Source organism: Scomber scombrus, chromosome 11 (genome assembly GCF_963691925.1).
Source record: "Scomber scombrus chromosome 11, fScoSco1.1, whole genome shotgun sequence".
NCBI classification, from domain to species: Eukaryota; Metazoa; Chordata; class Actinopteri; order Scombriformes; family Scombridae; genus Scomber; species Scomber scombrus.
The window spans coordinates 6486905-6558302 of NC_084980.1; the positions used below are offsets into that span (position 1 = coordinate 6486905).

Genomic DNA, 71398 nt, shown 5'->3' on the forward strand with positions numbered 1-71398 from the left:
CTGTGGTGCATCGCCCCTTCATTATCAGACTCAGAGTATTTTCTCTCCCTTGCCATGTCTAGTTTTTATTATTGTCTCAATCCCTCACTCATCCCCAATGAATCCCTTTCTTTTTTTGTCTTAGCGCTTTAGTCAGAGCATTTTCCAAAGCACTGTTATTTGAGCTGCTGTGATTGAAACTGGATTTTGGGGTAGATGGATGTACTTAAGGGTAACAAATAGAAAAATAGAAAATCTTCTTTTTTTTCCTTTCTTTTTTTTTTCAAAAACATGAGAATTCCTGGGTCCACTTTAACTTCTTCTTGATTTGTAGTCAAATGTATCATCTGTAAAGCATCACATTTTTATGAATCTTCCAGTCCAGTGTCAAAACATGGTGGCAGGAAACGTGTGCTTATTGTAGTAAAAGAGAATATAGTGGTGATATGTGGATATGATATGTAGTTAGCATGACTAGCCAATAAAACTAAAACACCTAATATTGACATGTGATATTCTCCTCTCCAGAAATCGGTCATTTGTTCAACAATTCAAAACAAGCTTTGTTCTCAGTCATGGCCAGCATATAAAGTAGTGTGATGTTCTTACAGAGGAAGTTGAGGTAGCTGTGTGTGTGTACTACCTTAACCATGACCACAAGACTTCCGCCAACTGAACATATGTAGTTTCCACATGTGCTGCATAACAGGAAATGATCAAATCTGCAGCAGGTGTCTGATTGAATGGCGATGGCTAAACAGACTGTAGACTTTACATTGTATACACGTTTTATATCTGCGTGTCCTATATCTTACCAGGCTGCAAGACAAATTTCATGGCAGAGCACTAAACATTTTATAATTCTATGAAACAGGATGTTACAACTCTCAAAAGTAATTTATGTTAAATCAAATAATCATGTAAAATAATTGGAATGTGTATTTGCATTTGATGATGTCGAGCCCTATGTGTGTGTATTTCATTGCTGGACAGTTTGTGTTTATTTACCCCAGCAAACAGCTAAAATACCAACTGTATTTTGGTTGTAAACTGAGTATTACCAGACACACCTACCATGTCTACTGGAGTGTGCCTGTGTGTATCTGTTCAGCTCAGCCTCTGACTGTATTCAGAACTCACAAGACCCCCCAGTTCTTTCTGTTATATTACTGCAGTCTCTCTCCGTTTTCTTTTCGTGTTATACGTTATAAAGTACGTTTATAAAGCCCTGGGATATGCTTACCTTTTTGCGCTAAATTTTCAACATCTTTGTGTCAGTTTGTCTTTCTATTAACTTTGCATGTAACATATATACACAGTAACATATATACAGTATAGACAGCCAATGGTTTAAATCAGTGGATGAGTCGGATTGAGGTCGGATCACATTCCATCTCAAATGATCCAGAAATGATTGGCGACCAGACTCCTCAAAGCGTCTCAGTGTCTCAGTTTTGGTCTACGCCGAAGTATAAATGCTGTGTTCAGATCTGTAGCAAGTACAAATTGAAGTAAACAAACTTATTCACAAGTCAAATATATCTGGACTAAATAAAGCAAGTTTGGAAATGCCGCTCGAGTCTCCAATTAACTTAACCTATATGTCTTTGGACCGGGTGGGAAAACTGGAGCACCCAGAGGAAACCAAGGCAGCCATAGCGTCAAGTCAACAAATTTAACCCAGGACCTCCCTGCTGTGATGTGAGACTGCTACCCACTGCAACGCTGTGCTGGCCTTAAATGAGAAAATACAGTGTTTGCAAAAGTAAAGTTACTAATGGGATGTTACTAAAATGAAAGATAGAAGTACAATAGTGCTTCGGACCAGTGTGAGTAACACGGCAGACACATCTTTAAAAAATCTTTTATTTTAGTAGTAGGTTTCTGGAGAGTGCAATATCTTTGCTTTGGACCCAAGTCTGTTTGAAGGGGCAGAAAAACAGAAAGTGAAATTCAATATAGAGATGTTAACAAGCCATTTTGTCTCCACTTCTGGTTGCCTAGATGGAGACCAATCAGAAAGTGGCAGAATGGCCAATCACAAACAGTAGCCTTGGAAATAGCCAATTACGCCTGTTTGTCTGTGAGGACAAAGGAAGTGATATTGCAGAGTGATTGCACCAGCACTGAGCTACACAAAAATGACACCTTTGCTTGTTGCCTTCCAACCCTAATTTTCCAGGAGTGTGAGATCTTGATTGCCTCGTCGCTGGCAACAGAGGGCGTCTCATTATTACACCAAAACAATCGCCACCTCAGAGGCAAAAAACAGAGATTCTGTTTTCATTAGGGAGCTATTGAGTCACCATCTCTCAAGTCAAGGCCAGCACACACACATACACACATGCGCACACACATGCACACGCACGCACACAACAACGCTGTAGTCTGGCAATTTTATTCAAAAGATTTGTACCTTACTCCAGTCCACTTAATGAAGCTGTAAATTTAGAGACATGAGAGCCTTTACAGTGCTCCTCTGAGAGCTTCTACAATGATCCTGGGACTGAGCTGGTTAATTAACTGATTGTTTGCTTGGCTGGAAGCCAGAGAGAAATAGGATAGATGCAGAAAGAGACGAGAAGGAGAGGAAAAGAGCGGACATGAAGGGAAAGGACAGAGGATAATGGGAGTAAACACAAGTGAAAGGAGAGAAATGAGGAAGATACAAAAAGAGAGAAACGAGAGAGAAGATGTGCTAAGAAAAAGAAAAAAAGATTAGTCCATAACTTCAAGGCCAGCATCTATATATTACATGATCTCATTATTTGTCAAGCAATATCAGTATTGGGGCTGAATGTAATGCAATCCATCTAATTGTTGTTGAGACATTTATTTCAAAACCATACGCATCAACCTCATGGTGGCACTAGAGGAAAGCTCAGGGGATCACCAAGGTTATTGCTAATCATCTTCTAGGCACTAGAACCAACACTGGGGGTGGGCCAGACTGGGCTGTTCATAAGAAAACATGTGGTTGCCGTTCATTATAAAGGGGAAACACTAAAACATCTGCATGACCTACGCTGGACTGGGCACTTGGCCACTGTGCAGGTTGTAATGAAATTTCATCACGACACATCTGAACTGCTGAGTCAGGTTGAACGATCGGGCTCATTTCCAGCAGATGTGATGGTAGAAGCCGTGGGATTGCAGTGTGCTATTTCAAAACCTAATTTCAGGTTTATTGCACTTCTGGTGAACAAGACTTTGTTGTTACTTGAGCCACCTAACAGACTGCTGTAGTCCCAGGACATGGATCCCCTGACAGCCGTCAAACCGGTGCATTCTGCCTCAGAATGTGTTTAGCATCCCCAAAGTGACACAGTGTTTAGCTAGCTATGGGATCAGTGCTGATGATGACAGTTCTCAAAGCAAAAAAAGACACACAACAACCACCACGCATATTCAAGATTATGTTATTCAACAATCAATGGGACTGTGACACAACGATCACGTACCACCGAGCAACACAGACTGTTTTATGGTTGTACTCGTGCAGTGTTCACAGTAATGGCCAGTGTGCTCTTCAATTCACTGAGATCTCTATTGGAGTTGACCAGCATCAAACCTGAGGATGCTGACTATGCTGTTGCCTGACAGTTTCTCTGCACACACATGAAAACACTCGAGGCAATGCCAAGTGTCCTAATAGCACTGAAGTCTGCTTAAAAATGTAGGGCCACCTCTGCCATTTGTGAGAACTCTTTCCCAGCACTGAAAAACATCTAGACCAGTCAAGACTATTTTGCTGAGGAAGTTCAATTCTGCAGGCAAACACCATCTCCAGCTTTAAGGAGCAACATCGAGGGTGAGAGAACTAGTTTAATATTTAATATTATTGGTGATTTTGTGTGTCCTCTCATGAAAATCAAATGCCCAGCCGATTGATTTACTCTAGTACAGGGCCTGCTGGACACCATGAATGTCAATTTCATGGCATCCATCCAACATTTTTTGATATATTTCAGTCGGGACCAATGTGGCAGCACTGCAGCTGAGCAGCACTCGAGTGAGGAAGAAATCATGTGCTACCTTTTGATTTTCTACATGGTCAGTATGAATTTCAGTAGGAAACACCTCTCTAGGTTCGAGTTAATGAATGTTTTTTTGCTATTGTACACCAACATCACGTTTCCCTACCTGCGTTTGCTAAGACGGCTGAAAGCATCAAGAACCTGACCTTGTATGATGGCCTTGAATCATGGTCGATTGCTGACAAAAGACATTGGATTATCCCTCTTTGTCTCTTGTGTCTATTACACATGACAATAGACAGCTTTTCTCGTTTTTCCCTAAGTTCAGTTTCTTGTATGATGCTATTCAAACTCCTGATGCTGTCTACATGGGAAAGGTTTATTTTCATGTGAATACTGCCTATTTGTAGACTTTACACACTTAACATTTAAATTTTGGTGCTAATTAGTACAGAAGACTAAATGTTTAGACTATATAAGCACTCCCGTTGCCAGTCCCTGCAAGACTGGATCGACTGACTCCCTTTAAGCTTTGGTACTAATCAACTGTCTTTCCCTGCATACACTCATATTGTTTAAAATCAGGTGTCTGGTTTATATCTAAAAATCACACATTATCCTTTAAAGTATTGCACTACAATAAGATACACACAGGCACACAAAGGTTCATGTAGAATTATAGTATTCATTTATTTTTTTTGCAGTAGTTGTAGTTCTGAGGTCTCCATTGTAACTGTTAAAGAGGTTTAATGTCAGTCAGCAGTTAGATCTTCTTGCTGGTTCTCTTCAGCTCTGCAGGCCCGGCTTTGGAGGTCTAAAGAGAGATTTAAAAAAAGGAAATACATTATTCCAGTGCTTTGTTATACTTCAATGTAATATATAAATAAATCTTTTTATGCTTCTAAGTGAAATCCTATATTACATAACAGTGTGAGTAAAATGTAAATGGTGACTATAATAGTTCCCACTATCTGGTATTTATAAATTACATATGAGTTAACAGAGGAGTAGTGAAAAAAGGGTAGGAAAAATAGTATATACTTCTGCCTACTCCTTTACGAAACACTGTTATTCTTGTTTTGTTTGTCTTCTGTATCTGTTTTTATTCTCATGTTTGAAATAAATAAATGGATTCAAAAATTCATAGTCAAATAACTACATGTACTTAAGCTCATAACCGATAGCTCCGCTCAAAAATACAGTTGTAGAATATAGAAATTCACATTTCTATAACAAAATACATCATTATACAGTTTCTAATCCAAATCAACATGTCAGCCTTTGAAGATTGTTAAGTTAACTCTTGAAGTTTGAAATGGAAACCAAAGGAAATACTGCAAATACTCAAGCTTTGGTTACATTTGGAGAATCAACTCACACTGACTTAGGGTTTGAAATATTTAATATGTGACTGAGTGCTTGTAAAGATCAGCCTCTTTTTCACTACTATGTGTTGACTAAGAATTACGTCTTATAAGCAAATGCTTATCCCCGGCTACAGAAATATAACATTAATGAGTGTAATGATCCCTGCAGGGTGTTGAGTGTAATAACTGCTGTCATTTGGTCTGGGTCTCAGCACTAAAAGCTAAAGTGAGCGAACATGTTTACCTCGATGAGCTTGCCTCCGCTGATCTCAGAGGTGTGGTGGTAGTTGGGGAAGGTTGTGGTCAGCTTGCCTCCCTCCATCTTCACTGTGGCCTGAAAACACACAAGTTATAAATTAGTCAAGGTAGCAAGGAGCATGGATCCATCTATGTCTCTCTTACTTTCTGCTGGATTTGTAAGCACCTTCATGTTTCATACAGTTTTGGACTCCCTCCTACCTTGAATTTCTTTCCTCCGATGGTCTCCATGTCGCACTCCTTGCCAATGGTGAATGTGTTGGAGACCTTGGCGTTTGTGGGGTAGATCTGGGTCCAGGTGAAGTTATCGCCATCCTGGGTCACCTCTGTGATCAGCTTGTAGTCACGGCCCTTCTCAATGACGTCATCGGGGATACCTGGAGTGGGAAAAAGAAAGTGATTAGAGAAAGGTGGTTATTAGAGATCAATTACAGTATAGCCGTTCAAAGATGAAGAAATATGAAAGTAAACTGCATGTTTTATTTGGCTGAAAATGTTTGTTTTTTTGTCTCACCGAGCAGCTTGCAGAAAGCGTCGTATCCCTCCTGGGTTTCAGTTTCCCATTTTCCAGCGAAGGCCATGTTGCAGGTGGAGGTGTGAGAGCAGAGATGCTGAGGCAAGCTGAGGGAAGAGCAAGGTGCTGAGACCAAGACGCTTCCCTGTTTATATACTTAACACCTCTCCCCACCTGCCTCATTTGCATGTGATGTCACAAGAGTGCAATCATAGCTGAAGATGATGACTACAACAGGCAAGGAGGAAGAGGGGCATAAACCCACATAAACGGAGGTTTATAGAGTCCCCAAGCAGCGAGTAAAACGCTGACTGCTCACCAGGGCAAGCTGGTACTTCACCTTCAGGTCAACGAACTCTCCTGCAATGGCTTTATGATCACACATTCTACTTTTACTACAGTGGATTCTAAAATCAAAGAAAGGCTTTGTTTTCACATACAATCTATCTATTTGAAGTAGATTGTTATCTCTATAAAGGAAGTTGTTCTGGTGTGTAAATGAGATCACTGCATACTTATTCAAGGTTTTTATTCTAGATTAGCATCTAAAACGTATCAGACTCACTTACAGTATTTTATGAGTACTTTACTATACTATATGATAATTATAAAAACGATAGTAATTTTTAGGAGTTTGGGGTAAATTATTATTTGCCTTGGAACAAAATCGAATTACAAAACCTTAATTACGTTAGTGTTTATTGTGCTCACATGGTATGTATTCCTAAATAAAGTTGTGTTTTAATAACAACGCTATATATTTCTGTTGTCTTTGAATCCCATGAAGACCAAACAACTAATCATCACTTTGAAAGAATATATGCTGTCACTCTTAACTTAAAATTGGACCATTTGATTTTAAACATAAAATCTGCAATGCTGCGTTCAAAAACCACAGTATGTATGGAACTCAAAGGTCCACTTACTTGCTTTTTGGAACTTTAACTGTATTTCACAGTGAAAAATGAAAAGCTCAAATTAACAGTCTATAAGTACAACAGGTTGTGTCAAGTACTCTAACAGGGAATCAATCATAATAAAGGTCACGGTTAACTTTATTATCCCACTTGGGGAAATTCATGTGGTCATACACAGCTCAATTAAACACATAAGTATGATATACAAATACTAACAGACACACACAAAGTATATAAATAAGAATAAAATATATGAATATCCCGAGAAGTGCACATACTTTAAAAAATATATACCATAAGTCCACATTCAATAGTCATCAAACCATGTGTACTAAGTGTAGGTAAAGGTAAGGCTGTTTGGTGACCTTTTAAAATGCAGGCACCTCACAGTGATTATACCATAATATACATACATTAACCAATTCAAAGTTCCTAATTAATCACTTGAGTGAAGCAGCAGAGGCTCAACATCATCAGTTCTTTTCAGATCATGTTACATGTGTTGCATTCATATTGTTTTGAATGCTTGATGGATCAGTCCTTATTTTTCTTGCTAGATTTCTTTTTGAAACATTACCTTAAAACATACATGAACATTATGATGAACATGATGCTGATGTAGGGAGCTGTGGCAGCAAACAACACTAGCATGAAGGTAACAGCAACATAGTATTGACGAGTGTCAGTTGCAAAGTCTCATGAATATGACTGGACGCTACTTGTCAATAATGTCGAAGCATGAATGAAACAGCTGATGCTATCAACTAACGACAAACAGCATGTTCACTGGCCTGCCTGAACTAATTCTATACTCTGCTGGCCTGGTGCCAAGAATTGTATATGGTCATGTTCTTCTACTGTGTTAATATCAATTTTATGGCTCGTGATTTAAATTTTTCTCCTATTTTCCTCACTTGACTGATCTTTTATTGTTCTTTCTTGTGTTTTATAAACCATTTCCTCCACCATATAGATTCACTCCACAGATAAGTAAAGGACTTCTAACACTGGATATGTGAAAGTACAAACAAATGGCAAAAAAAACCCTATAAACCAGTGAGAAAACCAACCCTTCTTAAATCTTTTTGAAGGAAAACACTGTAGCACAGGCACACATAACAGAATTACAGTATAATGTTGCTTGTACACATTGGTGGCTGAAAATTGTCCATTAAGGTGACTACATGACTGAAGCACCCCAGGCTTTCAATTCTGACAAACTGTGAATAGGTAAAAGCTTTTGATGCTGCACTTAACTTCGATCTCACACAATACAGGCATTTTCACAGACCACTGATAGTGTTTCTAAACCATGAAAAGTCAACATGGCCTTGGAGCTCTTTATAGATACATAAAACATCATATTGGCCAACATCCTATAAAAGACACCCACTATCTCTATCTCTCTTTTTACTCCCTCTCTCTCTCTCTCTCTTTCTCACACACGCAGGAGGTCAGTGTTCTGAAGGGCATAAATGCAGTTTGAAAAAAAAAGAAGAAAAAAAACACCCTTCACTAACCTCCAATTTGTATGTTTGTTGCTGGGTGAATTGTGTTGTACAACATTTCAGTTTGACTTTTAACCCTGGAGGTTGATTGCATCATTTAGTGCAGAATGTCCAGGTTACTGTATGATGCAGACTTTGTTCTGCACGTTTCCTCTTGTTCATTCCACAGATATTGTTACACTAATTTGAGGAGTTCAATTCGTCTGACTATAAATGTATAGTTGATACAGTTTACATATAAAAGATGAAGCGTATTTGTATTCATATCTTGCCTTTACACAGCATGTCACTCATCTTGATTAGATCAATGCTGTGTCTCAAATCTCATACTTCTATACTTAAACTTAATATTTTGAGTGCATAATACTGAGAAGTATGGAAAAAAAGCAGTGCACTTGGAGTACCTGGATGGCACACTTCTTGCTCTCAACAGTCAAGCACCACTATACTATTGTCACATATAAGCCATCAGTAGGTTTAGTAAGTGCATAACGACCATGTTTGATTTGAGACACTAACCTATTGAAATGTGCGCACTACACAAATAAGTACATACTGTAGTGCACACAGTGTAGAGTATAACGAGCTGCTGCAAGTGCTGAAAAATAGACAGCAAACGCACGGAATTACAAAATAATTAAGAATTAAAAACTAGGAATGGATAGAATTAGGATTAGAATAAGGATGGTTATGTTGGTCTCTGCAGTACTTTGTGTTTACTGCTAATTATCAAATGTTAGCATGTTAACATATTATGCCAGCATGCTGAATATTATATCTGCTAAACATTTGTATGTCAGCATTGTCATTGTTTGCTACACCAGAAGTGCTTATTGGATGGTGGAGCAGGGTTTGAACTTCTCTTTCTAGCTCTCTTTTTAATTATTTATACTATTTTTTATTTTTTTTGTCACTTATGATGTACAAACAAGTGCACCACTATGAATAGCTTAAAGGACAGATGAAAATATGAGACATTATCCCAGTATTTCAATGATTAGTATATCTTACCTCGCTATGTGTGGCTTTTGGGAACAGCCATGAACAATTTTGTCTTCTGGTATAACCCGGCCCTGTTAGCCTTGGTAATTACCTCTTTTCTCATTAGAAAGGTGTGTATAATGTAATTATCACTTTTTAAAAAAACTTGTTACACCTCAAAATTAAGGAATGAGGTTTTTTTTTTAGAGGGCTGAAGATGTATTTCACAAGAAAAAGCATTTTGGAAACATTTTGGGGAAAAATCAATTGTAACAGATTTGTTTTGTTTATGCCTTGAATCATCCTGTGAACTCCTTACATACGTCTTAGATCACCTTGTGGTGTCTCACATTGGGATCCTCTTTATTAACCCATTTACTTTCAGTAATACAACTTGTAATGCAGAGATAACATGCATAAAGTTGAGTAAAAAGTGTGGTAATTTAGTGTAATCTGACATAGTGAGAGGATGAGATTCTCTGTACATACCACTGAATGTCTTGGCATGCTTGTTAATTAATGATGTGTTTTTATGTACTTGTAATCTATCTGCAGCCATCAAAATGTAGTTTTATACAGGCTGTCGTTTATTTCAAGGTCAAACCACATCAAACCATATAGTAATAGTGTGCAAAGTACAGTTGTCAGTTTATTGTCCATGTTGTAACCTGTGGTTACACTTTAATAGTAGGCTGTAATTTTGCTGAAACATTCCCTTTTTTCCCCTCTCTGAACAATAAGTAACTAGAATTTATTTTGACACGTCGATGAAGTCATGCTTTACTTTCGTCTCCCTTCTTGTTTTACGATAGGCGTCTTTCAACGTACACAGAGAGGGAAGAAAAGATGAAGATGACAAAGAGCCGACGATAAATACAAGAAAAAAAAACACAAGAAAAAGAATCAACAAGAATATGAACAAGTGAACAAGGAGTTAACGAAGAACAAGAGAAGAGGGGGAAGGAAGAAAAGATTCTAAAGAAAGATACATATAGATAGATTCCTTTTATCTACAGCTATAAAGAGGGGATTTGCGATGGAGGAATTAAAGGAGGGGAGGCCTTGATATGCAAATGAAGCTGCTGCTAATCAAAGCAATAAGATTAGCCTTCCAAATTGAGATGAAGAAAGGCTCCATTATCTGGGCCGAGTGTCATGTTTAATAACGCGGAACGGTATGATAATTCACCAGTGATGCAACTGTAGCCTATGTGTGGGTGTGTAAGAGTGTGTGTGTGCGCGAGAGAGAGAGAATGTGTGTGTCTAAGTTTATGTGTGTGAAAGTGTGAAAAAATGATATATAGAGAATTAAACATGTGGGAGACAAATTGTGACCTTGTCTGCGTGTGCGTACTGTTTTCACCCAACACAAGTGTGTGTGTGTGTGTGTGTGTGTGTGTGTACGTGTATGTGTGTGTGTAAGACAGAGAGGGAAAGATAGTAAAAGAGCAAGAGAGAGGGTGCAGAGAGCTGGTGCCCCTGGGAAAAAAGTGGTGTTGTGTGTGTGTGTGTGTGTGTGTGTGTGTGTGTGTGTGTGTGTGTGCACATACTTCGTTTTGATGAACGCATTAGTAATGGTATGATGAATGGCGCTTTATACAAACAGCAGTGTATGCTCACACACACACGCACACACACACACACACACACACACACACACACACACACACACACACACACACACACACACACACACACACACACACACACACACACACACACACACACACACACACACACACACACACACACACACAACAAACAGACATTGATGCCTCACTTGGTCTGATTAGGTACATTATAATGACTCAAAATTATTATAATATGAGAGTGACAGAGACTCAGCTCAAGGTGGCACCAATAGGGTTAAAGCACATGAAGAGGCTTTAAGAAGTGCATATTCCAACATGTGATTGACTTGCACTTATCTTTTCAGGAATATTGCAGAGTGTCCTTGCTCAAGTAATGGCAATAGCTTTTCCTTTTCTGCTTTTGTAAAATCTCTTTAGCAGATATGGCTGAAGTGAAGATTTGTGTCCTAAAGTACCGTCTCATTATATTCTGCACAGTGGTGCATCTCTCTGCAGCTAACATACAGAAAGCTTTTGGAATTGAGTTCACAAAGTTCACTAAATAGCTACTTTGCTAGCCCTCTATGGTATGCTTCAAGTAATAGTATGACTAGCTGCAAAATGTACTTCCATATCAAAAATAAGTAGTAAGTAATGCATTACTTTAAATAATGTCCCCTTTCAGAGTGTTATCTTTATTTATATATGTTATTGGATTATTATGCATTAACTTGTAATCAGAATTTCATACACCACTGTGTAGTTTATTCAATGACAATGGACCATATTTCATATTTTTGTATGTGAATTTGCCCAATTTCCAAAGTAGGTGATTGTGGTGGCGTAGTACAATGATTATTGCTAAAGTGTAGCAGGTGTAACATTGCACTAAATGGAAATAAAAAGTAAAGGACTTGCAGGAAAGCTGCACATATCAGTGAAAACAATGACCAAATGTAACGTAAGAGGTGTCACTTGTCATGATGAACCCAGGAAATTATCTTTGCAGTTCCACTCAGCTCTACAGAGGGTTTCAGCTTCTGTAAGCACATTGTATTGTTTTTTTCAGCCCACAGCTTTACTGTTTAATAAGTCTTACCGCCCTCCTCAGCGTTATTTCTTGCTGCAACAGCTTCTTTTGGGAAAAAACTCTGATAAACTCACTTTACACTGTAACAGGAGAATATAGTGCAGCATTTCATCTCAGGAGTTGGTGGAGACCAAAATAAAGCTAAAAGGAGGGTGAATGTTGGTGTATGTTACACCACCTGTATGTGCAAAGAAAACTAGTAACAGTCGCCCAATAAATGTAGTAGAATAAAAGAACAAAATTCCCATCAGATATGTAGTGGGGCAGACATGTAGTATAGCAGTAAATGGAAACACTCAAGTAGTGTACATGCAATTACCCTGTCATTGCGCACTACCAGGTCAGATTTCGGAGGAAATTATATAATCTGCTTTACTCCACAATGGGAGATTGGCTTTCTTTAGGAGTTTGTCCACAAAAACAAATGGTAAAATTAGTAAATCAACAAAAGAGAAACAATAGGTGCATTTTCACCCACCTGTTTCATATTTTCAATTTGCACAAGTGGAAATGCAGAAATGTTGAAAAAATCCTTTAAAAAAAATCCTACGTTTTTACACTTGGCTGAGGTGGAAACATTGGTGTATTGATGAAGGAAAATTCAGTGAAGTGGAAACTGATAGAGATTAAATCATGACATGAAGCATGAGACTTAGATGTTCACTTATGTTTTCTCTCCACTCAAGAAACAAAAAGCAGCATAAGACAAAAACGTGAGATCTGTGTGGAGAGATTATAATATGAATTCCTCAATGAAACCGACATGAGACATCATGTTTGTTATTTTTCACAGTTTGTGGTTTGACTGGTGCTTATTAATCACACCATTTTGCTGCGCCTGCTTCTTCTAAAATGGTTGAATGGTCTCGACAGAAAAAATAGCGCCACCAGCTGTTCATTTTGATGAGCCAACTCCAAATATTTGCAAAATGGCAACGAGTGGAAATCAATTATGTTTTTTTATTTTACCAATATGCTGGACATTTGGTTAAAATGTATGTTAAATTTGCATGGAAATATAGCTAATGAAGAAGTAAAGGGAAGAATGAACAGATGCAGCAGAAACATCCTCTTTGAAATAAAGTGCTTCATGCCAAATTTGAGAAATGGTGAGAAATATGAGACATGCCATGAATACCACTAGCATGCAAAACAGCCCACCAATCGTTTATGGTAATAATGCCAGTCTATCACAACTAATTTGACCATGACTATTGATGGCTGGAAATGCTTCACATAGCACCTTTAACTTTGAGATGCCTGACAGGCAGAGCTGCCTTAGTAATTCAGGCAATGATCCAATATAACCATTAAACACGGAGACAGAAATAGGCCACAGTAGCCGCCATCGGTAAGCATTCTGTTGTCGTTATCTGTACTGTTCCTCAATCCATCCTGACAGCCTTACCATCCTTTGGGGAAGGAAACAGCAGTCACTGGTGATTATAAAGCCCCCACCCGCCCCCACCTCCACCCCTCATCCAGGGAGCCAAATTATGCCTGCATTAATATTTCATATTACACAGGACTTGCAGAGAAAACCACATGTGTACTCAGCCCTTTGTCTTCATGTCAAATGAAATATGCTCGGCAATCATCAGAGGGTGAACCGAGGTGGTGAGAGGAGGGAGAGGAGGGGAAGGGGCGGAGGGAGATTGAGAGGTAAGGATGGTTGGAAGGAGGCGAGGGCAGATGAAGAGGACAAGAAAAGTAAGTAAAACCAGACAAGAAGCGGAGAGTTGGGGGGGGGGGGGAAAGACAAAGTGAGGAGATGGAGGACATAGAGGATGTATGAGAAACAAGAGGAAGGATGAGTAGGAACTAAAGTACAGGTGAGAGGAAAGGAGAGGAGTGAAGAGGAAGCTGAGGATAGCAGGGACATGAAAGATGAGGAGAATAGATGAAAGGAAAGTAGAGAGAAAGAGATGGGAGGAGTAGAAATACCTTGGCGCTTTAAATGATGTAGAGAGGTAAAGGCGTACACTGGGCTGAGCAGAGGACAAAGAGCTTTGTTAATACATATGAATGATATGAATGTTCAACTGAGAGCGAGGCAGTGAATGGGATTGGTCGGTTTTTTTTAGTTGGCCTTTGATAACAGCTGGGGTGACATTATGTTTTCAATAAACAATGGACAATTACATCAAGATAGAATGGTTAAATGTGCAAAACGTAGTATGTAGTAGCTACTGTGTTAGCAATTTTACTCTCTCACAAAGCTCTCACAGATTCTAATTGTCTATAGTATTTTGCTGCATATATTGGAAGTAGGATGATCCATGAATTACATGTGTTTTGTTCAGTGTTATAAAAATGCGCAAAATCCAAGAAACTTCAAAATGAGAAGACTTTTAGGATGCTAATGGTCACCACCACAAACAGTCTATGAGAAAAACCACAAGCTAACTGTACATTAGCCCAAATATTTCCTTTTCTATATCTACAATTGCAGATACAGATCATACAGTGTGCTAATATTAGAGCTCTGAAGATACTGGAGGGGACTTTTGAGGCTAGCAAGGCTAGCTGTTTCCTCCCGCTGCCAGTGTTTATGCTTGGGCTAAACATGTTTTGTTGTTTAGCTAGGCTAAACGTATTGTTACAGAACATGTCGACTAAATTATGCTCTGACAATAAATCAGTAAATTTCCCATAATGTAGATGAAAATGAATATTTTCTTAAAAGGAAAACTCCACTCCACTCCCCACTCCACTTTCTTACAGGTCTTGTGGAGCACTTCTGCTTATGTGAAAAAAAGTTTTAGAAAGTCTTTTGTGGCTCCAGGGGGAGCTGATATCTTACAAACTGCCTCAAGTAATGTTACTTGAGTCAGTGTCAGTTGGAGCTGAAGACTACAAGTTTGAACATGAAAAAAATATGGTAGAGTGGAGTTTGATAGTTATGAGACCTCTGTAGCCTGCTCTACATCTCTGCTTGAGGCAGCTGGTGGCTACAATAAGCAAATCATAGGAGCCAGGTTTGGACAAGGAGGAAGAGAGCATGCAATATGGCTCTGCTGCATATATATTTCAGTCCTTTAAAAAAACTGTCCTGTAAATTGTTGGAGTACTCTTTTTATTCATGTTTCATTTCTCCATTACTTACCCTGTGTCTCTGCTGCACGTGGAGGTCTATTTCTGGCTGACATGCTCTTTGTCTCTCCTCTTCCTCTCTTGCCTTTGTCCCTTGTCTGACCGTCCCTTCCAGTCTGTCCCAGAAATGGTGACCTCGAGGTCTCACTGAAGACTGAGAACAAGCCTGTCAGGGAACAAAGCTGATACTTCAGAGATGAGTGACAAAAAGGGTACAACGGTTGTCATACTGACCTTAAATTGGCCTTCACGAGCTCCTCAAAGCTCACGCTGCAAAATATATGGCTTGCTGGAGGTGGGAAATTAGATTTTATTAAAGAATCATTTGGAAATGTAGCTGCAGTAGCACACAGAGTACAAAATGGTCTACTATCAGTGCAATCTTTATGACAGAACTTTCTTTATCATATTAATCTGTAACTATAGAAAACCTTAAAACCCCATTAAAAACGCTAATTAAAATATGTGTATCTCAAAGGTTTATCTGTAGGCCTATCGCCTGTCTCATAGCTCTTCATAATACACACAAGATTCATTATTGATTATGTAATATTAAATATAAGTTTAGAGGCCTTAGAGGTAAGATAAACCACTTTTTGAAATGTAGTTATTTTTTGTTAAATTGATGGAACTGATTATGCATGACACCCACGATCCATAGACTTAAATAACCACCAAAAAATACAGAGAATTAAATAAGAGAATATCATGTACTTTCAGTTAAATATGAATAGATGTGATTAGAGAAAACATTTCAGGCACAGTGATTGGTTCAGTGATTGGTTGAAGGTTTTGTGTGTGAAATGTGTGCGTGTGAAGTGTGCTGTAATATTGGGTTTGTGGTGTAGCCATTTTAATTTTGAAGGCTGTTATTTCACTTGCTGTATTTTTGTTGATGCAAAAAAAAACATGTTAGGTTTTATTTGCTGGCTAATTCTTGTAACAGTGGCAACCAAAATTGCCAGTGTTAAACATGTTCATAACAAACCACTTACAACTCTTTTCAACTGGGAGTGAAGATTGAGAAAAGATGTGTGTGATGTGAAATGCTTTTTTCTTCAATTAACATATTTTGTCTTAAAACTAAAATAAGCACTGGCTTAGTAATCAACTTTGATTCATCACTGTCATTTTGCATATAATATCATTTAGCAAACACCCAGGAATTTAGGCATGTCACATTTTCCAAAATCTGATTTGAACAAATGAGACTAACATGATTAGTTTGAACTGATTCAAACACAACCCACATGGCTGAAAACTAAACTGTGATGCTCCAACTACTGTAATAGCCAATGTTACTGTATGGTAGTTATATTTTATAGTCATCGAGGTCACGTCCCTCAACTGCAACTTTGAGTGACTAGATAATATTACTGCAAAGTAGTTGCATTTTATAGAGTTATTCAGTTAAGTGTGCCAATGGGTGAAGGTGAAGATTGCGGTGTAAAGATAACTGATTTTACAATCTGTCATATAAATCAGTTTACTTTTAATTTCTTGGTCACTTTTGAGTGAATTCCGCAACTATGGACTTTTGTGATTCTGACAGGAGTTTGCTCCATAGCAACAGCAGCCATGGCTCTTGGGTAATGTTGTATCTTTAGCCGTCTACCATGTCGCCTTTGAATTCGTATTGAATTAAAAATGCTTCCTCACATTACTTCTCAAATGTTGTATTTATCTGTTCAGCATGGTTCACTAGTTTACCCCATTGTGCATTTATGATGAGTTTACTGATAGGCCAGCAAGCACCTTCTCATCCCAGGTTGTCAAATATCGAAGCTTTGTTACGCCTCTCTAGAGTCTGATACAAGGCACCCTTTGGCATCCGTATACTGATGCACTGCGTTTTGAACTGAATGGCAATATTACACGCTGAGAGCAACTGGTGTGGTCTGGTTAGGTTTAGGTACAAAAATCTCTTGGTTCGGTTTAGAGAAAGATTGTCGGTTGGAAGCGTGAGGCGAACAGTGGTCTCTTGCAGCAAAGTCCCCTTTTGATCATCTAACTATGTAGCCATCCACCTAACCCCCTTTTCCCTAAGTAGGAAAATGGCACCTTATATAGATGTTATTGGTCTCATGGCATCTAATAATGACATAGATGGCTTTACGTAGGAGTTAGATTAAAATTCAGTCAGTCATAAACACTAAAGCTTCATTTATACTCCTGAGTGGACATTGACAACTGCGGACACCATGTACGCATAGTGGTTTTGTTTACAGTACTTTCTGGAGTCCAATTGGAGGACATGTTCCAGTAGATCGGGGTCCATTGATTGTAGTCTAGTGGCCATGTGGAAAACAAATCAGAGATAAAGTATGTGGCTGTCCAAGCAGACATGTACACCCTCTGATAACAACATTTTCATCATGTGGACCCTAGCAGACCCTTGCATACTTGCGAATGTGGAAAAAATTATTTCGGCTTAAAGGGTGCCTTATACATTGATATCAGACACCAAGTGGCGGGACAAAGTGTCTGTATTTGGCACCCTCGGAATGAGAACAGACTGAGTCAACAACAAATGATTACAGATGGATTTTATTTCCCATATTCGAATGATGAAAAGCAGCAGTTTGAATTTCAAACAAAAAACTGACAGCCCCACCAGAAACCTGGAGTAAATAGGGCGAATTTGCAGGATCAGGTACAGTACATGCAAAGATGAATCAAATCAAACAACACCCCACTGGCCTGAGCCTGTCTTGAACAAATCACTTTATGCCTGAGATTGTCTGTCCAACAACAAACAATAAAAGCCATAAATCAAGCTTATCTGCCTGTCAAGATAAATGGCACATCCCCCGTATAACTTTGATAACACAGATACAGGTGGTGTTGGGTTCATCCCATTGTCCATAAATAGGGACGGTGTCACCAACAGATGGGGTTTCTCTGGATGAAAACAAAGACGCACAAGCACACACACACACACACACACACACACACACACACACACACACACACACACACACACACACACACACACACACACACACACACACACACACACACACACACACACACACACACACACATCCTGACTGAGTGATAGGTGATTTATTCTCGGGGTTCACAATGAAGAATAATGGAAAATAAGACATGCTTGTCTCCTCTCTCTAAGAGTCTGTATTGGCGACTACTTAGAGCTCCATACTTGTTAATTACACACAGACACACACACACACACCCACTTGACAGGGAGCTACTACCTGGTTGGTTGGCTGATTAACACCAGCTCGTCTGTGGTCGAGTGTGTTCCCATCACGCTGAGATTGCTGCAGCCTCTTGTTAACCCTCATTGTATGAAACAACCCAGTGGCTCACCTTCAAGCACACTTATCAGCCTCTTGTTCCCAAACCTCTCTCACTATCAACAATTATGTCTGCGTGCATGTGTGTGTGTCAGTGTGTGTCCTTGCGCAAGAGTGTGTATCTCTGTCCCTCTCACTAGCTAGGAAGTTAGCAACAGCAGCTTCGAGAGCGCTTCAATATCCTCTCCCTCTAACCTGATTATTAATTACAGTCTGCCTCCAGCTGACCGCAGCCCAAACACTGTCTAACACTGTTACCAAGGAGACCGACACAAACTCATTCACAAACAAGATTCAGGAAACACACGTTCACAGCACAGTGGTTGCTCTGTTTTTTCAGTGTACTCATCTGTAATATTTAAAATATTTTACATATCCTAATCAAATGTTATTGAATCATTTCACATATAAGGGAAAAGTTCACATTAAGGTGACACCAGTAACTTGCTTGGCATCATGTCAAAGACACCGTAACACACTGAGATGAAACCCATCATCTGGTTGCAAAACGTTAAGTTGATCAAAGCGACTGCATGCCAGAAAGTCAGTCATGCCTGAGCTGTACGGCACTCAGCAGTAATCAGCCTGGAGCTGTGCCTGCAGCGAGGCTGAGGGACATCAGTCTTTAAATGGGCTTCTGGCAATTAGTGTGTGTGTGTGTGCTTGTAACATACTTGTGTTGAGATGAAGAGCAGATTAAGTACTTGCCAGCAGCAAAATATGGCTTATAATGCTACACAAGTGTGTCCTGTGTTATTTTTGTACTGGCCATACGGTGCTGTTTTACAGTTTGTAAAAATGCTTTACTGTTTCTCCTGGACATCATACGAGAAACACCTGTACTCCTTTGTTTCAAGGCTCAAGAAGAAAATAAGCAAGAGCACAGAAGAGCTTTTTATCTACCAATGAAGCAAGTAGACAAACTCTGCAGTTATAAATTCAATCAAACATATATTTAAGTTCCCCCGTGGAGTTTCCTTTAAACAGTTTTCATTCAAAATGCATTTTGTGTATCCTTGAGGCCTAATGAATGTGTGGAAACACTTTTATTCCCCATAAAACATTATCAAAGGCAATTTTAAAAAATGTTTTAAAAGCTGCATTGTTTTAATCCACGTTCTTCCTTGCTTTCACTCACTTTCCTTATCAGTGGAAAACAGTCTGCAGGAATGAATGTCAGGCACGTGCATCCTCATGTACACACCTGCCATTATTTGCCATGTTCAGATCGACCATAGCAATATACACACTGATGTCATGATCTTTTTCCATAGCATTATAAACCACTGTATTGGGATCATTGCATGGTATTTAAACCACTCACTATAGTGTTTTTTTGTCAGACTTAAAATAGACCAAAAAACTATTTAAAAAAATGTAATGGTTTGTGAGAGGACTGGGATGTGTTGTTTTAGGTAAGATGGTGAAATCCTGAGTCAGAATTTGACAATTCTGGAAAGGACATGATGGTCGTTGCAAAATTGTGAGGTAAACTGTAGAAAGATGGCATTCATGTTACAAATGTCTGGTTGCATGTGTTTGAATTGCCAACACAGAACCTGGTCAGATACATTGTATTGTCTTTGTCTTTTTGCAAAGGTTGATTGCACCATGCCCTGCAGAAAGACCCATAGGAGTGTTTTCTAGTATGATGCCTCTATCTGTGCTTTCCAAAGCCATTACAAATCAACCACAAAATGTTTAAAAAATAACACTGTTTAAAAATATTTATGAAGTGACAACACTGTGGTTAAAGTCTGGTTAGGTTTAGGAACAAAAAAACACTTGTTATGGTTAGGGAAAGACCATGATTTGGGTTCAAATGATCACTTGAAAAGTAATGTGGGTTAACATTACTACCTCTGTTAAAGTTAGGCAACCTAACCCTAACCTTTCATCATCATGGCAACAGTAAACACCATGACAATTGTAGTAGTGCACTTTTTACCATCTATCTATCTAGCCATCCACCCAACCTGCCTCATCTGCAGGTCGAAATTTGTCACTTTATATTGACGCTGCCTGAACTTCATCATTTCTCCTGCTCATTATTACTACATACTGCCTCTGTCACTCAAATATAGCTATAAGTATTTTTTGCCGCCTGTAAGAACACAAAAGACCACCTATGGTCTTGATCCTTCTGATCTTGCTGTCTTGAAATGAGCGTACATCTGCGAGTGTGTTTTTTCAAGCAGCAAAGCCTCTCGTTCTTTGAGACATGAATGGGTTGAATACAGTTTGTAGTGTACTCCCCGTAAAGCTTCAGTGACGTTTCCATCTGCTGACTGGAGAATGGAAGGAGTTCGACCCCATGCTGTCGCTCTAATGTTGAATCTGCTCAGCAGGGGCATTAGCAGCTTTGAAACTGGTCTCGTAATCCTTTGACATTATGCAACTAAGTAACCACCACCAATGGAACACACAAGATGTCTTCTTAACGTGTACCAGATCTACCACAATGTCAAACAGTTTGCATCACAGGTAAGACTTAAGGTGTTTTTTTCCCCCAAAGACAAAATCATCTGATTGTCGGAAAAGGAGGGAAAACATCTCATTGGACTGGTATAAAGTTCAGTACCCGTTGTGCCAGATTTGTGTTTTATATTGATGCAACTAGGTTTTAATTGCAGTCCTGTTAAAGTATAATTGCCTCAAAATAGTCATAACAGAAAAGCACAAGGGTAACTAATTTAATTGTGACTCAATTGCACACATAATAGCAGGACCCAAAACTGGACCACCTTGGAATGTTGTCATCATTAGTGTTATTAATTTATCCTGTGCTTTTCCAGCTACGACATGTCAGAATGTCTTAAAAAGGTCTATGTACCCTTTTTAATGACTAAAATATCAACATTTAGATGCACATTTGTCACGGTGCATACAACAGTAAGTCTACCTTTAACTTCATCTTAGTTTACCAAGTGATCACCTTGCCATATTAGAATGCACTTTTTTGCTTCTTTTTCCTTTGTAGGTTGTTTTATGTTGCTTTGAAAACTCAGATACAAAGCGGTGATTCTCTGAACTTGGTCAAGTTGCCACATTGTGCTGATTGGTATTAAAATGAATCGCCTACATAGCTGCCTTTGGAACTTTGATTCAGTCACTTCAAAGTGATTTTTTCACATGGTGTTCTGTTATTTTGTCCACCCCCTGTTGAGTGTGGAACAGAGGAGAGTCAAAACCAATATGCTGCTGGAGATAAAAGTAGTGAAACAGATAGAGAGCAGGATGGGAATAAGTGATGATGGCAGGGGAAATATAATGGAAGGGGAAAAAAAGATGTGGTTCATTTAGTCACTCCTTCTAATAGGGCTTTCATTTATGTCCACAAGGGGGAGCGGATGGGATCACTCGACTCAAGCAATTAGAGTTCTACATCATGACAGATGGGGCAGGGGGAGGACTGTAGGGTGGGCTGGGGTCTCCCTATTGGTAAGAGGGATTAAATGTAAGAAACTGGGGAGCGGGGACCCTGATCTAAAATAAAAGAGCGGGGAGGGGGAATACATGGAGAGTGCGGGCTACAGAGCTAATGGCAGCTAACAGTTGATTGGCTGTGACTGCCAGCCAATGGGTGTTGGAGAAGAATAAAGCGTCTCTGATGGTGATTAGAAATTCTCCTCTAATGACAGCTGGGGGAGGGGAGTAATGAAAGGAGAGTTTGAGTGTGTTTGTACTGGATGAATGAAAAACAATGCATGAATATAATGAATCTCATAAGAATAGTGAACACTTCTCTGTGTGTATGTGTGTGTATAGCTTTAATAACACACAAAATACATAAAAAATACAAAAAAATGTGTAGTTTTATTACAATCATGAATATTGAATAACGTTTTCAGATGTATTTGTATAGGTTTTTATATATATATGTAAATGTATTATGTACATATGAGAAATGCTCATTTACATAACATGATTAACATGGAGTAATTAACATAACAAACAAGTAGAAATAGCTTTTTATATCCCATCTGTTGTCCCTCTGTTGCCCTCTCTGTACCACCTTTCTGTTTCTAAATCCTTTCATCTCGCCTCATTCTTTCTATCCTTGTACCTGTAATTTCCAGCTGATTTCTCTTTGTTTCACTGCGCTCTCCCTATGTCGTCTTGGTCTTTTTCTTAGCGAGGTAGCTGTGGTAGTAGAAGTTGCTGAAGAGGGCGATGAGGCTGAGAGAGTAAGCCAACACAACAATGTTCATGGAGTCTGGAAAGTCACAATCAGCAAACAGGTTGTAGGTGGTGTGGATGGTCACAATGAAAAACTGGAGCTGGTGAGAGACAGAGAAAGCAGATATAAAGACAAAAGACATGACTGTAATGCAGATAGAATAACCACAACCTGGCCATTGACACTAGTAGACACTAGTCTCAATGGCCAGACTTGGCTGTGTTAATTAATTCTGCCAAAAGCACGAGGTAAAGATGTTAGTAGTGTTTCCTGCTACACTCCATTCTGTGTAAAGACAAAAGGGTAACACTTTATTTTCCCCTTAATTTTATACTAATTTCCTGGAAGTTTTTGGAATAATTTGCAGGTAATTTAACAGTTCATTTAACAGTTTATGACATGTTATATAGAGGTGGTGGTGCAAATTGGTACAAATGATAAGAAAAAACTGAAAGAACACAAACACAAACACACAGACACACACACACACACACACACACACACACACACACACACACACACACACACACACACATACACACATACACACACACACACACACACACACACACACACACACACACACACACACACACACACACATTTTCAGTCATTTTCTAAAAGAAACTGTTATGTAACTGTTGATTTCTTTAATATTTTACAATAGTAGACAATAGTACACTCTGAAAACCTACCAACTAAACCAACTTCAGCCTTGTTCTTGTCTACCAAACTGCACCCATTAACACTTAACTGTTAATACCTGAACCTTGCTCTTTAATGTCCATGAAATTAGTTTTAAAATTAAAGGACCTTTAAAATTAAGCATTATCAGACAGAGGATATGAGAACTTTACAAAGACAAAACTCAAATATTTTATATTTGATTTGACTTTCTTCTGCAATACTTACAGTAAATTTCAACTTATGATATGTAAGATTTTATTTTTCGATATGTTTGTAACTTTTTTTCTTAAATTATAAAAGGCTATATTATGTAATGTAGTACTATTTTGTTAAGTTATGTACATTAGTTGTATAATGTGCTAGTATTTTGCTTTTTCATGCTTTGGCAATGTTGCACTTAATTAAATGAATGGCAATACATTTTGAGAAACCGCTACAACCTACAAGGCTATGGTCACAGAGAGAGCCGAAGGCATCAGTAGGTTATTTTTCGTTAGCGTTCTTGCTAGCAGGGTACGCATAAATGCAAGCTATAGTTCCGAAAACAAGTTACGAATACATTGCCTGTCTGCCTGTCATGCTTACTTAAGAAACTTTATAATTTAAGTATTACTGTTCGACCAAAAAGGAATTCAGGAATTTTCTCTTAACTGATAAGAAGAAAGTATAACTGCAACACAATGTCATACACACTACATCTCTGAACATAAGATAACAAGCTAGCAGGTTAGCTTGCTAGCTCTCGTACTACCCACCATGTCTGCCTCATCTCCCATAGAAGCCCTTCAAGAGTCTCCCCATGAAAGTGGCATTTAGGATAACAGCTCTGTGTTACTATAAAGTAAATAATAGCACTATGATAGAAACAAATATTCTTTTGACACTCTTCATTAACTAAGAGTGATTCGCCATGTAGCTTACACAGCAACATCACATCAATGTTTATTGATGTTTATCTTTACTAAATAAAGGACAAATAACTGGATAGTTAGCAAGAGAAGCCAGAGAGCTCACCCTCAGCTGAACAGACCCTACAAAACTGTCAATCAAAGAAAGACAAGTGTCATAACAATTCTGTGTAATGCTTGTCAGCCATTGTTATAATATACATTATGGACCGATCAATATCCATATGTCTCACGGAGTCACTACAGTATTCAGGCTCCAAGCAGGAATTGTTTGTATGAATGAATATAATGCACATTAATTATCCATCCCACTCCAGTCCATACACACACACACACACACACACACACACACACACACACACACACACACACACACACACACACACACACACACACACACACACACACACCACCCCTCCCAATTTTCCTAATACCTCTCAAGATCTCGAATTTCCTCAATCAACTCAACTATCTTAGCTTCAGTTCACTAAATTGTGAAGCCGACTGTTAATGAAGGCTTGGGGGTCACATCTAAGGTCAGTTACATAATGGCAGTCAGCCACCATACTGACCTATATGATGCAGCCAGATAGAAGGAGAAAAACCCTATGGGACGCATTGTCTTCTTCATCAGCGTCATGAATAGAAAACAGATGGTCCAGTAACTACTTGAGGAGCATCAGTTCTGCTAATCCGTCTAGTTATACTAACAGACAAAACAGGATGATTACAAAACCAATCAGGAGACTGTCATACAGGGCTTCTCACAAGTTAAAGGAATATGCCATGTTTCTTGGACATACAGTCAATGGACAATAATACTGGTGACACCATGATTTTACATATGTAGCTAAATGCGACCTACTTTATTCAGAGATGTCTTTAGCAATGTCTTTATTCAAATTAAAAAAACATGATCAAATTGAAGCAGGGGAACCAAATATATTGTCATGACCTCATGGTTTTTGGACTTTTTGTGTTTGTGTTGTACTTCTGTTCAGACCTCGTGGTTGTTTGGCTTTGCTTATTTATATTTGGGATGTGTAAGTGTGTTTGCTCTTTTCTCTCCACACCTGTCCTCTATCAGTCTCATCAGCCTTGCCCTGTCCCCAGTGTCCTTCCAGCCAATCAACCCCCATTGTGCCCTCGTCTAATCACCTGTTCCCTATCAACATTTTAGTTCTGTCTGTATTTAAGTCTTGGTTTGGGCTTTGTTCAAGTTCATCAAGCCTGTGTTGTTGAGCTCTGCACTTTTGATACATTTTTGAATACACTTTTGGTTGTTTTGTGTCCCCAGAGCCCTGTTTTTGCTTCAGTCTCTGCATTTGGGTCCTCCTGCGCCACTCTCCTTGACAGATATCATCTTTTTTTTAATTCCACACATATTTGCCCTCCTGTAAAACTGCGTACATTACCCCAAATCCTAAAAGATCAGACTGGATTATGCATAACATACTAAAATGAAATATAATAAATCAAACCAAAATAACCCAAAAATGTGATCAGATGTGAATATTACAACTTCAACGAGACATAACAAATAAAATAGAAAGGTATGGAAAGACATTAAGTTACACACTAAAATACACACAGGCACATACTGACCAGCTGCAGGGAGGTGAGGTAACGTTTCCACCAGAGGTATTTGGTCATGCTTGGCCCAAAAGCTGCCAGGCCATAGTACAGATACATCACCACATGAACTAGGGTGTTGATCAGACCGATCAGGAAAGCTATGGACAGATACACATGATGATTATGTGTGCATGTTTTTGTACATATGTGTTGGTGTATACTCTTGTATAAAGTATAAATCATATATAATAATGAAAGCACATTCATGTCCCCAACACAATCATTTTCGCTTTTGGATGTATGTAATGTAACTTTTGCATTTTGCGAGACCGGGTTGGAGTGTTGGCCTGTACTCACACTGGCCCCCAGGCACATATTTAACCCCAGCCCACCAGTTGAATATCATGGTGGCGTGATGGTAGATGTGGAGGAAGGTCAGCTGACTGTTCTTCTTCCTCAGGATGAAAAACATCTGAATCATGCAAGCACACACAAAGGCAGGCGTAAGAAGATGAATCTGCATGTTTATGTACACAAAAACTGCAGGTATAGAAATACTGTATATGTAAGCGTGTTCTATTTGGGAGTTATATAACAGATGGAATACTTAAAAATACAAAATAAATAGTCAGTCCTGTCATACTCACAGTGTCACTGAGCTCTATAACTTTGGAAAAATAGAACCACCAGCACACTCTGGCCATCTGTGCAACAGGGTGAAAAGCATGTTATCAGTCCACTCTCTGAATTCATTTATTTACACTTCAAAAACTGGTTTCCACTAAGTTACTTAACATGGATAATTTGTGTCACCTGGTTTCAAGAAGAAAGACATGTTAAACTGAAAATAAAACATTTTGAGAAGCACTTAGAAGGTTAAAGCGGAATATTTTAGTCATCAAGGCTCGGTCCCTCAAAATCTGTGTGTCAGGACTCATGAAAAGAATTCCAGAGTGACGCATTATCAAAAAAGTGTTGCATAAAGTAGTGTTGTGATTTACCCTCATGGCCAGTGGGCTGTCGCTGTAGTCGACTGGCTGGCACAGCAGACTGTATCTGGCCAACCAGGAAGAGGCCGTGAACTGGAAAGACAAAAGCTGCTTTCATCTCTGCCTTGGTTTCTCACAATCAGCACGGGGACCTTTCATCCTATTTTCTATTTTCTAGACTACGAGTTCAGTGAAATCACTTCCTGTCTCACTGACTCCCACACTGGACAGGACACATAAGAAATGTGACACCCCAAGAGATTTACATCAGTCTGACCTAACAGATGTGGAGGAGTATTGTCCTATTGAGTAAAATGGCATGTGCTACCATCAAAGCAGGACTCTAACAACAGTGTGGATAGCTCCCACATCTAGAAGTACCTCATAGAACATGTAGGCAGACAGGCAGACCATGGCAAAGTTGTAAACTATCAAGACAGGTTTGAGGTTGACTGGCTCCCTCTTCGCCATCAGCTTTGGCCCCACCCATACAATGACCAGGTAGCAAAGAAAGATGCAGCTAATTGGCACAGGAGAGTGGACCAGCAGCCAATGATCTGTCCTCTTGTCTAGACAGAAAAAAACAACAGAAAAGCATCAAGAAAAGGCTGCGCAGATGTCTAAAATATCTATCATAGAAAGACTTAAATACATATATAAACTGAACAAAAAAGCATACCTCCTTTTTCCAGAATTCCCTGGTAAAACAACTGGGCTTTCTGCCACATGGTGAGAGCCTGGAAGTACATTAGCACCATTAAACAAAAATGAACCACAACACTGCTTTAAATGACACTAACGAGATGTGCAACCCCCTCTAACATGGATAACATGTTTAAAAATAAGGCCAAACTATTAATGATCATATTATTTAATTGTGTGAAAAACTGCTTTGAGTACAAGGACAAAAGTATTCTTCTTGAACAAGTGACAGCATATTTCATGCGGTCATAAACGACATCCTCCTTTGTGTGAGAAGGTCTTTAAAGTAAATGGAACATCCCACTGCAAATTTGATGAAGCCACACAGAGATGATCTGGATTATAATTCAAGGATTATATTCACTAATCCAAACGTATCTCTTGATAATGCTTAATAACTAATAATCCTCTTGATAAATGGCTGCCTAATGTGGACGAGAGGGTGATGAATTTCCAGCAATTTCCAATATATGACAGTGCTGCCCTCTAGTGTTTTTGATGTGTTCCCTCTCCTCTGTCTTGCTTTGAGTTTCAGTTACCCCCCCCCCCCCCCCCCCCCCCCTTTGTGCTGATGACATATTCACCAGCTGAAGCTCTGTCTATAAATATAGAAACTCTAACACAGTCTTTGTTGAATCTTTTAGGCAGAATAGCTGCAGAGCATAGACCATATCTCACTCTGTAGATCATTTCTCATGCAAGATTCAATTTCCAGGACTGGACAACAGTCACATTTAATTATATCTCGGTCTTTTCAGCTTGACTTGTCTTCTTTTTCATTACTGATAGTATAAAATGTTCACATTTTTTGTCCTTTTTCCATTTTCGTCACCTTTTTTTCTATTCCTGTTTTGATTTTTCTACAACCTTTAATTTAGCCAATGGGACCCTGCTATATATGTCTTTCTTGAGGCAAGAAGATGCATCACTAAAAGTATAACAACTAAGGTGTGATGTTAGATAAATCCACATAAAGACAGTTTATCTACCTATTTAATAGAGTTAAAATGGCATAAATCTGTGCAAAAGTAAGTTTCAAATGTATGAAATTAGTCTCCAAAAAAGGTAAAGCATAAGGAATATTTTTCTACTGAAACTTTTCATTTAACATTCCACTGCAGAATGTAAGTGAAAGCACTCATTATTGATAGAAGCAGCAGATTGTGTAGTCAGAGATAAGAAGTTTAGTGCCTCCTCACTCGGATTTACAAAGGAAAATCCCTGACAGAGTCAGGCTGCCACAACCTGCTCAAGTTTAGCATTCAGAGAATTACCGAATGGAAATGTATTACAAAAAACTGTTCAACTAGTACAAATAACGGTTATGGTTAAGGTGGATATTCAATTACAATATGTAACATGTTTTAAGGATAATAGCCATTAACCTCAGCCATTAACCATTAACCTGTGATGCTCAACAAGAATCTGCACAGCTGCTGTTTGATGAAGTGTTAATACAGTGACCCAAAGATCACAGGAAACTACAGCTCAGGGTCAGGACAACTCTGATAAAGTGACTTTACCTTCATTCTGATGGTGACTGGTTGTGATCTTCCTCCTCAGCTCATTTGCTGTTCAAAAAGATGCTGCATCTCAGCCAAGTGTTAAGCAGCACTGAGGTAATCCACCTGTTCTCTCTGTCTATATGTGTGTGTGTGTGTGTGTGTGTGTGTGTGTGTGTGTGTGTGTGTGTGCGCACGCACGTGTGCAGCATGACATATGGCAGTGTGTTCCCTTTTTAATACTAGTGTAGCAGCTCAAATACCTGCCAGCTAAATCCCATCTGTTATTCAGAGTTCATATAAGTGTACCTACAGGATTAACAACTAATACCACTGTTTCTTATGGTACTATGACACAGAAAACGACTTAATTATAATATTCAGTTCAATTAGGACTTTATTGACTATTTTTAGCCAAATTGGGGATTTGATTTCACCTTGGGTTGTAGATCCAGGTAAACTAAACTCACCAGCAATGGACCCCATGAGTTGTTTTAGCCATGCTAGTGGCATTATCTGTCCACCACTTTGGTTCAGACTGAAATATCACAACTATCGGCTGGATTGCCATGAAATGTGGAAGAATAATCTGCTGACGTGTCCTGTTGCTCCACCGGTTAGTCAAGAATTTTCATTTATTCACTGAAATATGTCAATATATACAAAATGGGTTGGTTTGGTTTGAGCTATACTTTGTGTTTAGGGCGAGTTTTAGCATACCATGCTAAACCACATGGCAAACATTTTACTTACACACTGTGAACATATTAGCAGGCTAAGAGTCCCATTTAGCTCAAAGCACCATCATGCCTGAGAACAGCCTCACAGAGCAGCTAGCATGACTACTTTTGGTATCCAGTGAAAAGTAAGACTGTTAAAAGGAATCATTCTGTTTTATGTGGAAAGAGCAACTCAAAATCCCTGCATCTTCAATTATATGAATATGTAGTCACATATATTGAGAGTTACTTATTTTAATGCATCAGAGACACCAAGAAACATGAAATCTCATTCAAAATGCTTCCTCTTTTAAATCCAGAATAACACAGCAACACACTTTAAAGTCTACAGCAAAAATGCAAAAATTGAGTAAACAGAGCAATACTGCAGCATTGTATGTTAAGTCAGGATAAATGACTACACCTACACTTGATTTGTTATTCCATACACAATGAAAGAAATTGAATCTAATAGAAGTGGCACACTAAAAATACCGCAACCTTGTTTGATTTATAATATCTAATGATTACACTGTGTTGATACTAATCAAATTTCTTATACCACTTCCCAAATGCCTTGTAAACATCCAAATGAGTAAAGCGTTGCTCTTGAAATCTTTTATGAACCTCTTATGAATAGTAATGTAGTAGCAAAGCATATCATCAACATATTCAACTGAGCAGAAAGGAAAATGTTTGGACAGTATCACAGATTGAGGTCTGCCCAGCAGCACTGTACACCATCCTCTGACTCTATGTGGGTGACAGTAACAGTCAGTCCACCCCGTTTCTCCACACACATCCATCTGCAGCCTCCTGCAGGCAGGTTATACACTGCAGACTTCATTAATGTGAGAAAACAGGGCCGACCTAGCTGCTGTATCCACACAGAGGAGGGAGGTGGAGAAATGCTTCCAGGGAAACCACAATCAGATTACCGCTTAAAACAGATTCAACTGCCCAGTGAATTTCTGCATATTCTGACTACTAAACCACTAAAAGTAAAACACTAAATAAACCTATTTAACTAAGGTGGAATACACATTAAAACATTAGTAATATCACTGGCATCAGGCTAATGATGATGCGGATGGTGGTGGTGGTTATGGTGGTGGTGACTTGGATGGGGAGAGTGATGACTTTGAGTTTTATTCTGATTTGTATCTTGCTGATGTTGGGATTGATCCTGATGAGTGGTATTATGATGATGGTGGTGTTGATGAGGCTGATGCTGGTCGTGTTGACGAGGAGGATGATGATGATCGTGGCTGTGGTGGTGAGTCGATCCAGGGGGCGTGTTTCCCACGTCTGGTTCCTCAGGGTCCACTTCAATTGTGGGTAATGCAGTTGGTTGGTTGATGTTATACTGCACTGTCTCGTTCGTCATGATGCTGTTCCTGCCGCTTGATGAAGTGGAATTAACCTGGGAAAGATAAAATACCTGTTATAACCATATTATAATGTTGTACACACTTTATTTGATCTATTATTAATATTATTAACTTGTGTGTGTTGTTTTATTACTACTCACAGAGCAATTGCAGATATTTTTGTGATAGGTGGCTCTGACTCCAGCCTCTACATATGGGTAGTGCAGGAAGCTGTACGGTAGTACTATGTGGAAGGTGAGGAGACCACACCTGGACAGAAAGGAAGGAAGACAGAGAGAATCAAAATGTGCATGGTAATCACTTCAGTGTCATCACTTCCTTACTTATTGCCCCAATCAGCATACCTAGATGATCTAGTAGCCTCATTTATCTCAAAAACTCACAATGTATTCAGATTTCTTTGTTTTTTTGGTATAAATCTTTTTTTGGTAGCATTCAAATTCTTAGTTGAATAAAAATTCTCTAACACAAGCCAAAAGTGGCAAAGAACATGTTTTGTATTAACGTGAAAGCAACTTAAAAAGCATGACATGAAATCCTAAAAATTGGCAGTCCAAAAATGCTGGAACTGGAGCTAACATTTATGCATTTTAAGCATATAGAGTAACATAGTTATATAGTAATATCTTCTGTGTAGTCTGCTGAGCATCACAGTCTCTAAATCTACAGGTGTTTCAACATAAAATCACATTTTAATATAGCTGTTTTGAAGAGAAGTCTGGCATTACCTATCATAGACCAGGAAGTCATCTTTGTCACCATCCAACTCCTCCCATACGTCATTTTGAAAGGGAGTCTGTTGGTACACTGGAACACCAGACGGGGCTCTTCTCTTTAGCTCCCAGTACATGGCTCTGGATTTCGCCTCTTTCTCATTTACTATCATGAAAGACACATCTGTCAGGTTGCTGCGGTGCAGCTTGGCACGCAGGCCTCCAATGCTACAGAGGGACAGATAAAGGAGGACAGCAAGTCACCTCATTGCTCATCCAGGCTGTTTTTAAAGAAGACAGTTTCCTTTTACTGCAAAACATTACAACTCTCACATGAAAAGTATACACATCATTTTCCTCCAGGTAATGAAGGCCATGTAACAACTGCTGCTTTGCAACATGAATTTAATCAATTATTTTAATCATGTTCTGAGTCAACAGACAACCATCTTCTTTGCTACTACCTAAGAGTTCATTGCCTTTTACTTAATAACATCTGTTAATACCAGAATAGTTGTGGGTCTAATTTGATAGAAATGCTCCATACTCAATCATTAACATGCAAACGTGGCTACTATAATATGGTGGGATATTCAATTTTAAAGTTTTAAACAAGAAAATGCATTTTTTAGGTAACAAAAAGTGTAAATGTCTACCTCAAGAATACAAAAAGGAGAGCAGCATAGTAAAGAAAGAAGGTGATTATAAACTGCCACAAATGTGTACTTGGGGTCTATACACACAAGAATGTTGTGTGTTTAACTACGTCAGCTGTAGTCAAACATTTTTTTAATCACAGGGGTTTTAGGGGTGATGTTGAAATCCCCTCCCTTAAAAATAGCAGCATTAATCAGAGTAAGGAGTCAGCCTTAGAATTTAATGAACACTTTTTTTAAGGAATAGGCTACATTTTGCAAAACACCCGTATTCTTCTTTGAGACATGAAAAGAGAATAAGAAGGTTGATACAAAGAGTGGTTTCACACTTCTCATCTAAGTCTGGGGAAAAAGCAAAAAAGCATACAGGTATTTCACAAAATGTTCAACTATTCCTTTAAATTATTATTAGAAAAAAATGGCGAGAAATTGACAAGAGTGTGCACAGCTGTCATAAAGGCAAGCAGTGGCTACTTTAGTGAAATCTAAAATATTAAATATCTTTTAGTTGTTATTTATTTCATATGTTCCATATGTGTTATTTCATAGTTTTGATGACTTCAGTGTTGTTGCACAATGTAGAAAATAGTAAAAATGACCTGAATGGCCTATATGTTAGTTTCAACTCTGACCAAAACTTTGTCATGTCCCCAACTTAAATATAACTTAACCTCAAAATATGCTTTTAAATATGATTCTTACTAATTTAACTTTCTCTTTAACGATTTTGATCATATCACTCATATAGATTATAACACTATATTAGTTTCATGAAGTCTGTTTTCTTACTTGGTGGCCTGAGTGAGACAGAACTGTCAGCTGGCCTTCAGCAGGGCCACCACCACTACATTTCCCAGCAGCTCCTGCATGGGTGCCTTTCCCTTTATGGACCAGTTGGGGGCGGGTTTGCAAATCCTGGTGGCAGTATTGTCCCCCTCCACCATCAGAGTGTCGTGTGAGGCGTACAGCAGACCTGGCAGGGCCGCGCACAGCCACAGCGACAAGAGAGAGTACATTGTCCCCCCCTTTCTGTGGCTGCCTATACTGGATCCAAACGTAAAGACATATATTTAATTAGACAAAACATACAACTCTAAAGTTAATGAGATCAGTGAAATTGACCAACCATGGACTCTAAATTCAAATGGTATAAATGCATTCTGTGGACTACAGTGCAGGGCAGCACGTGCATGCTGGCTGGTGTAAAAACAGATTCAATGTTTGGCAGGTTTCCCCAGCGCTGAAAACAACACGGCCAGTCTGTCTGATCCCATAATAATGAAAAAAGTAAACCCTCATTGTCTCTCTCATCACATGTGGACATAATCTGCTAAAAAACGAGCCTGTTAAGAGTAAACAACCAACAGACAGAAGAATGTCGGGGCAAATGGACGGACAGACTGGCAGGCATGCAGAAAGACAAAGAGAGCCAGCAGGGACTCAGACACCAGCAGACCCAAAACTGCACCGCCTGTACAAACTGCATCGAGTTCACATTTAACCAATTGTTCATTTATAATAATTTAAAGTTTAGCGATTAGATTGGAAATTTGATCTAAATCGATACGTCAGTGTGGGGAAAAAAACCCTTTTGTTGTCCCACAAACATAGGCTAGTTATTGAATTCAAATGTATTAATTTCACTATTGAAATTAGTCATATTTTGAGGCTAAGAACAAAAAAAATCCAACTCATTTGAAAATAATTTTAGTAAAAAAATGAAGAAAAAAAATACAACTGGGTGACACATGATAATTTGCTCATAATATAGGAGGAATTAATGATAAAAATACAGACTTTTATTGATTTCAATAACATAAATAGGAGCCAGAACAGAAACTCTTACCTCTGTCTTCTCCCTCTCTGTCCTGTGACCCAAACAGGCAGCACACCCCTGTTGTTTTTAAAGCCTTTACAGTTGAATAGGCACTTCCCCCAAATCAAACAGAGAGAGGCAGACACACACACACACACACACACACACACACACACACACACACACACACACACACACACACACACACACACACACACACACACACACACACACACACACACACACACACACACACACACACACACAAAGTAGACAACCAGTATATCAAAGAACTTGATGCGTAGTTGTAAACACAGCCAATTTATGATTATGATATACATGCTATAGACTAATAATGAAAGTAACAGGGGATTTCAGTTTGATATACCAGCATCATCAGTGCAAATATGGCTATAAAGGTAGCTGATATAAAATACACCACAGATTTCACCACAATATTAGCAGGAAAAGGCACACGTGAAAGTAATGACATTAATGAATGACTCAATTTGAGTGTGTTGTAGCTTTCTGGGACACCTGAATGTAACAAAGCTATTGTTAATGTTATTAATAACACCTGTGCTTTCCCCGTCCTGTATATACAGTACATGACTATCTGTTACAGCAAAATATGCATCTAAAATTAGTTTAAACAGTACAATAAATCCAATCCAAATCCTGAGATCTTGCTGCTGCTGCACTTGTAGTTTATTGGAAGCTGTGAGCAACTCCTCCCACTCACAGAGTATATTTGAACATTAAATGTCTGTATTATTGAATCAATAGTAGAGAGTTGAGAGAAGGAGAATGACTATGGTCAGCACCCCCAGACCACGAGGGTGTACATTGTAACTCCTTCACTTCCATTTTTTCATTGCAAAATCTGTCCCTGAAAAATCAAGCACTTAAGTATGCATACTAATTTTCCATACTAATTTAGACACTGGAAAAGTACTGAAATAGTACGTAGTATAACTGGGACAGATCCAAAATGTCTGCTGTGAAAAAGCCTCATTACCTGTGTTCCTCCCTCTTGTAAGTCCATCATGTTCTTGTTGGTTAGTCTAAACTTCATGATCATTCCTTTTGTCTGGTGTTTTCGACACGTTATTAAATGAGTTAATATTGAACATTAATTTATAATCACACCTTCTATAAATGACTCAGTGCTACTTGTTGTCAGTCTGATAGCTCCAACTACATGATGGATTTTTTTTTATTTTTTACAGCAATTCATGGTCCCAATAGGATAAAACATGTTGACTTTAGTGTTCTCTAATACACAATTGTATCGTCCACATAGAAGGAAACATGTATTTTGGCTATCTGTCAAATACCTACAAAACTAATGACATTTCCATCAGTCTAATCTGTGCTTTGTTATTGTCAATTATCAAATGCTACAATAATCCTGTTTACCATCAAAAGGCCTTCTCCTATGTGATATTGATCTCATTACTGCGTAATATTTACTTTGGACTGTGTAGCGACGAATGCCACCACGTGACAAACAACTGCAAGATGCCAAAATCAATGACAATCAGTAGCAGAGGGTCAAAATGACGACAAACAGTTGACCATCAAAGGAAGAGTACAACAGTACTTGTATTCACTGACAATCATCATTTACCATAATCATCTTTCAATGTCAACCTAAATGTTGTCTTTACATTGCAGTTGAACTCAGGTGACGAGGCAGCAGCAGAACAAATATCTAATCTTACATGTGAGTGATTTGCTCAAAGTCCAAACTGGACCAAACGAAAGTTCAGGTTTGTTTTGCGTGGGGTAAAGTTAACTTTGACAGGAAGTACACACATCACCTGGCAGGCAGGACACAGTATTGTTTTCTTTTTAATCACTATTGGAGTCGTGAGCTTTCATTTTGATTCCAATCTAACCGGTCTAATGAAGACAACGCTGTTTAGCTGTAAGATGCATTCACACACAGACACAAACACACACAGCTGATTCTTTATGATCACTTTATTTCATCACAGTGCCAGTGTTTTTAATATATATAGATCATGTGACTTCCTGTGGTTTGCCTGAGCTTTTTTTGTGGTAACTACAAGTGAACTGCAAATTTGAACACTTCAAGACGGAGCAAACATCCAACTAACTGAAATGTATAATGAATCTAGTGTAGAATTACACTAGTGATTTACCAATGGAGGGTCTACCTCCTTGTTGACTGAACACAGTGCTCCTTAATAATAAATTCTATAATGTGTTATTGAAAAACTGCAAAGGTTTGTGTTTTGAACATTTTATCAAAATGACAATTAAGGACATCAAATTTAATTCTGCAGACAGCTTTTAAATGACATTTCATACCAGTTTTTGCTACAGCTGTACACACATCATCAAATGACAAATATTTAGGCTGAATTTGACCAAAAAAATAAAGTTTACATAAAGCACAGGACAGTTTATTGCGTAATGTGTTTACATGCTACAGTAGTTCTCATAATATCAAAATACTCAACACACGGGATATAAGCACATCTGTATTATGAATACTACCAGAGATTTACTGCGCATGTAAATGCAGAGAAACACTTGTTTTATTAAGCTATTGACATTTGACCTTAAACAGAAGCAGCAAATTCAACAGGCTGTGTATAAATTATATGTCTGCACTCCCTAAGCGATCCCGCCCTCTCAGTGGTCGGCTACTTTTTCTTCAGACTACATTTCATCACATGTTGAACAAGCACACCGTTCAGCTTCTCCAAAGAAGGAGAAACCATATGCATAAACCATATAGCCCCAGCATCTCAGCGAAGCCGTGTCTAAGGTGCAGATTGCGAGCACAACCATGTGACATTTCTAATCAGTCATCTGATGACCTCTCTCAGGCAAAGCGTACATTTGTATCAATGCTTAAGTCCTTCGTAGATGAGATTCTAAACCAAACTTTGCCCGTCCTCTTCATCCCATCTGCAGTCGTTTCACATTGCACATTCTTCCCTCGGTTAGAGTCAGCGAGTCATGCAAACTGCCAGGATCAGGACAAGACACCTATCAGGTCTTCCTCATCATTGTCCCCGACAACTTCTGTCGGACTGTCGCAGGTGGCCATGAGCCCCAGACCCAGCTCTGCCAGCTCTTCGCAGCTCATGTCTGTCGTCACCATGATCTTAGTCTCCAGGCGGTTACACAAGGTCCTGTAGGAGGGTAACGGGTATCCCAGCTCTCTCAGATACTCGTAACCCTTGGTGCCGACAGCGCAGCGGATCTTCCGGGCCTTCATGATGGTCTCTGGAGACCAGACGGCACGTCGGGAGCGCTTGGTGAGGGAAAGGGCGCGAATCTGGTCCTCAAACAGAAAGTTCTGGAGGCCCTTCTCGATCCGGTCGAGCCGATACAGACGCTTCTTCATCTCCTCTGCCTGACACACACACAGAAAGAGAGGGCTCATTACAGCTTAAACTATTATTGTTTAGATTATTTAATTAGTTATTATTTTATTTATTAGAGCTAGGAATCAAATAACCAGGTGAGCTGTATAGCAAACAGCAGATTTCTGACAGAATCAGTCAATCACAACATTCTGGGCTCTTTTAATCTGGTTATGATGCAATGACGCATACAGCATACTATGACTTCAAAATGACATAGTATAATATAAAAAAATCAGACAGTGATTTGTAAACAAAGAAGCCAGCTGCTATCCTACCTCTTTTTGTAGTCTGGCAGTGTGCTGCATCTCCTGCTCCAGCTGCTTCTTAAGGACCTGACACTGTGTACAGGGCTGCTGTTCTTCAGCTGTCCGGTCCGTGTCCTCCTCCTCCAGGCCGGGCAGAGGGGTGCGTCTGGCATACCCATGGTCCCCGAAATTCAGCTCCTTCTCTACTACAGACACAACACAATGTCTAATTACTACTGTATTATGTACCTGACCATACATGTGTTGGTAGTACATCATTTGTTAAGTAGAAATACCAAACACACTCCACAAATATGTCTTACCGGTCTTTTATTGTGAGTGCACTACATTTCTTACTTGTGAATCTGCCTTTATAGTTTTGTGCAACCTACTAATCCAGTTTAAATATTTGACTTGTGCTACAGATCAGAAATAGTCAAACAGACTGTGCTGTGTAATATAAAAGTCACGAGCCTGTGGCATGTTCAGACCAAACATGAAGCAAATTTTTGCCTCGCATTACTTGCTCAAATGCGGCTGCTCAAGGGTTTGTTTTTTAAAATTATTTAATAACCAGTGGATATTTGTCCTTTCTCTCTTGTAAAAGAGGAGAGGAAGAGGGCCTTACCTCTATGTAGATACCAAATACCTTAGCAACGTTTAAATCTGCCAAAGTAATCAGTATTGCTGCTGTGCACCTTTTGTGAAAGTCGCAGGAAATGCAGGAAGAAATGATTCCACACTTGCTTAAATTTCCCTTTTGTGTTGTTGAATCTAGCTATTGAGTACTGACAGGAAGCGGTTTCAGCCCTAAATTTAACTCAGTCAGTGAGTTGTAGGGTTGCTGTGTTCTGCTGCAATAATGTAAGCTGTCAGTATTAATCCAAACTGTGCTTTGGAGACACCCTGTGGTACAAGTGTTTCATCACCTAAAAGACACAACTGAAGGGAGTCTGTTCTATCCTCTCGCCAAGTTTAAAAAATAAAATAAAATAAAAACATTAACAGATAAAAGTGCATGCTTGAGAAGAAATATCTCCAATGAGACAAAAAACAACTAGTTTTCCATCTATATAAAAAAATCTTCTCTGTATAAGTTTCCCAAGTTGCGTGTGTGTGTTTGTGTTTCTGCACTTTTTGTCAACTAATCTCCCAATCTCTAACTGCCATGCTGCTGAGTCCTGGTGCTCAACTGGTCCTGCATCCTGTGTGGTGTTGTTGACCTGGACCTTGCCTTCATAGACCTCCCACGCCCCACGTTACAGCTTGACTCTCTGGCACAACTTTGCATCTTTGCACTGACTTTGGATTTAATTGCCCTGCATGAAAAATTTGATTTGCATTTGGTCTGAAGATGCTAAAAGAAATTCATAGATAATAACAGAACTTTGATCCACATTTCTAGTCATTATTCAGTAGCTACATCGAGCCAGTTCAAATCAGTTTTGGCCACTGGAGGGCAGAAAAACATCAAAATAAGCAGACAAATACACAATCAGCACAGATTAAAAAAAACACCCCTTTTATCTTAGTTTTGAGTCAATCACCTGTGTATTTACTCCTCAAACACTGGGCAGGTTTATCAGGTGGAAAAGGGCTTATAAGAGAAGATGATCTGAACAAATATAAATACAGTTAATTTAGGTTTAGGTGTCAGTTGTTCTTACTCTCTTTTAACTTTGTTCTTAAGACTTAGTCAGGAAGTTGGTTGCACAAATATGGTTTTGTACATCTGAAACATTGAAAGAAATGTTCATGTCTACTCCTTAAGTCGATACTAGTGACAGCAACTGCTTATCTGCAACTAAATGAATACTGTATACAAGTTGTTACATTTGCAATGTGTGTCTTTGACTAGACAATGGATGCTTTTCATTTGTGTAATGTGGTTCAGTCCTTACTCAGCACTGTTTCGATAGAATGATGTGAAGAAGAGACGTGAGGACAGAGGAACATCCTCACTCACTCCAACATCACTTTGAGGTCAATCAATTTTCGGTTGATGGGTTGGAAGATGGGAGGAAGCATAATTAGCGGAATGGAAAGCATCCACTGACATTCAGTCCTGGCTCCTGGCCAACTAAATCTACAGCCAAGAAACTAAAACTGCACCGAGGTTCCTGTGGTCACGATGCCGGGTCAACTTCTGAGTCACTCAAAAACGTCACAGAAAATTGAATTTGATTAAAAAGGACTGTTCAGAGCCAAACCTGCTGGGATGTAATATGACATATTTAGGAAGAAATGACACTGGACTCAGGTACCTGGTTCAGGTTTCAGTGGCAGAAGGATGTATGGAGTAGTGATCGCAGCGTACGGAGGATCTCCAACATTAAACAGAGTCGGGATGGCGTTGGGCTTCAGCTTCTTTCCCCCGGCTGGAGACCTGGCTATCTCCTCAAACTGGCTCTGCTCAAAATGGTCCTTGGAGAAATAAGACAGGAGAGCTTAAATTGTAGGTTATTTTTATAGTTAGGAGACACGGCCTTCAACATCTTCATCAACCTCCACCCAACACAGGCTGAAGTACATTATGGTGACAGCAGAGGGAGGCACAGGTGGCAGGCGATATCACCAGTAGACCCCCTTACTTCTGATAGGCATACCAGGCTCCCTTTTGCCTGCAGTCACAGACACATTGTTTCAATGACTGGCATGATAGTCAGGGACTATAAGTGACTGGACTGGAAAAAAGCCAGTGCAAGCCAGTGGAAACAGGACTGCGGGGGAAACTTAGTCTACTTTCCTTCATAATGTTATCATCAGTTTTGATGCAGAAGTTTATCAGACATGTAAATAAATTCTGGCTTCAAGGTATTTTCCACTCATGATATACAACTACAGGTCATATACTCATCTTTGTAAAAAGGTACCCAATACTTTCATACCATGTTAGTCCCTCTGTGACTTTTGTGCAGGATCACTTATACTCATTCTCCCTTTTTAGTTGTGAAAAATTAAAGAGCACCCTTCAAAATAAAACAAGGGTTGTAACAATGATCAGGGGGTTGAAGAACAGTAAGCTTTTATTTTGGGTACATTGTTTTGGTGCTCATGCGTAAAAATGGGGGAAGCTAGTAACTTAAAGGGTTAAACTACAGGTCTCCTTCATTCACACTTTGTTAATGTAGGTGTTAAGAAATACACCGAAGTGTTTAAACTTACCTGACAGAGTCTGGAGTGAGGAGTTGGTTCAAAGTCACGTCGACAGTTCAGCACCCATTTCTTCTTGCGGACAGGGTCTTTGGGGAACCTGAACAGCTGCTTTCCTATGCTGGTGGAGTTGGAGCAGTTCGGAGCGGAGCAGCCACCCATTTGCACTCAGTTCAAACCAATAGTAAAGCTAAATTTAGCAAACGTTAAGTTAGCTTGGCTGGCAAATAAGCTCAGCAGTGGATTTGAATCATTTTTTCAAAACTACTTACGCGGTGTAAACGTAAGAACAATGACTTATGGACTCAATATTAGTGCCTGGAAAACTACAGTGCTGTCCTGTAGAGTTTTTTTGCATCGTATTTCAAATATTTAATTTAAAAACACTTTAAGCTGAGATGAAATGTTTCTGACTTTGTTTGAGCCAAAATGGCGCACTTCTCTTCGATAGTTGGGTAGAGTGACGTAGTTTTTAGTTGTGCGTCCATCGTAAACGCCTGTGTGAAAACGATTTTGTAGAGCAAAAAAAGTCAAATAGAGTGAGAAATGACGATATGAATTCATTTATTAGTGGTGCATTTTAATATTTATTAGCTGATTGTATTTTTTAATAACAAGCTAATGAAAAATACATTTAATTTTCGAGCAGTTTATAGTTTAGCTCCTACAGATTTTATGTCTCAGGACCCGATGAAGCACGTTGAAATGTTTACGCTTTGTGCGCGGCTAGCTGACTGTCGACTCCAATAAGTGCTATTCTATCAATGACTTATGTTTGAATGCATGACAAGTAATATAACAAACAGGCAACAAGCAACACCTCCGTACAGAGCAGCCACGAATGAAAACCAATGCTAGTTAATTTAGCTGTAACTGTGCAGCAAACCTCCCAACTGTTAGTAAGTGAGCTACTGCGTGTATTAGTTATTAGAAACAAACATGGCATCTTCACTGGTAGTTCCTGTCATTAATGTTCATAAAGATAATTTCAAAGAGCTTTGGCCTGCTATGGTTATAGCTATTAAAACGTCCTCCTTCGTTGCACTTGACACGGTAAGTGCAAGTTTAATGTGTCTTAAAGTGTGTCTTAAAACAACAGTCAGGTGTCCATATGAATAGTGAAAGAGGGTTTTATTTCCTCAACACAGTCATTTTGTGCCAAACTGCATTTTAAAGTAGATGTGAAGCTTATATGAGCCTAGAGAATTCTGAGTTAGTCATATCAAGTGGATATCTGCCACATTTACAGTCTTTTTAGCATTAAATTGTCTCTTTGTGTTTCCCTGTTGAGCTGTGGTGGTAGTATAGAAATAAAAAGAGGGACTTTGGCACTAAAAAGACTGTAGCGTACCTATCTAACGTAACATATCTACTTGAGTTGACTCATTTGGACGGCTGAAGCTTCACATTAGCTTCAGATCAACTTTTAAATACATTTTTGCACAGAAGGATGACTGTGGATTTTGTCCACCATCACTTACATTGTAAGTTCTTTATGAAGGGATCTTTTAATTAGAGCCTGACCGATATATTGGTCATCTGATACTATCGTCCGATATTGACCTATCACAGATATATTGGTATCGGTGTATATGTTGTCCGATATGTATTATTTATTATTTATAGTTATGCAGGCCGTATTTAATGTAATTAATTCAAGTTTAATATATAAATACATGGGTTTTTTTGTTATGTGTTTATTGTTATTTAGTTAGTTTTAACAATAAATTTCAATGGGAATTTAATCATTATATAAATAATGAATGAATTCCCAGAACTGTCATCATTTTGTCTAACATGTTCTTGTCCTGTACTGTCTGTCTGTCTGTGGGTGTAACAACATGAGATGATTCACTCACTGTAAACCAAATTTACCTAAAGGTACAATACATTTTCTGAATCTGAATATCAGATTTGTTTTGCTCCTTAATATCGGTATTGCCATCGGCCCCAACTTTCCAGTATCTGTCGGGCCCTACTTTTAATAGTCAGTATGAACATGAAGAATAATAACAGCAAGAAAAAAACTATTCCAGTGTTCATTTTGGACACCTGACTGGCTTGAAAAATGGTGAACCTGTCCTTTATACATGTGCCAGTAGTCTCAATAAGTGGTCTCTGTGTTGTTTCAGGAGCTGAGTGGTCTTGGGAACAGGAAATCCTTGCTGGCAGAGTGAGTAAAAGCATCAGTGTCCCTCTCTATTTCTGTTCTTCTTCTTAACACACACACACCTAACAGTATCAAAAGGTTGTCGGCTTATCAGTGTTTGCATCTCGGTAAGTCTCAGGTCTATATGTTTCAGGTCTATAGAGGACAGATTTAAAGCTATATGCCATGCAGCTCGCTCTCGCTCCATCCTCTCTCTGGGAATCGCCTGCTACAAGAAACTGGACAACAAGGTTCAACATGATGACACTGTTCTCCTGATGCTTTAAACTTGTAGACACTTGTGTCTAGACTTTTATAGCAGCACATGTTTTATGCTTGTGAAGTTTATCCTCTGTCCTCATCTCCTTTCATCTCTTCTTTCTTCCCCAGCCGGCAGACACGTACATGGTCCAGGTGTACAACCTCACCCTGCTGTGTTCAGAGGAGTACATCATAGAGCCTCAGTCAGTCCAGTTTCTGGTACAGCACGGATTTGATTTCAACAAGCAGTACGCCCAAGGAATCCCTTACTGCAAGGGCAACAACAAGGTGAAGATGCCCACATGCTGTTCTGTGTCTTATTATAACGTCTGAGCCTTTTGGAGGCTGGTGTGTTCTCTAAAGAAACTGTGTGTACTCTTGTGTTTTACCTCCTGGTGTCTCAGGCAGAAGTTCACTGCTCTTACCATTAATCATGTCGCCCTACTTCCATAACTACATAGAACACTGTAGGTGATTATGCTAATTTTGTAGCCTATTTTCTACATAGTTAAATTTACACATTTGATGAGTCAGCGATGAATTTTTTCACAGTATAGTGGGTCAGTCACTGGAATCATATGTCAGCTGCACAAACTTAAAATAAGTTATGTTACGCCTAAAAAGACACTGTGGACTGTATAATATTTACAACCATGGGAATAAATGAGTTCTAAATGATGTGCTTATCCATTTAGTTTTTTATATTAATTATTATTATTTTTCTTTATTAATGTGGGATAAATAAGATTCATGAGCATTGACGTTTCTGTCCTACATGCATGCCAAGACGCACACATTAAGAAAGAATTATAACCATCTAATGTTACAGAGCAAACAGACACTATAGGGATGGTATGTTATACGACCAATATAACAGAACACTGCAACAGATAAGTGACCTTCCTAGGATGTTACTATTTGATTCCTTACTGTTCTTTTCCTCTCTCTACCTTCTTCACAAGGGAGGATCAGACAACCACGGTGTCCACATCCGGGCGTTGTTCACCGAACTGCTGCGGGCCAGGAAACCCCTGGTGCTCCACAACGGCCTCATCGACATCGCCTTCCTATACCAGGTATGCTGTCTTAAATTCTTTATCAGTTTCATTTACAGAAGAAATTCCCAATCCGATTGTTTTTCAGCTTAGTTGTTTAGATTATCTGATATTTTGTTAATGCCATTATTTTTCATTTTTACACTTATATTGAGTTTATTCATCTGTTTCTTTTTGTCTATTTCAACCTAGTTTGTAATCTAACTTTTGTTCAACTATCTCTTTTATGATTTCATTTGACTTCTGTTTTGTCTTTTTTAACCTAGTTTTTATTCTAACTTTTACTGAACTTTTTTTCTCATTATTTAGTTTTAACGATTTTTCCCCCCGATTCTTTGTTCTTGGTCTACACTTGTTCTGTCTAATTATCAGCTTGTCAGTCAACTGTGATGAACTTTGAACTACATGAACCTGTATGAAAGCTGCTATATAAATAAAGTTTTGATTGACTTGATTGAATTATAGATGATAATAAACATTAATGAATGATTAAAAAGTGAAAACAAATTAAAAAATCTGAAATGTTCTATAATGCATTGCTCTAAAACTATCTAGTAACTATATCTAGTTATTTAGCAAGTTAATACGTTTCTAACATATTATGGAATTAAGCATCACATTTTTGTCAAACACACAAAAAAACACAGTATACACTGTGTGAACAATCCCAAGAAAATGATTAAAAACGTACTGAATATTGGCCTTTTCAGGGCACACAGTACTTATTTTATTACTTTTTAATTAAACTGATTTTGTCTTTTCCTCCAGAGTTTTTACGCTCATTTGCCCGAGCGCTTGGCCACCTTCACAGCCGACCTGTCTGAGATGTTTCCTGCCGGCATCTACGATACCAAATACGTCACTGAATTTGAGCTCCGGCTTACTGCCTCCTATCTGGAGTATGCCTACAAGAAATGGTTTGTATTGGTTTAATATACAGTACATATGTCGATCATACGCACAAGATGTCTGGAGATGAGTGGTATTTCCTCTGCAGAGTTCATTATGTTTTATATCAGGGCACTTTGGAGTGTGTTATTGTGCTTATGTTATGGCCACTTAAGCTGTGCTGATGTAAAGCTGCTATCATGCTCTCCCCATCCTTACAGTAAGCTGGATAACGGTCGCAGTGTGACCTCTGGAGGGGTCGGACCTCACGTTCATGTGGAGTTCTGTCAGTATGTCGGTCAGATGTCCAGCTATGTGGACTACAGGGTCTGTCCAGATGTGGTGTCTGCTGAGGGAAAGACTGACATCTGCCAGCGCTTCTCTGTGAGTCTCAACAGAAGAAACTTTTTGTTTTTGCCAAATAGTCAAACTAAAGTGAATTCAACAAATATAGTATAAAGTAGGAAATAAAGTTCCAATGCTTTAATTGAGGAAGAGTACAGTAAACTAGATGGTATGTATTTGTGTGTGATTATTTATATTGACTATCCTGTCTTTTGTGTGTGTGGCAGGCATTTGGTTGGTGTCTTAATGGCAGTCAGTGTCCTCTGTCCCACGACACTGACCTCATCATCCTCCAAGATGAGAAAGGCAAGCAGGACAAGAAGAGAAAGAGAAAGAGAAACCGAGAGAAGAGATCTGCGGGAGAGGTAGCGGAGGACTCCTCCATCTTTGACAACGCCCCCGAAAACAAAATACCACACATGGAAGTGGATCCAGAAGAAACAGGAGACGGACAGAAAGAGACGACCGCTGAGCCGTGTGAGGAGGGGAAACAGAATGAAGGGGAAAACATGAAAACAGAAAGCGAGGGGAACGGAGTGTGTGAGCACAACACAGACTCCACAAACTCTGCAACGACCGCCGTAATAAATGACGACACAAAAACAGACAACGGTGTAGAAAACACAGCAGGAAAGATGATGATAGAAAAGTGTAGCGATCCCACCACTAAGACTGAGAGTGAGAAGAAGGCCGACTCAGGGACGCACCGGGCCGGTTTTGACGCTTTCATGACAGCATACATCTTCGCCTACTCGTGCAGCAACTTCAAGAAGGACGGAGCGGATGATAGTGCAGAGGAGAAGGAGCAGACGTGGCTCCCGACCGCTCTCAATAAGGTTTACCTCAGCGGCAAGGCGGCTCCTCTCAACGTGGTTAAAAGCACCTTCTCCAAGTCATCCAAGGCCCACATGCAGAAGATGGAGATGGTGTGGGGGAAGGGAGTGTAGCGGTTACAGAAGGCAGGGAGATAAGTTTATACACGTGCACGGTCACATTTTATTTTCTAGATATGCCAGTGTGAGTTGGTACACCAGCTTTGTCCACACTGGAATAACTAGACAGATATCAGATGGATTGCTGCCATTACAGTTCTTTTTTATTCCGATTTTTCTTAAAATTCAAGGTCCTGTGAAGATGAATCCTGTTGACTTTGTTGAACTCCACCACGAGTTTGACATTTCTGTTTTTAGTGAAATGTCTTGACAACTGTAGGACAGGTTGCCATGGTATCCATATACTGATCTTCATAGTATACTGTTTTTTCATTTAGCATACAAGAAATCAACGTATGCTGTTTTATATGAGCAGAAAATGGTGCTCAGCATCAGTCTTGTTTCATAGAGTCACCACTGTTATCTCTTTATTTTAGACTTTTTTTTTAAGAATATGGTGAACATTTTGGCAGTAATGCTCACTTATTTTTCATGCCAAAAAATACAATCTGACAATCTAGAGAGATATCATGTTTTGGTTTGTTATTACTCCTCATCCCTGCCTAATTGAGCAGTCTTCTGTGGATTTACTTACCGAATTGAAATTCTCTTAAAATAGAGAAAGTAATTGATAATGGCATTAGTGAGTTAGTGTTTCCCTGGAAACAGCTACAGTGAGATTATGATTGATGCCAATTTATTCAGCATCCCCCAATTTTTGTTTTAATGATTTGTTTCTCAAGTAATGTGGAAAATAAACCTATGCTGTTTAACAAAGCTTTTGTCTTTATTTCAACCTCTAGGTGTGTCTGGAAGGTTGATGCACACCAAACTGTCCACAACTATAATCACTTTATATAATGGGACAGTGTGAATTACTGTAACTACTGCAGATAATACAGCAGAATGTGTGAGTGTGTGTTTCCAGGCTGTGATAAAATATATAGTTTGTAACTAAGTAGTATAACACCATGTTCTGTACCTGCTGTGTGAAGTTAGTCTGTTAAAATATTATAATTGAATTCCTGAAAATTGGGCAAACTGAGACTGAGCTAGACTGATGAAAGATGATGCAAATCTGACAAGAACTAAGCCCAAGTATTCCTGTAGTTCCACATTGAGAGAGAATATACCTGGTGATCTTAGTAACATTGCCTTTCCTCTGGCGCCCCCCTCAGGGCAAACTGCACACTTTTCCTTATGTGTACTGATGATCACATCGTGTCTTAAGAAGTGAACCCAACCTCACTTAGAAATAAAAGATCTCACAGAACACAGAATCATTTTACATTTCAAGATGATTAGTTATTTTATTGAATTCAACAACAAAAGAGTCAATTTAAGAAAATCAGGGTGTCTGTGTTCAGTAGACAGTAATGTGGTGCTGGAGTTTCCTCAGGTCAAATTGGTTGTATGATGCTGGATTTGTGAAGTTTGGTTTATAGTCACTGTCCGAGAACCCAAGAAGAGTCTCGCCCTGTGATATCAAAAACATCATGAATATATATCCTTCACTTTGTCTGCTGTATGTATATGTATGTATATATACAGTACATACCCTCTTTAGATCATGTTCTCTCCAATCAGAAGCTCAGACTCGTCTTTTCATCTAGTGCACAGCAGCAGCTCAGGTATCGTAATAAGATAAATAAGAAATATAATAGTTAGAAAATAACTATTAAATAAGTGATATTGTACTGATAATAGATGTGTCAAGAAAAGAATGATAAAAACACAGTAAACAGCTGCAGCTCAGGTGGTTGAGTGAAATAAGAGCAGAGAACAATACATATTAGTACAACTGAAAAATAATTTGGATTTCTAAATAAGTGTTATTATATGTATAAATAGACATAATATAGTATGTATCAACTTTACAAAAATACTTTCTCTGTCTATGTTACAGCCTAGTGAAAGTCACTTTTTAAAGTCAGAGGTATGTACTCACCTTTTTATCTACAGTGAACAGCAGCAGCTCAGGTGTCAGAATAAGTTGAGAGTAGAGAGGAATACAAATTGTTAGTAAAGCAAACTTTTATGACTACATCAGTTACATTAAATGGATAATCAGGTTTGTTTCTGAATCAGAAGGCCAGACTCACCTTATAGTCCACAGTGAACAGCAGCAGCTCAGGTTGGTCGAGTGAAATGAGAGAACAAGAAATAATAGTTAAACAGACAGATAGTCCTTTTGATTTCTAAATAAGTGGTGTATAATTCATAAGTTTCTACTCACCTTTTTGTCCACAGTGAACAGCAGCAGCTCAGGTGGTAGAATAAGATGGGAGTAGAGAACAGTAAATAATGGTTAGAAAGACAAATAATTATTGAACTGTTGTATAACTGACAATATATGAAACATATATGAACAAAAATGAAAATATATAAATCAGAGGTCCAGACTCACCTTTTTCATCCATAGTGAACAGCAGCAGCTCAGGTTGGTTGAGTGGAATAAGAATTAAGAACAATAAATAATGGTTAGTGAGACTGACAATTCATCTTTGAGTTATTATATGAGATGCATTCTTTACAAGTCAGATTCTCGTTCTTACCTTTTTTGCCCATATTGCCCCCCACGCCCTACCCCAACCCACCCAGCACCACCCAACCAACCCCAACCCTCCCACCCCACAAAGGCAAAGGCTACATGCACGCGGAGTATACAGCCCAGCCAGACGCAAAGGCTTCGTGCATGGGGAGTCGACAGCCCTGCCAGACACAAAGGCCTCCAGGGTGAAAGAAAAGTCGATCCAGCCACCATGCCAAAATATGGAGTGATCCCAAGAACGATCCCGGTGCAAGACGCTACCTGGGATGTTGACAGCCCCGCCAGACGCAGAGGCCGGTCCTCAGGAATCAAAAGATCAAATCTAAACATTGCAAAAATTAAAAAAAACCCAGTGCAAGGCGCAACTTGGGGTTTAACCAGCCCCGCCAGACGCAAAGGCTTCAAGCACGGAGAGTCGACAGCCCTGCCAGACACAAAGGCCTCCAGGGTGAAAGAAAAGTCGATCCAGTCACCATGCCAAAATTTGGAGTGATCCTAAGAACGATCCTGGCGCAAGATGCTACCTGGGATGTTGACAGCCCCGCCAGACACAGAGGTCGGTCCTCAGGAATCAAAAGATCAAATCTAAACATTGCAAACATAAACAATAGCTAAAATAAGCCCCAGTGCAAGACGCTACTTGGGTTGTCACCGGCCCTGCCAGACGCAAAGGCCAGTATTAATTGGAATCCTGTCAGATGCTTTGGTGTGATTTGAGGTATGGTAGTGAACTGAATGTTTCAAGGAAGATTGTTTTTGGGGAGTTAATCTTCGGACCTCCTCAGCCTCTTCGCGGTGACCTCCTCCTCGTCACTCTCTTCATCAATCTCCTCGCTGCTCGTTCTTCTGGAGGAGCCAAGGCCAGTAGTTGAGGGGGCTTCTTCCAAGCAGTCTTCACAGCTGCAGTTGTCGTAGTCCTTAGAAGATTCCTGTGACAAAAGTGGTCCAATATCCTCCACCTCCAGTTCAGGGATCTCAATGCCATCCTCTTCATACAAACCCACAACGTCGATTTCCTCGTCCTCTTCAGGGTAAGCAGGAGGAGCAGCAGGAGGAGGAGGCTGAAGGAAAGCCTGAGCAGCAGGGTGAGGAGCAGGATAATTAAAATCAAAAGGGTCGAGGAAAGGGTGAGGGAAAAGGTCGGGGAAAGCATGAAGAGCAGGCTGAGGAGCGGGCTGGGGGAAAGGGTGAGGAGCAGGATGAATAAAAGCAAAAGGGTGAGGGGAAAGGTCAGGGAAAGCATGAGGAGCAGGGTGAGGAAAACCAAAAGGGTGGAGGTAAGGGTGAGAGAAAAGGTCGGGGAAAGCGTCAGGAGCAGGGTAAGGAGCAGGGTAAGGAGCAGGGTAAGGAGCAGGGTAAGGAGCAGAGTAAGGAGCAGGGTAAGGGAAAGCGTAAGAAGCAGGGTGAGGAGCAGGGTAAGGAGCAGGGTAAGGGAAAGCGTAAGAAGCAGGGTGAAGAGCAGCGTGAGGAATGTCCTCTTCATCCACACCAACAACATCAACGACCTTGTCCTCTTCTGTAGGATTCTCCACAACCGCGTGTTCGCTGCTATTTGAACGGCCAAACAAACTACCTGAGAAGAGAAAGTGTATAAAAAAGTCAGATTACAGTCAATATTACATCCATTACATTTTATATTTCACAGGTTTTTTTTGTTGAGGCATATCTGACTGTCCATAAATACTGTGATCACAATAATAAGGGACTATTGATGAACAAGAGAGGAGAAAACTATGTGTTCTGGTCCAAAGAGTCTAACACTGGTTAGATTAACTGAGCCCACCAGTCATTAATGAGGAAGACATACATTTAAAATAAAATAAAATACTATAAAATCTATAGCATCATATTTTGTAAAACAATATGTTTATGTAAAATCTTAATCTGCAAATTAACAATTTAATAATGTCAGAATGGAGAATTAGTATAGCTGTCTTTAAAACTACTGCACTTGAGTAAATGTATAGTTGCATTCCACCACTGCCTAATTACCATTTAGTTCATGAAATCATGAATCGGTCATTAACTGAATCAGTGAACAAATCGGAGATGTAGGCAGTAATTCAGAAACACCTGTCCACATAGATAGTTTGGCACAGAAGTGTCTGCGTCATTACGCACAGATCACACTGTGTATTTCGATTAAATAATCTTCAACTAACAATATGTCTTCTTCTGTGTGCACAAAACTAGTTGTTAAACACGAACACACTAAATCACATTTCAATACATACTTAATATGATGTATGACATCATGTCAAGTACAAACAAACAAACTTCACTTCTTCTATCTCCTTTACTGAAGCTCACAACAATATCTGAATATATATGAATAGGCCTATAATGAATGTGTGAAAATTATAGTTCATAAATGTTAAAAAACTAAACGTAAAAGGACTTGACAGCACACAGAACTGGCTCTGATTTGTTTACACCTGTGCGTTCTGACGTCTTGGTGTCAGCTCCTAAAAGTTCCATCGTCTCCATGATGCGCAAAAAATATATTTTTTGGCATTATTCGAAAAATGGCCCAGTCGCCATCTTTTTCCCCAAATCGTTGACTACAAATTTAGATAATTTTATGTGCTCAAAATAACAATGTTTTCAAATCATGACCCCTTTATTAATACATTCCACACCTCTCCGCCGCACATTCCTACCATCTAATATTCATTTTACACCGAGAAAACGTCGAGTGTGTGTCTGTTTCCATCAAATCTGTGTTTTTCATAATTGTCCAAGTTTAAATTAAACACTTTACATGAATAAAGTCCTTATTTTGTACTGAAACACGTTTTTAAGGATGTGAGTGAGAGTAATTAACACATCAGGCATTAAAATTAAATATGTCTTACCTGTATAGTAGTTGAGCCACCGTCTGACCTGGGCCAGCAGGTGCTTCTCCACAGGTGGTCCTCCAGAAGCCATTTATCTAGCAGCAGGAGACTTTTACTTTACAATAAAGCTGTCCTGTTGGTTTCTTCTTCTTCCCAACCTATCCAAGAGCTCGTAATCCAACAGAAGTCTTGTGGGTGATCAGTTCTCCAATTGATCAGTTTTCCAGTTGATCAATTGTCCAGGTGTTCAGCTTCCAGCAGGTTTTGCAGAGGGTCAACTCGGTCAAGTCCAGGTGCAAAAGGTAAATTGAATGTGTTTGCAGCCTTTATATAGCCTACACCTAGTCACGTCACCGTTATGTTTCCATGGCTAACTGACGCACGTACGTGTACCTGTGTGCGTGATTTACAATGAACAAATGATATCAGTTGTTGTTACTTCTGTGTGAATAGAAGCCTAATTTGTAGATCTCTACCTCTATAGAGAGAAACTCTTACAGCATCTGAATACCTTCATATAGGTAATGATGAACATACATTTATATATATATATATATATATATATATATATATATATATATATATATATATATATATATATATATATATATATATATATATAACAAACAACAACATACAAACAAACAAACTGAAGAGGCAAACACACCCTCTGTTTCTATTGATTCTTACCAAGAATCTACTATCATAATACAACTGCTGCATAGACGATTAAGTCTCCTTTCAGTAAATGTATATCGCCGTTAGCTGCAGGAATATACGTTTTACTGTCAATGCGTAATTTTACGCACGGTTGGAACCGTCAGTATACTAAATTTATAAGAAATCCTCAGACAGATCTAATGGAACAAATTGGTTCTCTGCGCATCTTCCAGCAATAAATCAGGTGCTTCTCGGGTCAGGAACAGCACATTTCAGACGGAAAAAAACTAGAGCACACAGTTGCTAGTGTGGAAACATTGATCTGTTTGCAGTATTGAAGGCTGCAGATCAGTCTGTGCTCCAGTATTTCCTCATCTGACACCTAAAAGTAAATTGCAATATCCAAACCCGGTTTCCTTTGGATGGTAAATTCTGCCAGTCAGCAGGATCTCTACAGTCAGTTCTCAGTTAATGTCAGTACCCTGATTTTGTTTCTTACAGAATATTAGTAAAGGCATTAATGAACACTTGTACCCTGATATCACTAATTGAATGCAATCTTTTTAATCACTGCTACTGGCAATGGTTTAACTCTCTTCTGAAAGACAAATTCCTCATCTTCCCCTGAATGCATGTTTGGGATGCTATATCATTTGTATGGCTGTATATTCATATTTTCAGTTTTTATTTTCTTGATCATTTGGGCTGTGTTCATTCTTATGGCATCATATTCTCCAAGGACATTCTTTTTAATATATATATATTTTTTATTTTAGTCATTCACTTATAACAGGTCTATAATACAGTGTGTGGATAAAATTGTTCCTCTGAGAACCTTAAGGAAAAAAATGTCCCCATTGAAACCCATTATAACTACATTTTTTGACATATGAAAACAGTCTTCTCGCGTCAAACTTTGCACAGTAAAGCTCGAACATACAACTAAAGTAAGAAGAAAAAAAAAATTGTAAATGGAAGGGGACTTTAACTATTTGAAAGGAACAATAGCTTCTACTAAACAGAGGGGGGCGCTAATGCTACCTGAGCTGGATGCTTCCCGCCTTTAAACCAGCAGAAGAAGAGCAGCCGCTCCTGTAGAACAGAAGGACCGAGCAGTGTCAGTCTCCAGACCTGTCTGTCGTCTCCTGTCTGTCTCTAGCTGGCATTTCTTCTTCGAACGCTCTCTAGCTTCTCTTTCATCCTTTCCACAGCAGCCCAATGAACCAAACATTAACGCTAGAGAACGACACCTGATATATTCTCTCTCACAGCAATGGCAGACGATGAAATAGATTACAACATCGTGTTTCCAGATGCAGGGACGTCTGGTGAGCATCATTTCATTGTACTGTACATGGCTCAGTTAGCCTAGCCTACATGCTAACGTTATCTCATAATGCAAGCGTGCAAATGATGTTCGGTTTAGCTTAGTGTAGCTTAGCTTAGCTGAATGTGACAGCTGTGTTAACCTGCTGCTGTTGTTGTTGTTTTTTTTAATCGTGTGTGTTGTTTTCAGAGAGGCACTGGCAGGGGACAAAGGAGCCAGTTGTGATTCTGTTGGGATGGGCTGGCTGCAAAGACAAACACCTCTCCAAGTACAGCTCCATCTACAATGAACAGGTTCAAACTTAATGACAAATATCACAAGCTGATCTGTGTTGTCGCTTTAAAGGTAGAGTCAGTCATTCTGGAGAAAGAGTGGAAACTGATTTTAAACTAATTTCAGAGAATATCTCTTCATGCTGTGCTAGTGCTCCCTTCTGTGTGTGCACTGGAAACAATAGTGTTTATACATAGCACTGACTCTCTAGAAGGGAAACAAACAAAAATGAATCGTACCAAGCCACATAATATTATTCTTTTAGGCATGTGCACAGGACAGGAGGAAGACATGAGAGCAGCTGTCTGTTTGAGGATATGACGGTGTCTCATCTCCAGTACCTGTTGAATGGTAGGAGAAAGAGGCCGTAGCCAATCACAAAGAAGACACTTTGTCATACAATAGATACGTTTTCTTTTTATTAAATGTATCATTCCACACTGAAGCCAAGATAGTCTCACACACATTCCAAGTCTGTTTCTATCGCATTTAAGTGAAGCATAATCTGAGCAGCAACTATTTAAATCACACAAACATGTTTGCAGCTTATTGTGTATATTCATTCATTAATATATATCTTGTTGATTTATTCTCATGGAGCCGACATGCAACCTATTTTGGTTAAGTACATTTCTGCCTTCAGTCAGTCTGGTGAAGGTAGTTTGTCCAGCACCTGTCCTCTCAGCTCTACAGCAGCTGCATCTGACAGACTACTCCTTTTTTGGACAGAGACCCTGATCCTAGGTTGTGGGGAGACCACAGAGAGGCAGTGTGAGTGGACTTTTCGTTCAAGATAATGCGTGAGAACAACAGAAGTGACAGTACAGCTGACGTATCGCTCTGGATTCTGCCATATATCTATATTTGGTCGTTGCCTTGGCAATGTACATCCATGAATTCGGGCAGAGCTTCTAAAGGAGCATGAAGGAAGGGTTGTATTTGTTTGGGTTTTCAGTTCAAATATTAAGTATTTCTCCAGAACAAACAACTCTACCTTAAAAGGCCTCATGAAATGACACTCTTTGATTTTATGTATTTCCTGTTTAAACAGGATGTTGGGGCAGGGAGTGTAAACCAATAAAATATTTTATTTTAAGGAATGAGTGGATAAGGAAAGATGTTGTAAGATTTCTGAAGATTTAATTGGTTGAAATTTCAATGTACTGCAGTGCAGGATGATGTCACCATTTATTATATTCTGTTTTAGAGGAAGCAGAAGTCATTTGATGTCATTTCATGGAGACTTTAACAGCAGTGTAGCGCCATAGAGGCTGTACAAACTACTCAGCTATTAACTTTTCATTCTTGCTTTCTTTTTATGTTTTCTTCTCTTACAGGGATGTGTCACCATCCGCTACACGGCTCCTTTGAAGACTGTCTTCATCTCCGAGTCGTTTGGCTACAAGGAGCTGAGCAGCACTGCCCTCAAGTTGCTAGAGATCCTCTACGACTATGAGGTGGAAAACAGTCCTATTTTCTTCCATGTATTCAGTAACGGTGGCTTCATGCTCTACCGGTACATTGCAGAGCTCTTGCACAATGACAAACAGTTCAGTTCCCTGTGTGTGATCGGGGCCCTTGTGGACAGCGCTCCCGGTAGTGGGAATGTCCGCGGGGCCCTGCGCGCACTGACAGCCACCCTGGGGCCAAAAATCAGTCCACTTTTAAGGTACGTCATCCTAGCGCTTTTTGCGGTGACTGTTTTCTTGCTGCGAATCGTGCTGTATCCGTTGACCAAGTACATCCACAAGAACCACTACGATGCCGTGCAGGAGAGTCCGCCAACCTGGCCTCATTTCTACCTTTACTCCAGAGCCGACCAGGTGATCAGGCACCGGGACATCGAGCTCTTCGTTGAGGCCCTGAAGCTAAAAGACGTCCCAGTGGACAGTTACGATTTTGTCTCCACCGGCCATGTCAGCCATTTCCGTGATTTCCCTGAGCAGTACACTCTCAAGTGCCGCGATTTCCTGGTGGCTTGCATGAAGGAATCAGAAGGGACAGAGATCAAGAAGAGACACCGGGTGCAGAATCAATGAAACTTTTAAAGAGTGGCGGTGAAATTCCGATGTAGTTTAAACACTATCCTCGGAGGTCTTTAAAATGGGGCTGGAAGTTTCGGCAAGATTTTACGAGATCAAGATCTTGACCATGTTTTTCCATCTCTGCACATATTGGTTCCAGAGATGTGGTCTAGGAGCACTGCTCCGGAAAACCAGCCACGTAACACTGTAACCCCCAAGTGTGACGGTTGAAGGCCCATGTCTGTCTACTTTTTTGCAACAATCATGTACCACCTGTAAAAAAAAAATAACAACACACACAGCAGCTATACACTGGAACATTTGGACTTCAATCTTTTAGGGTAATGTCAATGGTATTTAATATTGCTGTTAAATGTGATACATTGTAGATTAGTAGTAGTGATTCTAAAACTGATGAGGCTGGATATTAAAAAATAAAAATAAAAATAAAAACTGGCATCTAATATTTATGAACATTTAAAATGTATTTATAGTTTTAATCTCACAAATTTGTCTTTAAAATGTGACCACATGGGTGCTTATAATCAAGGCAACTGTCATGTCCTATTATGAAGAACTTAAAATGAATAATCACATAAATAATAATCTGCCTTTGAACGTAAAACTGATCTAAAATTGTTGCCTTAAACAGGAAATGCCTTTTTGATTTGTTATTTTGGTCCATAAATGGTCAAATATCCAGCTCTTATATGTCAGAGATTGATTTAGTTAAAGGAAAAAAAGGTGATTGACGATGAATGTTAATGTCCAGCACAACTATTGTGTTATCTCTCAACTAATGTGCCTTCAATAAATCGGAATGCTCATAGAATGTGTCAGCCTAATTATTTTTTCAATGGTATTTGCTGTTGTTTTGACACACAAGCGATTTCATACTAATCTGGATGTCTAATCTAACATAATAGAATAGAAACACTTTTATAGGAAAAGGAGCTATTTGCTGTGACAAAAAATGAATGGAGCGTTGCTGCAGATTTAAGCAAGAAAGTGATCAAACATCCATGAAGAATTAGTCATTTAATGTTCAGAATAAGTGTAGTTGTCTGGTGAACCTAAAACCCTTTTTTCCCTTCTTACTGACACCAAGAAATAATTGGCCATGACCGCCGAAAACCAAGACATTCCTGACATGAGTGTGTTTGACCTTTGTCCGTCTGTTGTGTTGTGAACTCTCACTCGATGGCACAATCTAATGTGGCCGGCCTTCACATTAGTGACAGGGCTGCTTAGTAAAATATGTGATCTGGTACTGTTCAGTAGAGCTTACAGTTTGATAAATATGATACAGTTGGATTCAGATGTTTGTAATAGGTTTGAGACCTGTATGATAGATTGATGTCAGGTGATCTACACTTGACTGACTGAAGGGTTTTAAGTATTTTGATAAAACAGTTTCTCAGCAAAGTGAAATGAAGTGCCAGTTGTTTCCAAAGAAAGGACAATTAACATGTTACATTGTCCCTCATATGGTGCCACAGTGCCCCCTATTGGACCACCATTAGATTGTTGTGCAGCCACTCATTTACTATCATTCAGTGTTTGATGCAGCAACTTTTTTTTAGTTTCTCTGGGTAAATACATACATGTATATACACACTACCGGTCAAAAGTTTTAGAACACCCCAATTTTTCCAGTTTTTTTATTGACATTTTTTTTTCAAGCTTACCATCTTGGTCTTTTTCCTAAGGTAGTTCTGGCATTATGTTATTATAACACTTATGTTTTGGGTCATTATCTTGCTGTAGGATGAACCCCTGACCAACTACGTGCATACCAGAGGGTACTGCATGGCGCTGCAGAATGCTGTGGTAGCTGACCCTGGATCCAGAAAAACAGCCCCAGACCATCATGCTTCCTCCATGTTTGACAGTTAATGTCACACACTGAGGAACCATCCTTTCGCTACTCGATGGGGTTCAGAATATTTTAAATTTTGATTCATCAGTCCATAACACCTTCTACCAGTCTTCAGTAGTCCATTGGTGGTGTTTCATGGCCCAGGCAAGCCTCTTAGCAATGGCTTTCTTGCTGCAACTCGACCTGTCAAACCTGCAACTGGAAGTCTTCTCTTCACAGTTGAAACTGAGACTTGCTTACTACGACCACTATGAAGCTGTGCTTGAAGCTGTTGTCCTGTGAGCCGCCTATCACGCAAGCTGCTGACTCTCAGAAACTTGTCTTCTGACTCTGTTGTGGCTTTGGGTCTGCCAGACCTCTTCCTTTCAGAGTTTCCCTCAGTTTCTGAGTGCTTGTTGAAGGAAACTGTACTCACTGACACCTTGACTTTCTTCGCAATTTCTCTGTAGGAAACCTCTACATTTTTAAGTCTTTTTGTATCATTTTCAGTTTTGGGTAACCTTACCTTTTTTTTAACCTCTGGCAGTTCACCACTTACCTTTGTACTATTTCAAGCTATTCATTGGACTTGAACTGCTTGAATTTCAATAAAAAACTGGAAAAATTGGGGTGTTCTAAAACTTTTGACCGGTACTGTGTATATATATGCACCTTCTAAAAACGAGACAGCATGATTAATCAGAGAATTATGTTTTTGTAGTTATTTTTATTTTCAATTTGTAGAATACATCTAATGACTGCATGAATATAACAGTTTTTTTCAAGTCTAAGTATTCTATATCAATCATTTATATTAGAAACACAGCTTATTTTAATTTTAAGTATGTTTAATGTTCGTGGTAAACATACCCATAATTACACATTAAAAAATGCACTACACATGTATACTCATGCACAAATATACAAATGCATACATATATATGTGTATGTGTGTGTGTGTGTGTGTGTGTGTGTGTGTGTGTGTGTGTATATATACACATACCATACCTACCGAATATGAATTTAAATATCCAAGTACTTGCCATGGTATCCAGCTTTACTGCTTTGCTGTATGTTATGAGCCCTGAGCTCTGATTACATCACATGGTTGTTAACTGCAGACTCTGGAAAGGTGTGCAGTCTAAAAACATATGTTGATGTTTTAATATTAAAATGGTAAAGTCTGTGAATCTTCTGCTTTCTACAGTGCTGCACTGTGGATCAAAACAAAGACCTAAAGCATTTTTATTATTTTCATTTGAGAAACTTTATGGCAGCCATTCCTTTTATTGGTCACGCGGGCCAATTTCAATTCACCTTCAGTTGATTCTTTCACCTTGTTTCTTTGCTGAGGACCAGAGGGCTTCAGTTCATGCAAGCAATAAACATCACTAGAGGGCTCACTAAAGGGAAGACATCAGGACAAGGTGCCTCTGTGATCTCATACCCAGAGGCAGAAAAAGAATCCAGACATTTCCCCTCCACTCTCATCCTCTCAGCCGTCAGGGACTGTTTGAAGAGCGTGGCTCTGAATTGGTCCAGCAGGGATGGTTGTTGAAAGTCTCCGACATGTCAGATTTGACATTTGGAAGAGCGAGTGGTTGGCATTTGTCTCTGCAGCAGGCCTGGTCCTGGCACTTCATGTATCATGTAGAGCTGCTTGGAGGAAAGGGAGAAAGAGGAAAGTTTACATATCGGCACAGACAGATGAACATCGCTTACTGGAGTGCACATGAGACGGGCTGCTCTGATCCACCTGCTGGTGGTCTCCTTTACTGCTTCAGTAACCTGAGAGGTTTGCAATGGTGACACTGGTACTCTGAGTCAATGTGAGTCAACTTGCTACGCATATCTTCAGTTCTTTTGTCATGGAAACAACAAATTAAGAAATGAAGTTCTGAGATTGAGTTGGCTGAATCACATGATTTTGATCCATTCTTTAAGTAAAAATACTTTGATAAAAATATTCTTTTATAAGTAAAAGTTGCATGAATCATGTTGCAAAGGTAAAAAAAATAGACATACAGCAAACTTCTTAACATTCAGAATTGCCCCTTTATTATATACATATGTTGGATTATTATGTAAACAGGATTTTAAAGGTTCAGGTAGACAACATTTTCAAATTCAATTTTGGTTTATTAGCTGCAACTACACTACTATTGTAATGAAAGAAAAACAAATAATTGGAAACAAATAAATATATAAGTGTAAGTGATCTGTAAGTGTATGTAATCTAAAATATTAAATATATGTTACAAGCTGATCATGTGTTTCATATTTAAATAAATCAGTATCTACAAAGTCAATGTAGTGGTATGAGTATTAATATTTGTAAGTAGCTGGGAAATATCGTGTATGTTGGACAGTATTTCCCTTGGAAATTTAATGGAGTCATTATCAAGTAGTATCAAATGGAAAATAGTCAAGAAAAGTACACACTTGAGTAAATGTTATTACATTGCACTCCTGCATTAGGAGGTTACTGTATCATTGTCTTTCTACTGGCAGACATTTTGACTTGAAAGTAATCACATTAACAATGGCTCAGCTCCATTTAGGTAGGTGTACCAGTAAGTTAGACTGAGTGACATTACACAACAGCAGCACCCTGGAACTAGCACACCTGAATTAATGAATGACTGTCAAACAAAACAAAAACCTTCCTGTTTTCACACTTTGTTAGCATGAAATCCATGTTACAGATTTAGTATTGAAGACTGGACAGTGGATCATTTGGCAAGGAGTTTAAAATGATTCTTACTCTACATGTAAATAATATATTCATTATAAAATACCATAATATTGCATGTGCATTACTTAAAAGAAATATCACACCATTCGTAAGGCAAATACAAATATTGTATTTGAATGACATTCAAATCTTACAGTAACAATAATATTCCTGAAGAGGGCAGCATTGACTCACAGTTCCCATCAAGCAACATCTCACTGGCCTCAACTGAGCGTCAAGCCGACTCTGTTATCAGGCAGTGGATATTTTATTCAGCGCTCTTAAGGGACAAAGACTGTGCAACACTACCTTCGGAAGCTATTTCTGTGCATGTTTTCACAGTTTTTTATTGGGTAAAAGTGGAAAATGAATGAAATGAGTGGTGTTATAGAAGTGAAGAGTATATAAATGCTTCGGTATTGTACATTTTTAAAGGGTCACAAATTCAGGTTTGTTTGTTTTATTACTACAAAATTCTACTTTAGGAACCTTTCAGTTAAGGCTGTCAGATAAAGGCGAGAAAAGAGAGGATCAGGGAGCTGATGGATGGGAAGAAAACGTCATAACTCCCCCCTGTTCAGAAACGCAGTGAAAGACGAAATTACCCCATGGAAGTTAATGAAGTCTCACAAGTTGATGAGGGGAAAATTGCGGCGAAGAGGGGTCAGCGCTTTCTCTTTAGCCTTTCCCTCTTCCGCGGAAAATGGCTCCGGTCAAGATCCATACTTTTAGAGGACGCTGAGCACTCCAACGCAGAGATGGAGTGAGAGAGATGGAGGGGGGAGAGCACCAAGATTAATGGTATTAAGTGGTAGCACTTGGCAATGCGGTAACATATCGTCCATGTTCTCTATTCCACGCTGATAGTTTCATAGACCTTGGCTTTACACATTGACTTTTAGCTGTGATTTACAGGATTCAAATAATCCAGGTGGCTTTTCATCATTGCAGGACCTGCGAGCATCTTCAGAGATGTAATGCCAGCGCCGGTCGTATCGGAAAATGCAATCAACACTTTAATACAGGCCGACACTTCCCTTCTGCACTTTGGATCGCTGGTTACCATGCAAAGCCTTACATTACAAACGGCAATAGCTGAACTTTCTTTCAGAGATCCGCAAAGATTTCTCCTGTATGCCTTGGTTTAATGTCACTTCAAATCCAAAAGAAATGTTTATATTTATGTACATGTTGACATTTGGGATGCTACCCTGTGAACCCTCTTTCTAGATCATTGGATGGCCGTGCGCAGGATTTTATCTGACAGGCACACACACATAGATACAAACAGTATCAGATAGGATCTAATGGCAAATCTCTGTCCCTTCCTCTCTAGTTATTTTTAGTGATTTTTTTATAAAGTTTGACATTTTGATTTTAAGTCTGACATACTGTGATGCTCTGGCCAATGATAATGATTTTTTTTTTCTGAACTTCCTCTACACACTGGTTTCCAGTAATGTAATAAAAAAAGTATGGTATATGCAGTAATGGTAGTAAGATAGATGGTAAGTCAGTACCGCATCCCTCTTCTTAATCTTTAGTCCTCACATCTCTCCTCACACACACACACACACACACACACACACACACACACGCTCGAGCCCAGGTGTGTCATGCTGTCTTTTCCAGGCGACACACACAGTGTTGAAACCTCGCCTTTCTCTCTCGCTCCACGGGACTGGCCTTGTGATCAAGTTGAGCGGGGAGCCGACGAGAAGTCACTCAAGTCACCCTCTCTTCCCCTAATGAGCAAAGTGTCCCGTGGAAGCCGAGTATAAGACAGCATGGGAGCTCTCCCCTACAAACACACACAAAAAAAGGGATACTGTAAATGCGTCATGAGCGCACACAAGCACACACACACTCACTCCCTTCAGTAGTTTGAAATCCAGAGGATCAGGACCAAAGTCCCATCCGCCTTTGAGTAACTTTAAAAGGTCTCCTGGTGTTTTGGATTGAAGAATGAAGAGGAAAATTGACGTGCGTGTGTGTGTTGTTTGAGAAGGGGAATCGGCTTGTTGGACCAGACAGGGAGCCGTCATCAAAATCTCCCCTGGTCTATCTCAGCCCCTCAGCCCTCTACTTAAGACCAAAAGAGGTAAAAAAAAAAAAGACGACGGAATGTTAGATAAAGAGAGAAAAAACGACAGAGAGACATAGAGAGAGAGAGAGGAAGATGGAGAGTGAGAGGAACAGCAGTATAGAAACCCCTCAGCGTGTGAGCAGCCTCTTTCCCATCGTGCGGTGCAGCAGGCTGCCTCGCTCAGCCTATTCAAAGCGAGTGTGCCTTAGTGGCGGAGTGTGTGTGTATTTCTTCACAGATGTCCTTGAACAGAACCCCCTCGGCTCTGCGGATCCCTGCTGCCACTGGAGAACATTTGACAAGCAGCAGGCTCTTGTTAGAGCGTTGTCAAATTAAAGGTGTGTGAGTATGTGTGTGTGTGTGTTAGTCTGAGAAAGTGTGTGTGTGTTTCACAGTCTCTATTCAGAGCCCTGTCAAATTAAAACTACCAAACAAACTGTGCGTGTCACACAGACAGGCCAAGTCCCATGTATGATGGCAGTGGTAGGCCTAGGGCTGCTTTGTCTGTGTTTGTTTGTGGGTGAATATCTGTGTGTGAGTGTGAGACTTGGATTTTGTGGCATGCTTTTTTTTTTTTTTTTTACATGCATCTTTCACTTGTTTGCAATAAACAAATACACACATTGTGGCGGAGGAATCTAATGAGGTGTGTCCAAAAGTAAAACATATAGCAAGTTTTCTCTCTCTCTCCCTCTCTCTCTCTCTCTCTCTCACAGACACACACACACACACACACACACACACACACAGACACACACATTCAACCTCAGCATACTGATGATTTTACATAATTCTAGTTGTCAAGTCTGAAATCCAGCAATTTGAGAACAGATGCTATCAAAATATGAGTTAATCTCCCGTGCTACATGAACACCTTATGTTCCAGTGATCATTATCTCTTCGTTTTTGTTAATCAACAGAGATAAATTTGATCATGTAATGAGCATGAGACGATAAATAGTTACTAAAAACAAAGGAAGGTATCCTTCTTTCTTGCGGGTAGTGTGGACAGGCACAGATGTAAATACAGGCAACCTTTTATGTCAGTACTCTCCATCATTTACAGGACATTCAACTGTGTGTGTCTGTGTGGGTATGACTTGAGTCACTTTCAGGGACACACACCACACTTACAACCAGCTGATTGGGGATGTCTTGTGCAATTGGAGACAAAAGCTGTATCCCAATTTGGAATCGGATAGGGAATTGGAATATACAAGCTCTGATGGATAACGTTGGAGGTCAAAACACCTTTTTTCTGGTAAGGACTTGATACTGAACAACTGAGGATCCACAGACTAGGTTTTTCCATCCCAAACAGCCTACTTAGGAAGCTGACAGCTGCAAATCAACACATGTCTCATGACTTTGAGAATCCAGCTCATGAAGAACCAAAACGTTATCACAATCAGTGCCTATGCTCCAATTCTGAATGCTGAAGATGGAGTAAGGGAGAACTTCTATGCCCAAATTGAAAACATCCTTTCCTCTGTTCCCAACAATGACAAAATCATTATTTTAGGAGACTTAAATGCCAGAGTTGGAAAAGACCATAGGCTCTGGACTGGAGTGATCATCAAGGAAGGAGCTGGTAAGGTCAATGCTAATGAAATATTCTTCCTCAACAAATGTGCTGAACACAACCTGGTAATTATAAACACCCTATTTCACCAGAAAAAAGGCACACAGTCTCCTGGCAGCATCCATGCTCCAAACACTGGCACCTCATTGGCTACAGCATCATACAATCTTGAGACCAATAAGATGTGCTGAAAAAAAGAGCTGTTACTGGTGCCAGTCAGTGTTGGACAGGGTATCGTCCTATCTTATCCACCATGACAATGAAGATATGACCCAAAAGGGAACATTAAAGTCAGAACACTGTCAAAAAATTAAATGATGACACCCTTCAAGACATCTAACATGTACGGAATTTTCAAGAACAACTGTCCTCAACAAATCCCACCATCTGTAGAACACTGGAATCAACTGAAGAAACATTCCAGTCGGGGAGAAAGGTCAAGAAATCCAACAACTTGCAGATGCTAATGACACCCGAGGCTTTTTCAATGTAACTAAAGCCATCTTTGTTCCATCCACTGATGATTCAACCACTCTGAAGATCAATGCTGACATCAACTCTGGACGGAGGGAGCACTTTGAAGATATTTTCAATCAAACTGTCTCATTTGACTGGAATGTGACCAACAACATCCCAAAACAGCCTCTGCTCCCTAAGCGTAATACCAACAATTGAAGAAGTCAAGGAAGCCTTGAGAAACCTTGAAAAGCAACTTTTTTTTTAGACTCAATGGAATACCAGCCTACATGGTACATGGCAGGCATCACCCATCGCCTTACCAAAAGCCTTTGACTCTATCAAGGAAACTCTTGTGTGATGATCTACCTATGAATACCTATATAATATATAATATAAAATACATTTGAATCCTCAGACTCCTCCACAACTACATGCTTGTCACAGTCATGGCCAGCAACAGCAACTGTGAGCCAAGTAAAACAGGGATGTGTGATTGCCTCATATTGTTCAAACTTGTCTCCAGAAGGGATGGCACATTTTCCAATCATGCCCATCTCAAGTCCAAAACCAAGACATCTACAAGTTGTCTCATCAATTTCCCAAATTACACTGTTGCAGCTCTCTCAGAAAACCATCTACAACCTCCAACCGTGCACACACAAAACATGGTTTAACCATCAACTCCAAGAACATTCAGTTCATCTACCAACCATCACCAGGCTTTTGGATATTTCCGAACAAGAGTCTTTCATGATTGTTACATCTGAACAGACACCAAAACGTTAGCGACAGTGGTGATCCTGACGGTCCTGTAAGCATTGGAAACCTGGACAACATACAGACCACATCTGAGGGGCACTTCCATCAACGCTGTCTCTGAAACATGTTAAATATCAGCTGTGAAGACTGAAGAACCAATGACAGCATTATGAAAAAAAAAACAAGCACTGAAGCCTTCATCAAGACCCAACTAAAATGGGGTGGCCATCTTATCAAAGTCAAACGCTTGCCTAAACAATTCCTCTTCTCCCATCTTAAAGAAGGCAAATGTCAAAGAGGCAGGCACCAGAAGTGATTCAAAGACTTCTAAAAAGCCAACATGAAAGAAATGTAACATTGACATCAAAAACCGGGAAATAATGCCAGGGACAGGAAACTGTGGCAAACCATACGCGAAGGAACATCGACTTTAGAAGCAAACAGATGTCCAGAATTAAAAGAAAGAAGAGGGAAAGGGAAAGAGGCAGGAACAACCCAGAACCCAGCCTGTCATCTGGAACTTCCTGTCCTGTGTGTAAGAACTTTCAAAGCCAAGATTGGACTCATAAGCCACCTGAGAGACCATAAATAGCTCAGCAGAATGAAGACTATCATCCTCAACCTCAAAGGATAGCCACATAGCCACCACTGTATACCTACAGGCACTAAATATTCTCACAAGACAAGAAAATATGAAAAATCACCCAAAGTGGGGACATTTTACAAGTTGTTACATTTTTGAGAATCAGGACTTAGAGTTAAGGTTTTAATTAGGTTAAGGTTTAGGGAGGCAGTGTAGAGCTGTGGTTCCTAAGAAAAGAAAAATCTGACGGGTGAAGAGGTAAGACCAGAAAAATATATACACCGTTTTGTTTTTTAACTGTCCTGTAATCTTTACCTTTTTTCTTATGCATTATTGTTTAAATTGAACATCTTGGGTCTTAAAACAAGCAAGAAAAAAAATCTTTAGTTTGACTGGTTGCAAGAGACATACTGTAGGCAGCACCAAAAATAATTTTAAATGATCAGATAAACATTTCAAAAACATTTAACGTACATATTAACACAGACAGTGTTAGAGAGACTGCACAGGTCACATCTTTAAAAAAGCGATCAGCCTAGCGTAACTTAAATATGGGAATCATGGGAGAACATATAACCTACACTAGCCAAGTAAATGTTCCAGGATGTAATCTCCCAGTAATACAACAACTTGTTATTTTTACATTTCATATTTCAAATTAAACCAATAACGTGTTAATAAATAAAGGACAGTGCCAGCAAGCTGTTTCCTCCCGCTGCAATTAGTTTACAGCTGGAGTAAGGGTTAAAGTTAGCTGTATAATAGTGAGAGTTAAATTTAAGAAAAATAATACCAATTTAAAATTTATTACCAGTAGCCTATACTGTGGGTGTGTGTTTGTTGTGCATGTGCACCACAGTGGCTGTGTTAGTGCTTTAACTTTGCCTCCATTAGCAAAATGTTATGATTTATGCAGTTGCTGGCAGACTAATATCTTTAGAACTTTTTTTTTTGCTTCCTTTATCTTGTAGCCAGGAAGCCGATTCATCTTAAAGAGTGATGAGGGGAGGTTGCTCTCTATGCAAAACGCATTAAAGCTAAATGAGGAGTCTATTACTCAAATCTGGCTGATAATCCGTTAGCTAAAGACCCCTGGCCGCTAACTAAGCAGATTAAGATATGTCACTGCCACCGCGACCAGGATGACAATAGTACACTTCTTATGTACTCAGACACACTCTCTCTCTCTATCTCCCTCACACACACACACACACACACACACACACACGCACACACACACACACACACACACACACACACACACACACACACACACACACACACAAAGAGAGACCTTGCTGAGTATATTGTGTAGTACCCCACTTCTGCCTGCCACACACACATTGTCGCACATGCGCACACACACTTGGTGTTGGTTAGTTAATCCCATACTTTCTCACACACTCAAACACACAAACATACATGTACACATACATCTTCCACACCCCCGCCACTTATCTACATACAGTGTCTCCTTGCCAGCTTAACTTCATAGAATTAATTATCTCCTCTCCGCCCTCTCTGATGTGCTGTTTGTGTGTGCGTGTGTGTAAGAGAGGAATGCACAGGGGACTCATGAAGATGCCGTGTTTGTATGAACATGGACAATTCATCATTGCTTGATTAACATACAAGATTTTATCTTCCTTTCTCCCTCTCTCTACCTCTCTGTGCTTTGGTCCTGTGGTGATAATTACAAATAATTTATTCCTACCGGTTAATTAACCAATATTCTTTGCACAGAGTACTGAAAATAGTGGAAACATTTTGTGTAGCTGGGAGTAATTTCAGTTGATCACACTGTCATTATCTAAAACATTTGCTCACACAAAAGATATAAGGTTTTATGTTAGTAAACGGTGGATAGTCAAATTATTTCCAGACAAAAGTATCAAAGGAAACATTGTCTATTCATAAGTTTAAAATGGTAAATGTTTAGATCTGTTATGTGTCAAGAAATATTAAACTATTGGAAACTTATGGGCATGCAAATCACATCCACATATTCTTATGTCATATTCATATTTTGTAGTGTTAGTGTAGTGTAGTTTTCCATTGCCCTGTGCTACTGTATACAATATATGTGACAATCAGTCATGTGATATGTTAAGTAATATTAATATTGGCATATTGCACCTACTAAGATTCTGACTCAACACAAATGTTAACAATTAAAATACTGTTTACACCAGCCCGGGGGTTTAATAGTGAACTAATCCTGAAAAGGAAGAAGAAAAAAAAAAACAGAGAAAACCTCGAGGTCAAAAAACATCAGGCACACTAGCTGCCCTTTTACAATATTTTAAAAACCATCCATGTACGCATGCACAGGCAGCCACCAATATTGGCACACCAAATAAGTAATTCAGGGCAGAATGCAGGCAATGTTGTTCCCATTTTGAATCAGTTAAGATGTGGTGTGGAGCCCAGCTGCACACAGTAGATGGCCCAGGGCAGACATCAGTGTCCACATCACTCCAGACCTTGGAGCTGGTTGACCTGTGCCGGGCCTGTCTTGTTTCCAATGACCGTTTGTTACTAATTAATGGACTGGAGCCCATTCTCTAGCGCTGAGTGCAACACAAACCACATGCATTAAACATGACCATGCCTCTCTCTGCTGCTAGAGCCAGGAAGACAGAAAGATGGAGAGAGAGAGAGAGAGAGGGAGAGAGAGGAGAGGGAGAGGGAGAGAGGTGACACCAGAGAACATATACTCATGAAATTTCAGATGATTAAAAAAAACAAAAAATCACAAATAGGTACAAAGTTATTAACAATTCAGAATCTTCTATTCTGTGATATAGAGCTGCTAAGTGGTAAAAGTCCCATTTATTCTCTTCATAGACAATGCTTGGCGACTGAGAGTTGGATAATTAAAAGTGGTGGCTGCAGTATAAGTATTGATATGTAATAGGTACAAGTATGTGTTTCTATAAAACTTTGAAATGGGTATTTACAGTACAGTGGGGAACATTACTTCAGAAACCAGCAGCTCTTTCCACTTTGCAACTCTATGTAAGGACACATTCCATTGAGGTTTTTAGAAGATGATTGTTGTTTTCAGGAAGCTCAGAGGGAAATTTCTTCATGTAATGATTGTGAGTTTAACCAAAGGAAACTGAAAAGGATGACACATAGGCCCCAATTTAAAAAAAAAAAAAAGCAACCTGTTTTTATGCGGTTGGTTATTTTCCCGATGCTTATCAACAACTGTACACCATTCTCTGTCTTGACATTTCACTGTTACATTTACAACCGCTCTATTCAGAGTAGCTGGTATGGAAACAGTTAGGGTGCCTTTGAAAGGCCTCTCAAATAGATTGGACTTGCCCTTTAAGACTGAAAGCGTCCTTGGTGGCCATCACCAGGCACTTACACACACACGCACAAACTGAAACACACACTGTAACACACGTTAATGCATAAATTGCCATTATCTGAGCTGCCGCCGGTGGCAGAAGCGCCCCCACCAAGATCACCTCAGCTGACAAAAGTTAATTTGCACTAATGATGTTTTACTCCTCTCATTACCTTAAATCATCTCCTTCCCTTCCCCTCCCTCCCTTCACCGCAGAGAGAGAGAGAGAAGGAGAGAGAGAGAGATGCAAATAGAAAGGTGCAGAAAGAGACGTGTAGAAAGAGAACCACAGAGAAAGAGAGAGGGAGAGAGAGAGCCAAAGTAGAATAAGTGAGACAGTGAAATACACATAGGCCGAGGGAGCAGTCAGCAGTTTGTAATTGTTATTGTTCTGGATTGAGTTGATGTTCATTCGAGCTACCCTAAACAGCTCTCTCTTCTCCCGCTGTTAAATATTTTACACCATCGTATAATTATCAAAGCTACTCAAGTTAATTTTTGATGGAAGGCATGTGCACTCTCAAGTGTTTTTACTGTACAACCCGCCGCAGCGTTGTATTTATGTTGTAGGCTTAAGTGGTGGACTTTGTAATGATAACAAAGTCTGAGCTTAACAAGTGGAGAGTGTTTAATGTGTGAATGAGTTTTTTTTATAATGGAAGTTTGAGTATTATAGCTTTATGAGTGGAATAATCTAATGAGTATTTTGTTGTGCTTTCCAAACTTCTTCCACCTCACCAGCTGCTGTTCCTGCTCTAGCCTGTTGATGTGTATTGGGTTTTTGTTTAACTGTGAATTTTACAGTAATGCTGTAATTGTATCTGTGCAATCTACAGTATGTAAAGGCGTTTAAAGACCCTACACTCATGCCACTTAAGATTTGTGTTTTTACTTATCTGGTGTGATTAGACCTCTTCTTAGGACTGTGCTCACACACTCAATGACTGAAAGCTCCTACACTCTGTTTAGTTTAGTAAACTGCTGAAATTTTAAAGGTGACATCAATTTATTTGAATAAACTTTGGTAAATTCAAACTTTTGAGTCAAACCTTGGTGAACTTTGACACACCATCAACCAGTAGTACATGTTCTGGACAGTGCTGATCTTGCAGGAACGGAGAGCCACAGAGTCTAAAATGGACAAAGCCATTTACACACTTTTTTTGGTTGGCAACCAGTTATGGAACAAGAGTTGATGATACAAATCAATTTCTTTGATAAACTGTGTGAACTTATTGTCTTGTTACTGAGAGATAGCAAGCTTGCTAACGTACAGAGCTTATCTTCTCTTTGATGACTATTTATTGAATTAAATCATTTTCAATCCTGACAACAAAATGCCAGGAAGGAGTAGACCGCCCAGTCCAGACAAAACAGAAAAACACTTGGAGAGCTATAACTACAGTTGAGTAGTGCTCACTTGTTCCTGGGTTGGATACCAGATCCCCAGCCACAG

General features: G+C 39.3%; 6 protein-coding genes across 9 annotated transcripts; 2 read left to right on the plus strand and 4 right to left on the minus strand.

Moving 5' to 3' along the window:
- Window positions 1-4658: 4658 nt before the first annotated feature.
- On the minus strand, window positions 4659-6228 carry fabp6 (fatty acid binding protein 6, ileal (gastrotropin)). The gene is made up of 4 exons (XM_062429275.1): window positions 6096-6228; window positions 5783-5958; window positions 5568-5657; window positions 4659-4770 (listed from the first exon to the last, which is right to left on the minus strand). Exons 1-4 carry the CDS (start codon window positions 6160-6162, stop codon window positions 4720-4722), a joined length of 384 nt encoding a protein of 127 aa, XP_062285259.1. The 5' UTR covers window positions 6163-6228; the 3' UTR covers window positions 4659-4719.
- A 16456-nt stretch (window positions 6229-22684) lies between these two features.
- On the minus strand, window positions 22685-27663 carry elovl8a (ELOVL fatty acid elongase 8a). Its single transcript, XM_062429143.1, has 7 exons — window positions 27594-27663; window positions 27296-27483; window positions 26927-27007; window positions 26573-26629; window positions 26283-26397; window positions 25956-26083; window positions 22685-22855 (listed from the first exon to the last, which is right to left on the minus strand). The coding sequence occupies exons 1-7, from the start codon at window positions 27661-27663 to the stop codon at window positions 22685-22687; spliced, it is 810 nt and encodes a 269-aa protein (XP_062285127.1).
- Window positions 27664-30124: 2461 nt separating this feature from the next.
- On the minus strand, window positions 30125-34488 carry selenop2 (selenoprotein P2). Its single transcript, XM_062429070.1, has 5 exons — window positions 34444-34488; window positions 33387-33641; window positions 31957-32169; window positions 31369-31477; window positions 30125-31260 (listed from the first exon to the last, which is right to left on the minus strand). Exons 2-5 carry the CDS (start codon window positions 33611-33613, stop codon window positions 30913-30915), a joined length of 897 nt encoding a protein of 298 aa, XP_062285054.1. The 5' UTR covers window positions 33614-33641; window positions 34444-34488; the 3' UTR covers window positions 30125-30912.
- Window positions 34489-36407: 1919 nt separating this feature from the next.
- On the minus strand, window positions 36408-41674 carry si:ch73-382f3.1 (uncharacterized protein LOC100151273 homolog). Of its 2 annotated transcripts, none has more exons than XM_062429382.1 (4): window positions 41231-41674; window positions 40330-40489; window positions 38096-38268; window positions 36408-37807 (listed from the first exon to the last, which is right to left on the minus strand). In XM_062429382.1, the coding sequence occupies exons 1-4, from the start codon at window positions 41378-41380 to the stop codon at window positions 37424-37426; spliced, it is 867 nt and encodes a 288-aa protein (XP_062285366.1). In that variant the 5' UTR covers window positions 41381-41674; the 3' UTR covers window positions 36408-37423. The 2 variants fall into 2 exon arrangements, with proteins under 2 accessions (XP_062285366.1, XP_062285365.1); XM_062429381.1 differs by having other exon boundaries at window positions 38096-38271; window positions 41231-41673.
- Window positions 40605-47615, plus strand: toe1 (target of EGR1, exonuclease). 3 transcript variants are annotated; one of them, XM_062429380.1, is made up of 8 exons: window positions 40605-40934; window positions 43351-43391; window positions 43522-43618; window positions 43758-43916; window positions 44591-44704; window positions 45452-45600; window positions 45793-45955; window positions 46144-47615. In XM_062429380.1, the coding sequence occupies exons 1-8, from the start codon at window positions 40893-40895 to the stop codon at window positions 46861-46863; spliced, it is 1485 nt and encodes a 494-aa protein (XP_062285364.1). In that variant the 5' UTR covers window positions 40605-40892; the 3' UTR covers window positions 46864-47615. The 3 variants fall into 3 exon arrangements, with proteins under 3 accessions (XP_062285364.1, XP_062285362.1, XP_062285363.1); XM_062429378.1 differs by lacking the exon at window positions 40605-40934 and adding an exon at window positions 41834-42271 and having other exon boundaries at window positions 43507-43618; XM_062429379.1 differs by lacking the exon at window positions 40605-40934 and adding an exon at window positions 41834-42271.
- Window positions 47616-53987: 6372 nt separating this feature from the next.
- tmem53 (transmembrane protein 53) lies at window positions 53988-57340 on the plus strand. Its single transcript, XM_062429039.1, has 3 exons — window positions 53988-54224; window positions 54413-54516; window positions 55834-57340. Exons 1-3 carry the CDS (start codon window positions 54170-54172, stop codon window positions 56533-56535), a joined length of 861 nt encoding a protein of 286 aa, XP_062285023.1. The 5' UTR covers window positions 53988-54169; the 3' UTR covers window positions 56536-57340.
- Window positions 57341-71398: the final 14058 nt, after the last annotated feature.

Bases quoted from the DNA above. Each gene is read 5' to 3' on its own strand.
- elovl8a (XM_062429143.1), bottom strand. From the start codon at position 27,663: ATGTACTTCCAGGCTCTCACCATGTGGCAGAAAGCCCAGTTGTTTTAC. The intron at 27,484-27,593 runs GTATGCTTTTTT...TTTTCTGTCTAG, and splicing joins GGGAATTCTGGAAAAAGGAG to ACAAGAGGACAGATCATTGG. The intron at 22,856-25,955 runs GTCAGTATGTGC...GTCTCTCACCAG, and splicing joins ACCTCACCTCCCTGCAGCTG to CTCCAGTTTTTCATTGTGAC.
- si:ch73-382f3.1 (XM_062429381.1), bottom strand. From the start codon at position 41,380: ATGGGTGGCTGCTCCGCTCCGAACTGCTCCAACTCCACCAGCATAGGA. The intron at 40,490-41,230 runs GTAAGTTTAAAC...TATTTCTCCAAG, and splicing joins CTCACTCCAGACTCTGTCAG to GACCATTTTGAGCAGAGCCA. The intron at 37,808-38,095 runs GTAGGATAGCAG...TGTGTGTGTCAG, and splicing joins CTGCCAGACTACAAAAAGAG to GCAGAGGAGATGAAGAAGCG.
- fabp6 (XM_062429275.1), bottom strand. From the start codon at position 6,162: ATGGCCTTCGCTGGAAAATGGGAAACTGAAACCCAGGAGGGATACGAC. The intron at 5,658-5,782 runs GTAGGAGGGAGT...GTGTGTTTTCAG, and splicing joins TCGGAGGAAAGAAATTCAAG to GCCACAGTGAAGATGGAGGG. The intron at 4,771-5,567 runs GTAAACATGTTC...ATCTCTCTTTAG, and splicing joins GCGGAGGCAAGCTCATCGAG to ACCTCCAAAGCCGGGCCTGC.
- toe1 (XM_062429378.1), top strand. From the start codon at position 42,158: ATGGCATCTTCACTGGTAGTTCCTGTCATTAATGTTCATAAAGATAAT. The intron at 43,619-43,757 runs GTTCAACATGAT...TTTCTTCCCCAG, and splicing joins ACAAGAAACTGGACAACAAG to CCGGCAGACACGTACATGGT. The intron at 45,601-45,792 runs GTTTGTATTGGT...CCATCCTTACAG, and splicing joins GAGTATGCCTACAAGAAATG to TAAGCTGGATAACGGTCGCA.
- tmem53 (XM_062429039.1), top strand. From the start codon at position 54,170: ATGGCAGACGATGAAATAGATTACAACATCGTGTTTCCAGATGCAGGG. The intron at 54,225-54,412 runs GTGAGCATCATT...TGTTGTTTTCAG, and splicing joins TCCAGATGCAGGGACGTCTG to AGAGGCACTGGCAGGGGACA. The intron at 54,517-55,833 runs GTTCAAACTTAA...CTTCTCTTACAG, and splicing joins GCTCCATCTACAATGAACAG to GGATGTGTCACCATCCGCTA.